This window comes from Solanum stenotomum, chromosome 12, assembly GCF_019186545.1.
Source record: "Solanum stenotomum isolate F172 chromosome 12, ASM1918654v1, whole genome shotgun sequence".
Taxonomy (NCBI): Eukaryota; Viridiplantae; Streptophyta; class Magnoliopsida; order Solanales; family Solanaceae; genus Solanum; species Solanum stenotomum.
In genome coordinates, this window is record NC_064293.1 from 41811876 (window position 1) to 41882247 (window position 70372).

General features: G+C 33.8%; 8 protein-coding genes and 1 long non-coding RNA gene across 13 annotated transcripts in view; 5 read left to right on the forward strand and 4 right to left on the reverse strand.

Moving 5' to 3' along the window:
• Positions 1-1808: 1808 nt before the first annotated feature.
• LOC125848448 (uncharacterized) lies at positions 1809-3476 on the forward strand. Of its 2 annotated transcripts, none has more exons than XR_007444514.1 (3): positions 1809-1908; positions 2466-2543; positions 2717-3476. It is a non-coding gene; the product is annotated as an uncharacterized LOC125848448 (long non-coding RNA). The 2 variants fall into 2 exon arrangements; XR_007444513.1 differs by having other exon boundaries at positions 1815-2389.
• A 5375-nt stretch (positions 3477-8851) lies between these two features.
• LOC125848446 (uncharacterized) lies at positions 8852-11560 on the forward strand. 2 transcript variants are annotated; one of them, XM_049528309.1, is made up of 3 exons: positions 8852-8999; positions 10162-10374; positions 11091-11560. In XM_049528309.1, the coding sequence occupies exons 2-3, from the start codon at positions 10192-10194 to the stop codon at positions 11355-11357; spliced, it is 450 nt and encodes a 149-aa protein (XP_049384266.1). In that variant the 5' UTR covers positions 8852-8999; positions 10162-10191; the 3' UTR covers positions 11358-11560. The 2 variants fall into 2 exon arrangements, with proteins under 2 accessions (XP_049384266.1, XP_049384267.1); XM_049528310.1 differs by having other exon boundaries at positions 8946-8999; positions 10100-10374.
• Positions 11561-11986: 426 nt separating this feature from the next.
• LOC125848439 (kinesin-like protein KIN-7G) lies at positions 11987-17284 on the reverse strand. The gene is made up of 13 exons (XM_049528300.1): positions 16988-17284; positions 16646-16735; positions 16348-16448; positions 16144-16257; positions 15990-16071; positions 15788-15855; positions 15630-15695; positions 15412-15536; positions 14859-15195; positions 14671-14775; positions 13414-14538; positions 12769-13082; positions 11987-12560 (listed from the first exon to the last, which is right to left on the reverse strand). The coding sequence occupies exons 1-13, from the start codon at positions 17223-17225 to the stop codon at positions 12242-12244; spliced, it is 3084 nt and encodes a 1027-aa protein (XP_049384257.1). The 5' UTR covers positions 17226-17284; the 3' UTR covers positions 11987-12241.
• Positions 17285-22248: 4964 nt separating this feature from the next.
• LOC125848440 (uncharacterized) lies at positions 22249-27332 on the reverse strand. Its single transcript, XM_049528301.1, has 5 exons — positions 27165-27332; positions 25413-26733; positions 24061-24330; positions 22880-23035; positions 22249-22698 (listed from the first exon to the last, which is right to left on the reverse strand). The coding sequence occupies exons 1-5, from the start codon at positions 27170-27172 to the stop codon at positions 22579-22581; spliced, it is 1875 nt and encodes a 624-aa protein (XP_049384258.1). The 5' UTR covers positions 27173-27332; the 3' UTR covers positions 22249-22578.
• Positions 27333-29541: 2209 nt separating this feature from the next.
• Positions 29542-30641, forward strand: LOC125848443 (glyoxylase I 4-like). Its single transcript, XM_049528306.1, has 3 exons — positions 29542-29780; positions 29873-29978; positions 30161-30641. Exons 1-3 carry the CDS (start codon positions 29611-29613, stop codon positions 30455-30457), a joined length of 573 nt encoding a protein of 190 aa, XP_049384263.1. The 5' UTR covers positions 29542-29610; the 3' UTR covers positions 30458-30641.
• A 4464-nt stretch (positions 30642-35105) lies between these two features.
• Positions 35106-37898, forward strand: LOC125848444 (B-box zinc finger protein 19-like). Its single transcript, XM_049528307.1, has 5 exons — positions 35106-35369; positions 36235-36331; positions 36479-36594; positions 36687-36923; positions 37545-37898. Exons 1-5 carry the CDS (start codon positions 35277-35279, stop codon positions 37548-37550), a joined length of 549 nt encoding a protein of 182 aa, XP_049384264.1. The 5' UTR covers positions 35106-35276; the 3' UTR covers positions 37551-37898.
• A 1729-nt stretch (positions 37899-39627) lies between these two features.
• Positions 39628-42011, reverse strand: LOC125848441 (fructose-bisphosphate aldolase 1, chloroplastic-like). Its single transcript, XM_049528303.1, has 6 exons — positions 41769-42011; positions 41036-41305; positions 40833-40942; positions 40659-40749; positions 40129-40398; positions 39628-40039 (listed from the first exon to the last, which is right to left on the reverse strand). Exons 1-6 carry the CDS (start codon positions 41934-41936, stop codon positions 39761-39763), a joined length of 1188 nt encoding a protein of 395 aa, XP_049384260.1. The 5' UTR covers positions 41937-42011; the 3' UTR covers positions 39628-39760.
• A 16868-nt stretch (positions 42012-58879) lies between these two features.
• Positions 58880-60662, forward strand: LOC125848231 (probable pectinesterase 53). Its single transcript, XM_049528061.1, has 4 exons — positions 58880-59200; positions 59320-59509; positions 59885-60327; positions 60426-60662. The coding sequence occupies exons 1-4, from the start codon at positions 58887-58889 to the stop codon at positions 60574-60576; spliced, it is 1098 nt and encodes a 365-aa protein (XP_049384018.1). The 5' UTR covers positions 58880-58886; the 3' UTR covers positions 60577-60662.
• Positions 60663-61022: 360 nt separating this feature from the next.
• Positions 61023-70372, reverse strand: part of LOC125848255 (PHAF1 protein At3g51130) — a 135275-nt gene continuing 125925 nt past the window's right edge. For 2 of the 3 annotated variants that reach the window (XM_049528091.1, XM_049528090.1), the window contains exons 2-16: positions 69513-69619; positions 69256-69338; positions 68603-68677; positions 65255-65322; positions 65027-65132; positions 64719-64779; positions 64448-64614; positions 63374-63436; positions 62881-62928; positions 62649-62762; positions 62470-62569; positions 62295-62371; positions 61916-62020; positions 61730-61788; positions 61023-61211 (exon numbers count right to left, since the gene is read on the reverse strand). In XM_049528091.1, coding sequence (XP_049384048.1) covers positions 61741-61788; positions 61916-62020; positions 62295-62371; positions 62470-62569; positions 62649-62762; positions 62881-62928; positions 63374-63436; positions 64448-64614; positions 64719-64779; positions 65027-65132; positions 65255-65322; positions 68603-68677; positions 69256-69338; positions 69513-69606 — 1209 coding nt within the window. In that variant the 5' untranslated portion in view covers positions 69607-69619 and the 3' untranslated portion in view covers positions 61023-61211; positions 61730-61740. Of the gene's footprint in view, positions 61226-61729; positions 61789-61915; positions 62021-62294; positions 62372-62469; positions 62570-62648; positions 62763-62880; positions 62929-63373; positions 63437-64447; positions 64615-64718; positions 64780-65026; positions 65133-65254; positions 65323-68602; positions 68678-69255; positions 69339-69512; positions 69770-70372 lie in introns of those variants that run through there. The other variant, XM_049528092.1, reaches the window with a different exon arrangement.

The window sequence follows — 70372 nt, forward strand, 5'->3', positions numbered from 1 at the left end:
AAGTGAAAGAAACTCTCACTCTCTTCTCTCTCTCTGGCATTCAAGTAAGCTTCCTCCCTCTCTTTTTCAATGGATATTCGTATTGTGATTTCAAGATTTTCGGTGAAGTCAAAGAAACTCTCCCTCTTTTGATTGCATCTTAGGTTCTTTAGGGTTTTATGATGGAGAATTTGAATTCTTGATGTTTCGTGATTGTAATTCACAATGTAATTTATATTCTTTTGCTTTAGTGGTTTCGAATGTTCAAGAATTTACAATGTCTTTGTGATTTTTTACCAAGATTCTACGGTGTCTTTCTTTAGTGAAGAAAGTTGTCTAATGTATGTTTTGGTCACTACTTTGGTTATGGTATGGAGTACCAGAGGGGCTTTGCAGCTCTGTGGAGGCTTATCTGTTCCAATATAACATTAGCTCTTTGAGGGATTCAGGGATGCACCATTTCGCCTATTCAACAACAAGAAACAAAACGTCTTCAGCTAGACTACATATATGTTGGGAGGGGAGGTCAAGTGATGATCTCACTGCATATGGACTCATATCTGGATTTGTGAGGCGGTTTCCAGTTTTAGTGAGTTTATCTTCACTAGATAAGGATCATCTTGTTCAGATTTGTCTACTCTTTTTGCCTTTTTGCAATGTAGTTTCTAGTTTCACGTTTTCATGATTTAATCGGCTTTTTGGGAACTCCAACTCTGCTTAGGAGGTTGATGACCAACTTTAAAATAGTCATATTATGATGAATCCTCATAGTATTTGTTGAGATGATGTCCTAATGAAATTGGTCCAACCAGAGTGAATTACACCAGACTTTTAAATGTGGTTTTGATCGATTGATTGGATGGGGAACTTTGAGAGTTTGTTCATTTTGCTTTTAGGTGCTATCGTGGACTCTTAGCTGACATTAAGAAGGGAAGACTAGTAAACTCAGTATGTTCTGTTAAAAGTATCCTTTTCCAATATTTGCTTTTTCTATCTTTCTTTGATCATTTTTTCCATGTTGATATCAGTAAAATCATCTTTACCCCTCTAGAATTTGAGCTTGAGGTGCTGCTTCCACGTGCCAACAATTTACATTATCGAACTTCTTCAAATAAATCTCCATTTTGGCAGATTCTTTGCATTTATAGTCTAGATCAGAAGTACTCTTGAATTTGTAGCTTATTATTCAAATATCTGATTTAAGTACCTTGACCTAGTTAAATGCAATAATCCTACAATAGTTGATTTATACATGGACAGAGAAAGCCAACCAATCTATGAAAATGAAGCAAGTGTGTTTGTAAAACAGTCATTTACACCTGTTGTGAAAAGTCTTTGTGAGGTTCAACTTGCATGCATTGAGAAATTATATTTTTATGATTTTTGGACTACCAGGAGAAGGAAAAAAAATATGTAGGCTGCTTGAAGATGAAAGAGAACATTTGAAGTTGATGTTCTCTTTTGCTTTTCACCTTTCATATTGTTTCTTACTTCCTTTTTTTTCCTTTTAATTGTGGATGCTTATTTTTGCTCTCACAGAACCCAAAGATGCTCTTTGCAAGAAATACAAGCAATCAACTTGAATAATGTAAGCTTATAACTCAGTGTTGTTTAGCTCTAACGTATGATATTTCATTCCTCTGAAAAAATAAGTTTTTCTGTCTTTATCCCCAACACATTCACAGGAAAAAAGGGAAAGAGATGATGAAGAGGAAGATGCCATTCTTGATAAATAAATAAATAAAAAAAATGATACTCCATTCTGATGCACTGGATCAAAATCAGTTAATTTACCGCGAAACGATTTGTTTTGATGTTACAGGTCGATTGAGAATGCACTTCGAGTTATTGTTGAGTAAGCATTGCCAAAAATACTGGTGAACGAGGCTTAAGATCTATACTAATATTCTGACTGAAGCCTTGTTTGAGGTATTGCATGACACCACAACTTTTTGTATTTGGTGTTAATTCTGGAAGAGCTTGGAAAAATGTCACCCATTTTTCTCTTCACATTGAGGCAACTATAGGGAGGAGATATGTCACCTTTTATTTGAGAGTTTGAAGTACTTGCTTTTGAGTATTACTTTTAAAATTTTACTTGAGCACCCCATGAGTGTTGACATAGCAATCTTATGTAGAACTTTTCTCCAAATTCCAAAATGAACCTAAACATGACTTTTACCTGTCTTTGGAAATGTGCCTAAATATTGGTTTCAAAGGCTCGTGTTTCATTGTCAAGTAGACTACATGGATTCTCTTTTGTAATCTGGTTCACTTTTGCACTATCATCAGCATAGTTATTCAATTATTTTTTGGTGTTCATGTTTGTTTGCACGTTGCTGACTTCAATGTCGAAGCAGCTCAGCAAGAGGTTGTCTACATAGATGAAATTGATAAAATAGCTAAACAGGTCCAAAAATTATTATCTACTTTATGAATTTGGATAATTGACTTTAAAGTAATCATTCTCATCGTAATCTCTATAGGCTGAGAGCCTTAACATTGGCAGAGATGTATCTGAGGAGGACGTCCAACAGGCGCTGCCGAAGATGCTTGAAGGAACTGTGAGTATTTATTGCAAAATATTTTCTGTTCGTTCCAAAATTGCCTATTACTCTTGTAAGCGTGTTCTCAAATTCATATTTGTAGTTCCTTGACTTCAAATGTGTTCTCTTTTGAAGCATTTTTCGGAGATCAATAAGCTCACCTGCTGAGTTTATCTTTATTTCTTTTTTAGATTGTAAGTGTACCTGATAATAGAGCACGGAAGCATCCATGTGGCGATACTATTCAGGTATACTGGATCTATTATAGGATGGTAATATAGTTTAGTGGGAAAAACACTAACCACTTACTATTTGGATGGTAATATAGTTTAGTGCTTTTTAGAATCCATTTGATTAAGTTGAGGGTGAAATACAATCTCTAGTCTCTACTGGGAAAGATTGTTTGTCCAAGTAAAATCAGATGTCGGACACTGGCCTATCCAACAAACAAGAAACAACACTTCTTCAGCTAAACTACACTTGTGTTGGGAGTGGGAAATCAAGTCAAATGCTGGTTTATATGCCTTGCAGCAATTATCTACGAAGACTGTGAAGTTGTAACGAGCTGGACATTAATTGTTCATTAGCTTGTCACTGTTCTCAGCCCTGCGGTTTAGAGAAGACAATTGCAGAAAGGTTATCTTGTCATACTCAATTAATTTCATGAAACACTTTATGAGGAGATCCCTGTGACTTGAGCATTGTTTTCTTTTCCGGATCACTATTTTGTAAATCTAGTGATTTTATGACTCTTTATTCTCATGAAATTTTAAAAGCCAAATGCATCAGAAGCATTAGTTTGACATTGCTTTCTGTATCTCGGTAGAAAGTGATGATTTCACTACGTATGGACTCATACCTGAATTTGTGGGGCAGTTTCCAGTTTCAGGAGTTTGATGGATGTTGTGGTCACTACTTTTAGGCTTTTTTCTAGGGTTGTAATTGTTTGTGGAATCTTTAATGGTGAAATACTTGGCTAAGATCAAATATATTTCTGTAGCTCCGCCACTGTTTACAGTTTACCGAGAATGCTTTTCGACTTATTGGTGAGAAAGCCATTGCCAAAAACACTGGTGCATGAGGCTTAAGATCTATTCTGACTGAAGCCATGTTTGAGGTATTGCATGACATCACAGTTTTTTGTATTTGGCGTTAATTCTGAAAGAGCTTCACAAACATTTTACTCTCATCACATTGAGGATTGAACAATTTTCAAATAGAAAATAAAGATCCCAAACAATATGAAGATAAATTGCATAATTGTAAACATTGACTAGAAGACAATCAGAAAAAAGAGTTACTAATAATTAATAATCTTGGGATGGGATCATAAAATATTCTAATTTAACACCAATTGAATCTTATTTTGACAAATTTCAAGACTTGTGGTCGTCTTATATATGTTCATGAGGAATAAGATTTTCTTCTTGTTGATAACTAGTTGAGTCTCCAATTTATATGTTGCAACTCTTATTAAAGAATTGGGAAAAAAATTATGTGCCTTACACACCTCAAAACAAAAATATTTTGTTCTTTTTAAATGTAATTGAACGAGCAAAAACTTTCATATCGATCTGATACAATTAGAATATCTTATTTTCTTAGATGGTTGTTTTCACTTGCCGTGTTACAAAATCTTCACGTAGAATTTAGTTATAATACCATTATTTTTGGTATTATAACAAACAAATTTTATCCAAAAAGTGGCCAAACTTTTGATAGAAATAAGTGTGAGTAGTGGATTTTTTCATAACCTAAAACAAAAGTTGGTTTTCCCCAATAGAATTTTTCCTGGTCAAACATTAATTATTGATTTTTTAAAAAATTTATTGATCAAATATAAACTGTTTTCTCATCTATTTTATTTTATTTTTAAATCACTTTTAATAAAATATTTTTTCAATTGAGAGTACAATTCTCCCTCCGAAATCGGCTATCCATAAGGCTTTAATGTAGGGATAACAAAACTAATCCTTAAAATCTAATCCACCTGATTTGTTTATTTATTAAATTAATTTATTTTGATTCGTCAAATTTTATTTATATAAAATTGGTCTCATTTTAGCAAAATATGTAGTTCAGATTGGCCTATGAAACTCATTTGTAAAAATAATTTTTTATACTATATTATATATAATAATAATAATAAAAAATTATTCTTTTATTTAATTTTGTTTGATAATTAAATATGTCTCTTTTAGTCCAATACCTTTAAATCTCGCCATAAGGGAGACTGCACTCTGGAGATTAATAGGAGTAGTTTTTTATACAACTTTTACATATATTTATCCCATATTGTACTTTCATTTACATTCATTTTATACAACTTTTACGATAATTAATTGGATAGGTTTAAGCTTCTCAGTATTTTCATTCATTTTGAAGCTAACAATTGAATTATTTAGGGCTTATAATCATCAAAATTATATATAATATAATCACTAAAGGTGAAATTATTTTTAAAAGCTCCGGAGTGAATTTTGGTGCACTGATTAAGGGTAAGACTATTGATAAAATATTAGATTCAAATCTCAACGTATTACATTAATGACTAAGGCAAAATAATATGGTTTTGATAAGAAATCATAAATCAAAATTTATATATACTAAATTTGACAAATTAAAGTAAATCAAGCTAATAAAAATAAAATAAATTAGGTGAATTATATATTTAAAAAAAAAACAGATTTTGTTACTTTAATCTCGGAATAAAATACAGAATTATCATATCCCTATCCATAGAACTAGGAATCCTCTCTCTATTGAGTATTGACTTTGTTGATCAAAGAGATATTTTCTCCGGGAAATCCTCATTATTTAAACATAATAAAATCATCCATTTTCATGTGGAGTATATATATATTAGATGCATCTAAGAATTAAATCACTTAAGTATTATTTTTCTTGCTTGGTTGGTAGCGTGGGGTTATATAATTTTTATTTATTACTATCATGGAGAAAATAACACATGCTAGTGATAATATATTAATGTTGTTGACCGTAGAATTTGCTTCTTTTAATAAAAAAAAGAAGGGAACATTCTACGTGAAAGTTTTCATCGAAGGAGATGGTCCGATAAAGCGTAACGCATTGGTGACACTCCCATCTAAAAATATCAAATATTCCAACAATGTTATATGGGGCACAAATAGGTGGGTAATCACTATTGATCCAACAGAAAGGGTAAATTCTCTTCGTTTCGAGGTGTTTAAGGCACGTAAATTTTTTTCGAATTCTTTAATAGGAATGACAACGTACAAATTGGAGACTCGACTCAAGAGTAGTGAATTACGTTCAGAAGAAGAAAAATCTCTTATTCCTTGTGAGAATAATAAGAACACAAGTCTTAAGATTTGTAAAAATAAGGCATCAATGGGAGAGTTGAATGTGAATGTGGTATTGAGGCAGAAAGTAGCAATTAAAGATGGTGCTCAAGATTATTTTGTCCTCAAACAAGAAGATTTTAGGTTTCCCAAGCACTAGAAATTATGATTTTCTACTTCTTCTCAAACTTTTTTTAATTTCATGTCTTATTTATAAAAGATTTGAAAATGTTATTTCCTTCTTTGATTTAATAATAGCTAGGATTAGCTAGGATTTCTTCAAGTACTAGTCTTTTCATGATTAATAATTAGGATTTCTTTTTTTCGTATGATAACATTCTTCATATTTGGTACTTATGATATTAGTATTGTGTTGCAAGCACTTGTATTTCATGTTAATTATTATGATTTTTTTTCTAAATCATATAAAAATTATTAAATGTGGTTCATGATTTACACGTAATTTGATGGGCCACGAAATATAAAGTTAAAATGATGAATAGTGAGTCTATTCTTTAAGTGTTGACTCTCTCATGAAAGACCGATTTATATAAATATAAAGGTCACTGTGAATCAAGAAAATGTTCTATTCAAAAGTGTAATCTCTTCCATTAAACCTTTTCTTTCCTTCTATTTTTGTTCCCCCCTCATTTTTATTTTTTTACATTTTAAAATAATAATTCAGCGTTTAAAGGGTATGTACTTTTCAATACGAAAATGGAGTATTCCTTTATTTCACTAACATAGAAGAAAGGAAGTTATAATGTTATATGCAAGGTAAGTTTCATTAAAAAAATTAGAGGTGTAGTTGACAATAATGGAATAGATATTTGACAAAAATAAGATTATATTTCGTTTTTCCTGACAAAAATAGAAGTGTAGTTGACTTACGTCTCGTGAGTTAATTTAATTAATTTTTAAAGCTAAATGAGATTATATTTACTTGATATTGCATACATCTAATTAGTTAAAAAATATAGATTTTATATGTAAACATTCAGTAAAACAATTTCGTTACTATGAACAATACCCTTTTACATACCTTAAATATGAGGTTAAAGATATAGTACATTGGGCAAAAGACTAAGTTTTTTTTAAAAAAAAAGTAAAACATGTCTTGATTATACATAAGCAAACACTAACTAAGTAATTTTGAGGAAATCATGCTTTCTGTGTAAGTAATTCCGTGCAGAATGGTATTGAATTCAAGCCATAATCCAAATGGCCCTTTGGATGTCTTAAATCGATATCCTACGTACATAGTTCATACGTCTACAGCTGAGTAGCACTTCACCATTGTCAAACATATGTAGCGGTCTATTTAAAATAAAAAATGTCTCTCGTATGGTATACAATTGAATTCAAGATTCTTCGACAGCATAGTCCTTCATTACCCATAACTTACAAGTAGTGTTCTCCTCATAATAAAAACAAAGCATTTCTCTTAATACTGCAACTCCATATTTGACATCATGATGAGAGAATATTTTACTCATTGGCTCTAGCAATTGTATCTCTCCGTACGTCTCATTTGAAATACTAAATGAAACTACAAAATGCTCCATGTAGAAATGCTAAAGGATCCATAAGAGCGTTACACAATATCGGTAATAAGTCTCGTCCACAGTAACTTATTTTTCTCCATAATCCACTTTTTAGTGGTAGAATTTCCATGTTAGGATAGTTAAACTTAAGGATGTTGTAGTCATTATTAATTGTGTCATATCCAAATCCATAACTAAGAAATGTACTGTGTCTTTCTAAATGTGTGGAATTCGTATTGATTCTCTTGTAGAAGGGTTCCAAATTAAATCAAAAGGTCTTCGGCAATTGATAGAAGAACCAACCCATTGCAAGAAGAATACACTCTGTACCTAATTGCCGGTTTATAGTTTGAAGGAGAAACAAGTTTTTCTACATCGTCCTCAACTAGTTGAACAGATGATAAACGAGAAGAATAGAAATTAAATATATTAGGTGTATCCATGCACCATTGGCCAACAAGAAGCTTTTCAGAATTATGACTCTGATGCTTCATGTTAAAGTAAGGGTCAGAGATTAACGTGTTTCAAAATTTTGAAATACATTTAAATCGAAGTAGAGACTGCACGGATAATCTGCTAAGGATGTTCGTAGTAATTTCATCTGATAAGTGAATTCTTATTGCGTGACGATGCCTTTTTCTTTTCTTTGATTGCTTGATCGCAAAGCTTTCCTCTTTGCAGGTATGAACAGATTTCTTCTCATCAAAACTTCGTGTCATCGTTGGAGCTTCGAGATTGGGGTTTCAAATTTCTCTCTCGATCTGGATTTTCTAGGGTTTCTCTTCACTTTGAGGGCGGCTTATGGGAAAGGGAGATGACAAAAGTGTTAGGTTCCCTTTAGTAAAATCGATAGGAGTATTAATTAACCTACATTTTATTAAGTATTATTTAATACAAAATTAATCTCTTTAATTTTTTTTTGTCCACTTAGAGTCTAAAACTAGTAATTTATATTTCTTTTAAAAAATAAAAAAAATAAACTATTTAATTACATAAACATTTCTATCATAGATATTAATTCACTCTATAGTTCCAAATAATTATAACCTGTCTTACTATATAATGATTTTGTGTCGGATTTCAAGTCAGATACACTACTCATTTAGATTTCAAGTCAGATACATGTATCAAAATTACTAAAAATATGTATCTTTGATACCAGATATATTTTAAAATACAGATACACATGAAGAGAGGCAAGTAAATTATCAACATGTATCTTTTGATAGTTGAAACTAAATACATGTATTTTTTTTATACCAAATACATGCTAATCATGTTGTGATATAATGTATCTAAAATAATTACATTTAATTTGACCTATAATTCATATATGATGAAGTAAATGTGATTAAAAATATATAATATCAAAAACTAAAGTGGAAGCACATTATGCGAGATTTATGTTTTTTTTCTTTTCAATTGACAACCCCATTCGTCCAGCAATCAGAAAAATTAGCCCAAAATGTATGAGGCTGGACGAAGACAAAACATATAAAGCCCAAACTCTCAAGTCTTAACCAAATTTCTGCCTTAATTCTTTTAAACCCCCGTTCCCAATCTTACTCCGTCGACGGCGAAATCCTCGCATTTACGGCAATCGAGCGGTATGTTTCTGTTATACGCTACTCCTTTCACCTCTCGATCTATAATTTCTCCCCTAAATAATTCTTCACTCATATTAATGTTTCTAATTCAAAATCTTAGTTAGGTATTCTTGAATCTTGATAATGAAAATGAAAGTGTTCTTGTTTATTGAAGAAATTATTTTACTGCGGAAAATTCAGAGAAAATTCGAATAAAGAGTTAAAGAATAAACAAAAGCCGTGGGTCTCAAGTTCGAAACCCACTAGGTGCAAACAATTTCTGAGGGCCATCGGACTGGGTAAAACCTGAATTAACCGTGGTGCACTTGCGGGAAACTCCTTGCCGAGGGCCTGTGCACCCCGGGATTAGTCAGGGCTCAAAGAGACTCGGACACCCGGTGCAAATCAAAAAAAAAAAAAAAACTGTGAAATAAAAGCAGGGTGTGAAATTTAGGTATTCTTGATAATGAAAATATTCGTATAAAGAGTTAAGGATTCGTAGTTTATGACCTTTGAAACAACATTAATATCACTTGAAAGATTATGTATACACGGAAATTGAAGATTATGACCTTGATAGAACATTAATATAACTTGAAAGATTATATATACGGCAATTGAAGAGGAAAAATGCTTATAATTCACCGCTTGAACTTAGATGTGCAAACGTATTACGATTTTTCTTCTTTTGTGTTGTTCATATATATATATATATATATATCCCAAGGGGGCTCCGGAGGTTATTATGATACTTTGCTATTTCCTGGTGGGGGGTTTGAGTTAGTCGGAGAATATTTCGTATGTCACGATTGGAAGTTGTTATTCTGCTTCTTTATGGGTTGTTCATTTGTGTTGGGTGTGCGTCTCATGGATTTTTGAAATTGTCACAATGAGAATTGATCTCAGAAAAAGGAAGATACTTTATTTTTTGCTTTTACATTTATTAGCAAAATCCATTTTTCTTATTCTCCTAATATTTAAGAATCTGGACTTCATATATTTTCTACTTCACTTGAGCTAATGAGAAAACAATCAAACATTATAACGTGTAAGATTTATATTCTGTTTTAATTCAATGGGTGAATCTCTTGGTTGAGTTTGCTTTAATCATCTTGTTGCAGGTGTGCAGTTTGTCTTACTTTTGGATTCTCCAAGCTTTAATGCAATTCATTTTGTGATTCAGATAGTTGGTTGAGTCAAGAGGAGACAAACGATGCCGCTTTATGATTGTATGCTTTTACTGAAACCGCATGTAAAAAAGGAGGCTCTGATGGACCTTGTAGCAAAGGTTGGGAAGCATGTTTATAGAAAAAATGGTGTGCTTACAGATTTAAAGTCGTTTGGTACTGTTCAATTGGGTTATGGCATTAAGAAACTAGATGGAAGATATTATCAGGTCTGTCTCTACTATCCTTTCAATAATGTCATATTTGCATCTCTTTTTCTCCGGACAAGCGATTGATTCATCAGAAAAGCATCAAAGGCGGAATGCAGTCCCATGAATATTTGACTATAGAAGTAGAAGAGTAAGATAAAGCACTAGTTGATTTCTTCTCATCTTCCTAATCTTTGATAGATAGAGTTACCCAGTACCTGGAGGTAGCACGTACGGGGTGGAATAGTCGAGGTCCATGTAGTCCGCCCCGAGACCACAATTATCAAAACAGGATGAAGAGCACTTAACTATAAAAGTTGCCAAAGATACGAATTTATGCCCGAAAAAATTCCAAAGGTGCTTTTAACAGCTGTTCCGTCTAGCAGCAGAGATAGCTTCTGTTTAGCCCCATCATCATTTTTCTGCCACTTTCCTTTATTTTGGTGTATGATAAGATAAATAAGTCTTAGGTCTGTGTTCCGTCTAGCAGCAGAGATAGCTGTTTAGCCCCATCATCATTTTTCTGCCACTTTCCTTTATTTTGGTGTATGATAAGATAAATAAGTTTTAGGTCTGTGACAATGACCATGCTAATTTCTTTCCATGATGCACCTCTAGGACCTTGGACTGGCCTGCTCTTTTCTATCTTCACAATGTAATCAGTAATTTAAGTCCATTTTCGTTCACAGTATTATGATTATTGTTACTATATTTAATATATCTTGCATTTTTTTTAGGGGCAACTGATGCAAATGACAGTGATGACACCTCCCAGTTTTAACAATGAGCTGCATTACTTGAACAAAGAAGACCGCCTACTTCGATGGCTTTTGGTTAAGCATCGTGACATCAAATTTGGATTTGACTTTTTGGGTGAAGATGATGCTAAGGCTGACCTAAGCAAGTTCAGGAGCAACATATATGAAATTGAGGAAGAAGAAGAAGAAGAAGAAGATGATGATGATGAATATAATGTCGATGAATCTGAGAAGAAGTCGGTCTAGAAAACTTATGACTTTCACTATAAGCTGCTGATTAGAGGCCACCATAACCCAAACCAGAGGAAGATAAAAAGGCTACAAGAACACCTACAAGTTAATCCCTGGCTTAAACTAATAACTAGTAGATCAGTAGAAATTGATAAATTTCTGGCACTGGGACTCATCTATGACTCCAGTTTTAGTCATCAATCAGTATGTTTTTCTAATCTTGATTATATTTTCTTGATATTTGATATTGGAGTGTGTTTTCTTATGTAAATAGGAGTAAGTGTTAGAAATGATTCTCCCTCTTATGGTTTGTGCTAATCAGAGACTAAATTGTTGTCTTGCTTTAAATTTTTGCTATCAATCCTCACACGGAAACTGATCAGTAGAAACTATTCGGAGTCAATATCCAAATTTTTAACAAAAGAGAGAAATCAAAGGGTTGTTTGGGAAAACATGTTATAACTCAAATTGCAGCTGAATGTCATCAGCTACAAGCCCATTGTTAATGTGAATTAAGCTTTGCTAGATTGATGAAATCAGCAGTGCAGGTCCATTTTATGCAATTTTTACTGAAGCCAAAACGGAAAGCAGTCTCTTCTTGGTCACTAAAGTTTTGTGACAGATGAAATGATGGTAGAAGCACATAATCAACAACCAATCTATATATAACGTAGGTATTTTACACTCTCTTTATGTTCAGTAGATCAAATTAGCACTCCTGTACAAATCTACATTCGCAATTACAATCAGAATCTCTCCGGGGATCAACACCCAAGAGAACAAACAAACTACGAAATACTCAAACTCACTAACAGTTAAAAATCAGAACACTATGAGTAATGGAGCTCGAAGCCAGCCATCAACGAGTGTTCCCAACTCAAATATTGGACCTGACATTTTTACAAGATTGAAGATATCAAACTACGCGTGAAGCTATAAGTTCTAGATGGTCTAGGTGAAAAATCAAGACCAAACATCTCTTTAGGAGCTTGTCCTGGCTTCATCAATCCGGTTAGTTTTGCTACCAGGTAAGCACTATCTGCAATGTGGTTCATATCATCTGTCTTGTTCCACAAACGCTGAACCAACTGGAACCTCCTATGTTTGCTGTTAATCCGAATGCCCCACTTAAGGTACAGGCTTTCTCGTTCTTCTTCTGTTAGCTTCCTCAGCATTTGCTTGCGCAGCATTCGTCTCTCTTGACGAAGGTCTTTCATGCTGTTTCACAAATCAAACAAGTTGTCAATCCGTTCAAATTTCATTTGCATAGTTATCTATCATCTTTTGCTTTGGCATTTAACATGCCAAGTACAAAACTGAGCTGTTAAATGCAAAGACTTACCTTTTATCATGCTTTAGGTACAAAGACAGTGCACATATATATGGCTCTGTGATACAAATATATGCCTAATGTTAGTCAAATTACCTTTGTGCAAGGGACAAAGTCCTGCCATTGACCTCTGTTTTCTCTCCATGCGAATATGTGTTGTTGAGGAAGGTCAGTCTTCTGATCTCTACCTCCAGATATACTGCATCCTTAGCATCACCTTGAAATAGAAGGAAGAAATATGTTCTGTGCACAAGGGAAATGTTGCAAGCATTCCAAAGTTCAATAATCTCTTTCTGTAGCATCTTGAACTCCGAGGGCCAGCTGCGAAGACTTTTCAGATCATCTTCAATTGGGTCCAAGCCGACATCTTTGACACACTTTGATGGTCTATCATGCTCTAGTTCAGCCTCCTTAACCAGTAACATACAAACACATATTAGTCAGAAATTAAGGAAATGTAAGTTTTCTTGATTCTATTTAAACAGTGGACATAAACCCAAGGAATGTAATCCAACTGTCGATTACAGGTTTTATCTATATTTTTTCAGGTCACACAAACTTTTCATTCCATGAACATCAACCATGAAAGAAGGGCGTTCTTCTAAAAATCTCAGGACTAGAAGAATCACCCATCCAAAAAATGAAGCATATAAATTTCATCATCATGAACAGATAAGAGATTGGAGATATATGGGAAGATGATTAAGAAGACAGGTAGAGAGAAGAAAAGATAATACTCACAGGACATTCTTTGACCTCCTTTTCATATTGAAGCTCATCTGTATCGTCCGTCCTTGCATCATCTACATCATTGACACTCTCATTATCGGTATCTTCCCCTTTTGACACTTCATTGACATCAGTCTCGCCATAAAAGGTGGAAGTTTTCTCTTGAGAGTCCTTCACATCGGAGGTAAAGTTCGGGGGAGAGATTTTGATTTCCCAACACTCAGGTGTTGCGTTGACATTTCTTTCTGGCCTAGATGGTGGAGTATTTTCATTTTTGTTGAGTTCCTTAAAACATGGAGAATATAGATCATCCATTAGGCTAGGTTTACAGCTTCTGCTTCTACTTAATTTCAAGATGCTTGAGCCTGGTGAATCGTCAAGGAGCTCATATGTTGAGGATAAATTTGCTGGAGAAGGAGGCTCAAATGTATGCACACAGTTCAACTCTTTCTCTTCTTTCAACGGCAATGTTACTGACTCTCTACTGTCTGCGAACTTTGGTGATTCAAGGGTTTGAGAATCCTTTGAGGGAAGTGACAATGGTTCTTCACTAGCTTTCTTTTCTTCCTTAAAAGATGAGAAGGGCACAAATTCTTTGTCTTCTTTACAGGGCAACAATGTGACTTCTCTATTTTCCTTGAGTAAAGGTGGTGCTGATCGTGCATAGTCGTCTGCTGGAGGTGACACTGTTCCCTTATCTGCTTTGTTTTCATTTTCTGCTGTCATTTCAGCTGGAGATTTACTTCTATCTTCAGGAGATGGAAATTTGGATTCTTGTTTTACCTTCGTACTTGATTCCTTGGTTTCAATGCAATGAACTTCCTTGTATAGGTCTTCTGAATTAGTTCCATTACTTTGTTTTTCAATCTCATCCCATCCTTCACATGAATCACTTTCACTATAATTTGAACTGTGGCCAGCTAATAACCTTGGAGATGAACTGTTATGGAGAAAGTTCTCTTCAAACTCTGGTACGCGTATAATTTGTTCCTCGGAACTACTCCTGCTATGTCCATCTGAACATGTTCTAATATCAGCATCTATAGATGGAGTGTATGACAAAATGGACACTTGCATTGGGCTTCGATAATCTGGTGATCTCTGCACACGCAGATTTGGGTAGTTTCCTAAACCAACCTGTAACATAATTCAAAGGCTGTAAGGGCGGACTGCTCTACATTCAGCCACACCACAGTGACCCTGAAGCGCCTTTTAGCATTAAGAAGCAAATATATAGACAGAAAATAACAGTCTAAGTAGCATATATACCTGCATTAATAAACCTGCATCATCTCCAAGCAGTTGTCGCATATCTCTAACTTGAGTCTGAGCTATGTCACGCTGCATGGTCAAGTCCTTTATCTCCTTGTCCATCTACAAAAGAGATGACATAATGATCAAGGTGTCAAACTGGTACAATAGCCAGGAAACTAGATTATCAGTCCAAGATGCAGTACCTGTTCTATTTGTTTGTTCTTCTCTCGCAGCAATGCTTCATAATCTGAAGGGAATAGAGAAGTTCTAGGACTCCTTAACTCGTTCTCCAATCTCGTCAACTCCCTCTGCAAATGCTTCACTAAAACTTTATCTGAGACGACTACATTCACTTGGGCAGTAGTAGTTACTTCCTTGGCACAACTTGCAAACAGAAGAGTATTCCTTGATTGCTCAACATGACTTCGTGCAGGGCTCATTGTACAGATGATGGCAGTTCTACCATTGCCACCCAATGACGGTTGTAGTATCCTAGTTAACTTTGAATCTCGGAATGGAATGTGACCATTCCTACCCTTGCTGTATTATATAACAACTTGCATTAGCAACAATTTCAATTTCCTGCTATATTAGGAGTGATCTAGAGAGGTTTATGTTTATATCAATCAGCATTTTGGATTTATTAGGTCATTTTGGAGAAAATAAAGTTGATGCAAAGGCAATGTAAGAGGAGATGAACTCTTACAATGACCCTATTGCACTAGATTAGAAGAGAGCGCAAGAAATATAAACGACCTTAGCTTGCGTATAACAGTGCCCAAAGTCAGCAAACTGCGATTTATGTGGCAGCCCTCTTTCAGCCTTGTGCCAGCTGACAATGACTGAGATGCACGCTCACTTCCAGCTAAATCAACAAAATTCTGTGTTACATCGAGAAAAACAAGCACTTATTAGTATGATGATTACTGAGACCATGCTAAATATCAACTATCTCCCCAGACATATTTTCATACCACAGTAGCTGAAAGAGAACTGGAATTGTCCCTGCCTAAATATTCCCGCGCAGAACTTTCAATTGTCTGCAATAAGTTATGTGTCAAAACAGTAATCTTCTAAAAGCTAATACTAGCTTGTTAGCCAGTTGCACAAGACAAAAATTAAGTTATTATACCAGTCTGATAATTTGGTGAGATCTGGAGCTGGTCTCATTGAGCGCAGTCTCCCCTATCTGTCTCTGAGCTGCAAAAGTTCAAGCAAGCAATATCAATCAATATCCACATTCCACATTTCTCAGGCAAAATTTCGTTCCAGCACTAAATAAATTCAAAATCACAAATGCCTTGTTGAAGCCAAAGCTAATTTTCGTCTCTTACCTTCACAAATAGAAAGGAGCTGAATGACATGGTTCCAATCCCTCAATGTTTCCTCTGTGAGTTTCTCAACAATTGTCCCTCTCTGTCAAAATTGCTTTAATGAGATTTCAAAGAGGAAAAAAAAATCTAAAAAAATTCGGAGAAAAGGACTAACCTCGGGGTCATCTAGAAGTCTAAGAAGAGTGCTATCAGCACTAAGGAGATCTCGGACAGATTCATTGTAAATTTCCATAGCAGAGAACTTCAAAATAAAGTCTCTCTCCGAGTGCTACAAGTAGTAATACAACTAGATACTCAGTAAGCGAAAGCGAAAAGCCTTGGATAATACGAAATGCAGACAATATAAACAAGTGATCACCTTCTGAATGTAGTCATATATATCAGCTATAGCATATTCAGTTATACCAGTCATAGTATACGTCTTTCCACTGCTCGTTTGGCCATACGCGAATACGCTTGCTACGAAATACATTAATGGTTTCAAATCAATAATACAAAACATGAACTTGTACGAACTATAAGATCGATGGAAATACTGAACAATTCAGACACTAAGCTCCCGTTTGATCATAGATTTTGAAGTTGAAAATTGAAATTTTAATAGTATCAGATAAATTAGCTAAAGAAATGGAAAAATATTTAATTTTCTTACTCACAATTGAATCCACTAAGGACAGAAAGAGCAACATCTTTAGCAGTTTCTTCATACACCTGTCTTGTGGAGCAATTAGTCCTAAATACCCTGTCTGCAAGCAAAAAATCATATCCCAAAAACAGAACATTGTCAAACTCATAAAGTTTAATTCAATTATGGTTAAACATGACTTATTGAGGCTGCTAAAACCTTTCTTTCCTGAATTAGCACATAATTTAAATCACAATTAACTTAAAACTCCCTAATCAACAGTTAATCCAAATAAAGTACCCAAAATGGACCAAGCAGAAATGCAAATTACAAGACTTTCAAGTAAATATGAAGAAATAAAGGATGAACTTACCAAATGTATAAGCAGAGGGATACATAGAGCGTTCAGACACAGAAAGATTAACATTTTTGTAAATAATTGTAGTGTCATTAATACACTCCCAATCTGAAACATCATTTCTTAAAATTTCTTTATCATTCAAAGGCCTCAGACGCACCGACACCAAAATTCTTTCTTCGCCGCCACTAGCCTCCTTCACCACCTCATCAGCAGTCGCCACTGTACCCATAATTGCTTCAAGTTTATGCATAAAATGTCAAAGAAATTAGCAAAATATATATCTCATTTTTTTTGTTTCTTCAAACAGAAGTAAAGGTTAGTAGTAACTATATTATAATTGAATGAATGATCAATTTTTTGTGAGTCAATAGAATGGAAGTTGAATGATCAGTGTATTTTGTTTGTCTCATGCATTTATGGTTTTTTATGTGCTAAATTTTAGACTTTATAAATATTGTTTGGATGTTTATGGGTTAGCTATGGTCCCCATTTACAGTCTGTCAGTCTCTGTCTTGATTCTTATGAATGTTCCTTAACCTTTGGTTTTCACAACAAAACCAAAGATTAGGTTCACAAGCTCATCCATTAATATTAAAATACTTAGGAGTAATTAATACACCTTTCATTACATTTTATAACAAGATATTTGATTGAACAAAAAATATTTTTTATACACAGACTAAAAAGAAAGTGTATTAATTTGATTGTGAATATATTTAATAAATAAACGGAGATGTTGAAATTTTGATGTGTGTAATACTTATAAATCTTGTTGTTTTTGAATTTATCAGATAAAATTGAAATTTGAAAAATTTACATACTCAATATAAAAAAATACTACTCTTTTTGAAAAATATATCAGAAAGAAGTAAAACACATAAATTGAGAACGAAGAAATAGAAATAAAGGGGATATGAATATTTATTTATTTACTACTAGTAATATTTTTCTTTTGTTAGTATTATTTTTGTTTGTTTGTTATTTTATTTACACATTAGAAAAGGTGGAATTTTTCCTCCGTCAGGGGGTCATTTTCAGAAAAAGTTGATTTGATAGTTTTAATAAAAAATAAACACCGGCCATTTGACAAAATCTCTGTTTAGTTTCTTTGGAATATAAATTTCAAGAATAAAGAGACAGAATTTTAAAACTATTTGAATAAAAGTAGAAATTAGATCCAAATTCTTTTCTTTAATATTTAGTTGTGTTAGATTTTTTCTTTTCTAATTTAATTACAAACTTAACAACCACATCCAACAACAGCTTAACTAATTTAATGACATTTTTTTCTTTCACTAAACATCAACTAAACAGTTGGTTAATTGTTGTTATACATGTTAGATCTTATTGTAACAGTTTACCAAAAATTAATTAAATTAAATTTCTTCCATTTCAATCAAATTACTTTTTGCCCTGACTCAATCAATTCGGTAAACTGACCATTTCATTAGATAATAATTGTCTCTAAATTAAAATTAATGGCTAAATTATTTTACTAGTTTGAATTTGAATTGAAGAAATAAATAAATGTAGTTTTTCTTGTTTGAATTTGAATTAAAGAAAGATAGGGTAACATTAAAGATGAACAGTCTTTATCAGCATAAACGTCAACTTTTAGTTAGTTGTAGAAGCAATGGCAAGCAAAAGAATAATATGGATTACAAAAAGGAATTCTAAAAATGCAAAAATATGTATCATATTACAATAGTACGCTACCATTATTTTATGTTCGATTTTATTTTAGTTTGATTGTTTTTAATATTTGTACTATCAATTATTTTTTTCAATATTTGCATCATAGTTTTTTATAACTTCCAATTCTTTCAAACTGTTTCTTGAGTCGTGGTGTCTATCATAAATAACTTTTATATCCTATAAAGATAGGTATAAAAATCTACATATACGACGCACCTTACTCTCCCAAACCTCTTTATGAAACTATATTATTATTATTATTATTATTATTATTATTATTATTATTATTATTATTAACATATTATAAATTTATAGGGTATTCGAAAAAATTTTTAAATAAAAGAATTGTGGGGCTTTGACTTGGAGCTTAAAGGCACGCTTCATATGTTTATTCTTTTTAAGTCTATCACATCTTGCGTTTTTTCTCGTGTACTAAATTCGTGAATGACAAGTAAGGCTTATTTCTTAAACATATTTGTCAATTTTTGGGAATTTATTTAGTATATAAAGAGATTTTACGGATCAGGTAGGTTTTTGTTTAAAATCTCTATAATATTTTCTATTTTTCACTTAAAAATCAGGTGTTACATTATTAAAGAGTAGCTCAATATATCACTTTTTGGTTTGAACGATCTTTTGTGTCGTAACAATAATTTAGTTAAGTAACTTTTGAGTGAAATAACAAAAATATAGTTCTTTGATTAAAAAAAAATAAATTATTTTGTAGCTTGATAGTTATAGAGTGAGTTGAGATTAATGATGAGATCTCAAGTTCAATTTTTTTTAAAAAAAGTATGACTAAATATTTTTTTTTATCTGTTTTAATCTTGATAAACAAAGTTACCTAACTTTTTTGTTGAGTGGGCAATAAATTATCTTGTGCTTACATATTGCATTGATATTTTAATTTCATTTTTCATAAAAAAGCACGGGACACCTATAGAAACACCAATATACAACAAGTCAACAAATAAAAGACAGGCAGTTTAGGTGCTTAATTAGAAGCTAAAAAATCATTTTCACTTTTTATGTTGGGCCCAAATAAATTAATGTAATATTTTCACCTAACCAAGAGAAAAATGTACTACTAATTTATGAAGACAATAAATGGTGGCAGGTGAAGAAGATCCAACTCTGTGGAGCCAAATCACTCACAATCTGTTGCTCTTAATTCTTATCATTAAGTACTAAGTAACATATTTATGTCTTAATTTAAAATTTCAGGCTTTCCAAATTCTTCCTGTCATTATTCCATAGCAGGCAGATTAAATGCTATTATTCCAAAGCAGCCAAACGATTAATCATTTGTATATAATTAACTTAATTATAATTATACCGTGACAACATAAAATTCTTTTCTACGAGTATAATTTAATACTTAATCAATCTCAATTTTATGTTATATAAAGAGTTGCCACCCTAGGCCTTTAATGATACAGTTCTGATGATATTTTTCTCAAATCACAATTATGTCTTGCATTTTCTTTTCTGTTGTAACAACATTAATCCAAGGTACACAATTTGATAGTTTTTTTTTTCATAATTACGACTTTTACTAGTACAATAATATTGTCTAGTAATGATCAAACTATTTAATAATGGATTAAATTTTGTTTGACTTATCTACTATTCATAGCATGTGCTGGGAGAACTTTAAGTATATATAATTTAGACTTGAATTATTATTATATCAACCTAAATATGATTCTCCTATTCCAATATTGCCATATTCTGTTCGTCCAATAATGAATGTTTTGATAGAGGCCGATTCCATTTATAATTATTTGCCTCTCTGATTATCATAAGTTGGGGGAATATATAGATATACTTGCACCGTTTCATGATATGTGTGCTTTTCGAGAGATAGTTTCATTAACTTTTAAAATATTTATAAATTATATAACAAGTACTATATATTATAATTTTTTCATATTAATTTAATGAAAAAATATATTTTAAAATATTAATCAAAGTTCATATTATATGATACTTAAAAAGAGAATTATGACAAGTAAAAACGAACATAAGAGGTTTCGAGTGTGGCTCCTCCTAAGTATGAAATCGTCTTTGTTAGAGACCGTTTTATTCTTTAATGTGAAACTTTTCGATGTAAATCCAGATATAATCAGACTTCAATGTCAATTTCGGACGGCCAACATGGGAAGGAAAAAAAGGACACGAGTAGAAAAGTAAAGCTTGTAGAGTATGTAGGGATGATGGGACCTATTTGACTGAGGGGAAAAAATTAAAAATAGAAGGCATGTGCTTTGAAAAGAGAAGGTTTATCATTTCCTTGCTTACTCTTCATTATTATGCAGCTCAGATGAATCAATAAGAAAGGACCATTCACATGCATCGGCCACTTCTCATTATTTGTAGCTTTTATCTATTACCTGTCACTACTTTATTTTTATTTTTCTAAAAATAAAAATGAAGTTGGTTTTCTCTTTCTCCAACTTTAATTTTCAATTGTGTATATATATATATATATATTCAGTATACTAATGGTTCTTTATCATTCCAACAATTCACAGGACATTAAAATATGTATACTTATTTATAATTTGCTTGTATTCTTCTCTTCCCAATCAGTGTGAAGCACGGATTTCTTTAAGGAAATTAAAAAAAAAGAGAGTGGTCTATTGTGTTTAGGGAAATTCAATCATTTGAAGTAGTAAGTATAATTTTTCGACGAATGAAATTGGCTATGACATTATTCACAATTAACATTACCAGTATAGTGCAACGAAAATGCTCAACTGTTTAACAAATGACACAAGTAGAGATGAGGAATTCGATTTAAAATCCGTTTTTTTTTCTCATCTTTGATAATTTCTTTAGCAAGATCAATCAAACTTACAGAAATACAATAATGTCTTTTAGGTTCATGTATGAATTCAGAGAAGACAGGAGAGGTGGACCAAAAATGCACAAGTCAAAATAAAGACTGAGAAAACAAAGGGTTTATGGAACCAAAGCCACAAAATCTAATGAACAAACATGTGGTGTGAAGGTGTTTTCTTAGTGTTGGGAGATTTTGGGGCATCAGTATTAGATTTGAGTCCCACCTTATAATCTTTATTACTTTGCACTTTGTTATACTTGAGGGGGCCTGTGAATTATTATGTTCTTAAAAGTATACCATATGCTATGTTGGGTACTTGTGTACCCCATCAGAAAGTTTAGTTCAAGACCCTTTAGTGCATAAAACCGTTAAGAGTTATTGGATTAATAAGACGGGTCTATTATTAATAAACTTGAACGCATTCTTTGTGTGTCCAAAGAAAAGAACAAATAAACACAAAAAAACAAAATTCACAATTTTAACATAAGTTTTCTGTTATGTAAGGTTCATCTTTTATAATTACACTCTTTTGACAAAGCTGCAACGATATTTCACAAGCTTCACCTTTGTGTTGTATTTAATTCAAATGGAAGACAGTTTGTCAACTTTAGCTTTACTGGATCTTGAAGATGGCATCTTTTCAAGAAACATGTGATTACCTTTTCTATTATTGTTTTTTTTTTTGAATTTCAAACTCTTCTAATAAACTTATATTCAGTGACATCATAAATAATTTACTGCCTCCAAGAACAGTGCTAAAGTCAAATTTCTGGAGTTCACATGGTTTTCACTTTTGACAATTCAGGCAAAGAGAAGGGCTTTATTCTTCTTTACTTATAAACTCTTACATGTATGGGATAAGATCCATGTGGCTGTAATATTTTTGGACCAAAGCAACAAGTACAGGACAGTCTTTCTAAGGCTGTTTTTCTACACTTGGGCTGAGCTGAAATGCTTAAAAATTTTTCAACCAAACTGAACTATTGGCTAATATACGATTTGTTGTTCTAAACTTACAAGTATAACGATATGTTGCAATTGGAGGAAGAATTAGAAGAGTTTGTCATGGGGCCATGAGTCCTTCAATAGTGTAAGTTAGAGATTCTGCCCAATCAGATTTGAGCAGCAGTGTCTGCAAGGTGTGCATAACATCATAATCAGGATCAAGCTTCCTTTGCCAGCCCTACAAGGTAATAAACATATCATCAAAAGAAGGAAAATCTTAAACCAGATTATCGAACACTACTCAGCAGACTGATTATAGTACTTGTCAGTAAGTACTTTTGACATGTTTGAATAAAGAAATGCAGGTTAATCAATTTCACGTTACATGAATGCACGTTTGTAGAAAAAGGAAGAATTACCTCAAGGACTAAAGTTGTCACCATAACAGTGCAGACATTACCATCGATGTTCACTCTGTGATGCCGAACTTTCTCAAGGAGTTGCTCAATGCAATCAGCAGGGTGGACCAAATCACCTTCTGGAGTTCCCCAAAAATCAAATGACTCCTTCACTTCCTGCAGTACGTCAGTAAAGAACTAAGGCATATATCCATCACCTCATGAGAAAAAAATAAGCAGTCTTTTAGCATAAAGATATCACGTAAAATAATGGGACCAACTCTCCATGCCCATAGACATTAGTTGTACCCACAGAAAGATGACCATTTAGAATTTCATGAGCAAGAATGTGTAGAAATGTTGAAATACTTGAAGAATGTAGAATCTGATTATATATAATCTCATTAGTAGCCAAAGAGCTAAAGCTAGTAATGTATTTTGATCAATATAAGGAACTATTTTTCTTTTTAAACGCTTTGTCCAGTGGTGGTGGATAGGAGGAGAGGAGGAGATTGGGGAAAGAATATAATAGTCTCCTCCATCCTACTTTTTGTTTGATCTACTTCCCATTATAGAATGTCCTGCTTATTTTTACCTCCTTTGAATGGAAAATTACATCTTCAAAATGTCAAAAACATATGATTGCAATATTTTCATATTCTTTTTTTCCATCTTCTCACAATCTATATTCACAATATCAGAAACAGAACACTCGAGCCCTTTTTCCAAACCTCCCAAGAAGTCAGCCTGACAGCCAATTTGGGTAGAAGGATAGTTCACTAATGGATTTCAAGTTAGTAGTTCACTAGTTTAATGAGGATAAATAGCAAGCCCTATAGGTTGTTTTTAAAACATCTGATGTCCATTTTTGTAAAAAAATAACTGTGGCGTCCGGGGCAGGCAGCTTACAAGCACGACGACTAATTCTACGGGATACCTGCTACCTACCACCAGCAACATTTATCAGGTAACTCTATCCACCAAGGTTAGAACAAGTGGAAAGAAATCACCTAGTGTTTTTGTCTCACTTGGGATTTGAACATGAGAACCTCATGGTAGATTTCCAATTTGTTTCTTTGCACAAGTATAATATAGTAAAAGAAATTCGAGGGATCAAAAAATGTTAGCTCTATTGGAGAAGATAATTAAGAACAGCCAAAGCAAGTTTTGAAACAATCCATTTAAGATGCATGGAACTAAACCTTAATGAAGGCTTCTGGATTAGGGCAATTCTGTTTCTTTGACAATTGCAGAGTGCACTCTGCTACAGATTGGCCATCTCGACGAGCAATTGCCTTAAAGAACTCCAATAATATTATCCGATCATTGTTAGTAAGTTCAGCGGTCATGCCTACATCAAGGAAAACAACATGAGGCTTTGATTTGAAGATTCGTTTCCGAGATGACTTGCTTTGGGTTACCCGAACAAGGATATTTCCAGGATGCATGTCAGCATGAATAAAGTTATCCACCTGAAATGGGAAATGGGGTATTATATGAGAAGTGAAAAAGAGAGAGAGACACTAAAGAGCAAGTAAAAAATAGTGATTTTAATACATAACATAGAGAATTAGATTGTTCTAATCTATCTAAACACTTTTTGGACTCCGAAATTTCCTCTCCAATGCCATCCCCTCTTCAACATCACAAGTTCTAGACATTATTATAATAGACTACATAAAAAGAAAGAAAGCATCCAAGAAAATGTCATAGAAGGCTTCTTTTCCTTCCTTCTTTATAGCTAGAAAACTACAAACAATAGCAGTAAAAAACAGTCATAAAGAAGAAGTGTTGATAATGCCAAAATAATGCATTTGAATATTTTAGTATTATCACTACTCACTGTTTTAACTTCAATAAGAGTACAGTTTCTGGACAGTATTCAAGGCCAATATATCACCGATTACTCAGTAAAGCAACAAATCTATAGCATATCCAAGACTATGTTTTAACAAGGGAAAAGAAAAAAAATACAGCATCTAACAGTTTCCTTTTAAGGGAGTAAGGACTAATAAGCAATTACAGAAAAACAAATTCATACTAAAATACTAACCAAGAGAAGAAACAAGAACTTCCATGTAGCCCAATATTGGCCAAACAACATTAGGCATAACTAAAGATTTTCTTGGAATACATACTCCACATTTTTGTTCAAATCTTGCACCAACACATTTGCTTTTATAGATTGAGAGGGAACAACAACATCTAATATAGTGTCAGTTTTGTATTGCACTAGACCTTTTTGTTCCATTGATAGTATATTTCAAGTCACACACTTGCATCAATATTTGTGCTTTATACTTAAATTTTAGATAAATTAATATGAAAAGAACATTTTCTTAATGAAAATCTATCACCACATGCAAACATATATAAAAATAATAAAACCAAAAGCATTTGTAGAAGTACAACTCCATAAAAGTATATCCTGAGTTTCACATTACATTAAAATGTGGTGCTTTATACACAAATTCAGACAAATTAACACAAAGAGGACATTTTCTTAATCTATACACACAACACAAACACACACACTAAGTAAAGAGAATATTACCAAAAGCATCTTTAGAAGAGCATGTGTCCCAATATGAGCAAGTGCACTTTTAAGTCTTTCATGGCCTTCAAGCTCATCAACATAATATGAAACACATTCCCCTTGTTCAAAAGTCTCCACCAATACAGCAGGATGCACTAGGGGATAGACAGGCTTTGGAAAAGAGACATCCTTCCATCTGCGGAAATTATAGATGAAGCGGCTTAAATGTGCAGCCTCCCTAGCAAGATCAACCTGAGACATCATAAAAACAGCAAATTGCTGGACGCTTTCATCCAACCTTAACCACTTAAGTTTAGGAATGCACTTTGATATCTTAGCAACTAGATTAATAATCTCGAAATCTCGTCTTATTGATTCACCTACTCCAGGATGCCTAACTTTCACAGCCACCACTATAGGCTTGATCTTTCGACCACGGTATGGATACAACAAGGAAGCCCTATGCACTTGAGCAATACTTCCAGATGCCAGAGGTTTCTCCTCAAATTCATCAAAAATTTCAGAAATCTCTCGACCAAATGCTTTTTTGATTGTCTTTTTCGTGTAAGCGAAGCTATGTTCAGGAGCTTTGGTGTGAAGCTTTGATAGCTCAGTACACAAATCTTTAGAGAAAAGATCAGGCCGTGTAGCTGCCCACTGGCCCCATTTGATAAATGCAGGACCTGCTCTTTCGAGTGTGCTACGGACTACCTGAAGCCACAGTTTCCTGAAAGAAGGTCCAAATGCATCAGCAAATGGGGCCATTACAATGCTAGGAGAAAAGAGTATCCCCAAATAAAAGGCTCTCAACAGCAGAACAAAACCTTCACATATGGAATGCAGCACTGAGGTAACCAAAAAATGTCCGTTTTCAGCATGCCTGTAGAAGCTAGTCAGTGGGAGACCATACTCCAAGTCTGGTGATGCTTGTGCCAGTGCTATATTTCTTCCATACGCTAAGGCAAGAAAACTAGGGAGAATCACATAAGATCTGCTCAATGCCAAGCTAAGTGCTTGTGCAAATCGACTTAAGCGAATAAAAGTTTGCCCCTCATCGAAATATTTACGTGATAACTTCTTCCAAGCAACTTCTGCATGATTTCTTACAGCTGTTCCCGGTGAAGTCAATGAATAACTCCCATAGAAAGTATTACGCATTCTACGTGCTACAGATGAATCATATCCCCTAGTAGATACATATTGCCCATAAAATCTACATATAGGAGGACATACACCATTCCCAATAAGTTCTAATTTTCTCGCTTGTTCTGAGCAGATAGTAGTCCGATTTCGGCATAAGGATTGTCCAAGTCCTTTAGTTTTACCAACTGAAAAGATTCTGCATTCCAAGCACAACACAACTTAGCAGAGGCAAAATGTAAAACCAGTAGCTATTTCACTCTAAAAATAATTCCCTCTTTTGATATGTGCAACTAAAATACTGTTTCAAGAACAATAACACTAATTGGAATGACTACACAATGAAATCTGAATGTTCGTTTTCGTATGCAGAACTAAAATGCCCTAGTGCAAAAAGTACCCCAATCCTACCAACAGACCCATGGGACCCTATAAATACACAAAGTATGAAACGTTGAGTTTTACTTACAGCAGTTAAAAAGCTTGTTGAAGAAAATTCCAAAAGGCCTACAGAAACCTTGCGATTTATTTTGCAGCCAACTTAATTTACTACTACTCTAATAAAAACATAGAGCTAAACAAGTAGAGTAGAAAGGCAAAATGTGCGAAATGAACAAGAAAAGGGCGTACCTTGACATGGCGAATAGGGAAAATTAATGGCGTCGCTGGTTGCAGAGGCTAACGTAGACGGGAGGTGAAGAGCATCGCCGATAAGCATTTTTCACAGATTGTATTTGTCGGCGATATAGACCAAACTATATGATATACGTGTAATTTTAAATGCGGCTTATTTCTTGTTTGCTGCTGCTGCCTTCCGTCTATTTTTATTTGTCATAATTTTCTTTTGTAAAGTCAAATTATAAGAATTTTGACTAATATTTACCATATATTTTTTCATCATATTAATAAATAAAAAATTGCAATTTATAATATTTTTCGTATAGTTTTTAAATATCTAACTTTTTTATTTAATGACAATTAAAAATGGACGGAAGTAATAATAAACAACTCGCTATTGAATTAAAATAGCATTAGTAGAATTCATTCTCTAAATACCAAATTAATAAATATTTGACATGTATTTTATTACTCTAATAATTTACTCAATTTAACTTTCAGATATTACTTACATCAAATTCAGTTAAGTTTCATCCGGAGGCTGAGCTAGGTGGGGTTTTATGGGTTCGGACGAACCCATTTACTTTTTCGTAGATTCTATATTTGTATTAAAAAATTAAAAAAATTATGTATATTAACTTGTAAACCGCAAACAAATTGATTTAGAATCCCAAACTTTTAATCTTGGCTCCGCATCTGGTATCATCTTGAGATCCCTCTAAATGTTGTAAGAGGTAGCATATTGGAACTTTCAAAATGATGGATTTTTCCATCTTGCTTTAATGGATTTATCGATATGAATCTAAATTAATTATGTTATTTAACTTCAGATTTTAGACACTTGAAATTAATAAAAACTACGTAGAGAGTTACTACGAGACAAATTAGCAAATAATTTTGTTATTATTAAAATGTAATGTCAAATGATGTTTTTTTAATCAATAAAGATGTGTTTATGGATTTTCAGTCACAAATAAACATGTGCGGTATAACAAATAATACATGTTATGTAATGTCAAAAATAGATCTTTTCCGTTCTTTGTTAACAATGTTTTTTTATGTAAAGGAAAAAAAAGAGACAATTATTAATTTTTATCCTCTGTGATTAACTGTTAATTTTGCGTGCAATGTTGATCAGTAAAATTTTAAATTTAAGCAAAAAGGTCATAGGTTTAAACGGGAACTTTCTTAAATAGTTTGTTCAAGTTCTATGTGCACCACACACGACCGTGCACTAACGTGTTCCACCTTGATCCATATATACTAATACAGGGCATTGAGGATTCTTCAAGTATAACTATATTTTTTAAAAATGGATTAATTCATGGGATACTAAATTCTCTTGGTGGTGAATTTAACGATTAGGTCTCATCATTCACGCAATTTCCCCGTTCATTGATTGATCACACAAGTTCGCATATAGTACACGATTTGTTCTCGCTCCGCAACGTCTTCATCTTACACTATTAATATTTTCAAACAATATGACCCTTGCCGTTACATGCTTTATTCACTAAATTGATGTTCTCCATTCCAACAGTTGATTCTCAATTTCTCTTCATCGTGCTTGGAAATAGGTATCATACATTTGATGAAGAAGATCTCTGATCTGGTCGCTTTGTAATCCATAAACGTTAGCTAATTAATTATCTCTAACCTGCACATTGGAGAAATTGATGAATATCTTAAATCTTTCTCTTCTGCTTTTGAAATTAGAATAAGAATAATAATATACTTAGTAGGGTGGTGGTGTATACACAGATGTTACCTCATCTTGTGAAAAAGAAAGATTGTAGCGTAGTTTCAAAGAGCATGGAATTGTGTACCTTTTATAGATATAAAAATCTCACGCATTTGGAGTATGTTGCAGAATAAAAGAAACTATACAAAGAATTGGCAGGAAGCAGAAGCGTCGAAGAAGTTTCTTTGGATTATGGAACACCCAATTACCAGCAAAACCGTACTCCGTGACAAATCTATTTACTTGTAGGAAAGCCAATCTAATCATGTGCAGTTTTTTTTTCTTGGAACTATAAAACCCTACTCCATCACACATATTCTGGCCGCTTGGAATGTCATCTAAAAATTTAAGTTATTAAAAAAAAATAGAGGTTTATATAACACACTTGAAACGTATAGATTGTCCCGGGCTAGACTGATATCTGCGACAGTAGGCGTTGGTGTGGCAAAATGAAAATAGGTTGCTTCCATTTTTACACAACTCCGATCCTTCTTACTATAAGAAAATTCTAAATTGTACATCGTTGTCCTATACTTACACTCCAATGATAAGAATTTTCTAGGAAAGTTCACAGATCTTCATTTGCCAATTGCAAGTCTCCGTTATGCAGTTATAAATAAGCCAATCTCCCTAGCTAGACTTGTCCATAACAAGCTAAGAGAAAAGGAAAAAAAATCAATAATAATAATAATCTATATATCGATCGAGGAAGGAAAGATGATAGTGGAGATTGAGGAAGTGAGCAGCTGCGAAGCACTGCCTCTGCTTTCACTAAATCATGTGTCCTTGTTAGTGAGAGATGTCTGGAATTCTGTGCGCTTCTATGAAGATGTCTTGGGTTTTTGCCTTGTTAAACGCCCTTCTTCTTTCAACTTCCATGGAGCCTGGTAATTAATTAGCCTCTCTATTACCAATACAATATTCACACACATATATATATGCATGCTTCGTGTTTTAATATAGTAATTGTTTTGGTAAGGTTGTACAACTATGGAGTGGGGATTCACTTGCTTGAGAACAAAGGTATGGAGGATTACGATGAACCTCGACCAATTAATCCCAAGGATAACCACATTTCCTTCCAGGTAAATTTACTTTCATTCTTTAAACAGAGGCAGATCATGTAATATGAGTTCAGCCTAGCTAATCGAATCAAACATTTGACATTACTATGAACCCATAATTTCAAAAAGCACAATGTATTTGGGTTCAGTTGTTTTTTCAATCGTTCAGATTTCCTAACATGTGTTGGAACTGCAATTAGCAGAGTAGTGATGTTGTGGTAGTGAAGAGGAGGTTGGAGGAAATGGGAATGCGATACGCGACTGCACTTGTGGAGGAAGAAGGGATAAAGGTGGATCAAGTGTTTTTCCATGATCCTGATGGCTACATGATTGAAATATGCAACTGTGACAACCTTCCTATTCTGCCCATATCTTCAAGCTGCTCACTCAAGCCCCACAACTATTATAACAAAATGATTGCCACAAATTATGGATGTGGTTTCATGGAGAATGAGATGCTGGAGAACTTAAGCATGAACATGCTCAACTTTTCCTTCTAAACATGAATACCAGTGTGCAATGTGTGTGTGTGATTGGAAGTTCTTATCATTTGTTTGATTAAGTGGCTTTGTCCACTAGCTCATATCTTTTAAGTTTGTCTTGATACTACCTACACAAGTTAAAGCTTGAATAATTGATGTAATTTTATTTTCAAACTATATATAGTTTGTTTATTTACAATTATATATTATTATTTTTGTTTGTCTCAAGATGGGAGAAAATAATATAATAGGCATTAAAGAAATGGATATTAGTCTAATTCAACCTCAAAAGTTAGCTCAATAGGTAATCATAGACCACTTATCCCATAATTGACCCATGTGAAACTTCTTTAATAAAAGACATCAACAATAAGGATGATGTAGTGATCGAGATCTAATTATAATAAGCTAGCTGCATTTTGGGGTTTTTTTATTTTTATTTTTTGGGTAGAAAAATCAAACTATACCATACTCGCTCGAGGAAACTTTTCCTAACTACAGAAAACTGGCGTAGTAGATGCACAGTTAAATAACAAAAACATTATAATCTACATTAAGTAAACTGATTTGTTGCTTATAATATGTGATTAGTGTAAACTAAATTAAAACTGCGATTACATTTGTATATAGTTTACACTTTACACCAATCTTAAAAAGTGGAGAAATTAGGAAAGTTTAATTTCATGCCTCCAAGAAATGTGAGGGTGTGGGGGTGTTGGAACCCAACAACAGACGCGACAACAACAACATATTTGTAAAATTGTGAGCTTATTGCCTCTTTCATGATGTTTTAGTTGCCCACTTAGGATGACCTATTAATGCATGTACATATATGAAACCCTTATGACTCAACTTGCTTCACAACAATCCAAACTTTAATAGATGAAACTAGAATGAGTTTAGTTTATATAAATTAATAAAATAAGAAAAAAAAATTCATAATTAGTACTTGAGAAACTAATTACAAATATATATTCAAATAAGTACGGATTTCTTTTTGGCATAATACATAAATATGACCCTTAACTGGGCGTCAACTGACAATTATGATTTTTAACTTTGGGGGTGCACAAGTAAACACTTAAAGTTGTATAAAATTGAACAAATAGACATATTTTGTGTCTAATGTGGCGTCCTACGTGTGTTCTGCCATATAAGACACATGTGTCTACTTGTTCAATTTTATACAACTTTAAGTGTCTTTTTATGCACATTCACAGTTGAAATGCATAGTTGTCCGCTGAAGACAAGTTAAGAATCATGTTTATATATTATGCGTTTCTTTTTCATTGTCTTCGGCCTAACTTCTTTTCTACCATATTTGTTTTATATGAGTATATTTTTTTTTATGGATTTCCTTGAGTTGAGGGTCTATTAAAAAAAAATCTACCAATACACTCCGCTTTTCCTGTACATTACTTGTAGAATTACACTGAATGTGTTATTATAATATTCCTAATAAGTCAAGCTAATTAATTTTAAAAATAAAGTAGATAACCTGCAATGACAATTAACCTACACGTGGAGTAGAACTTTTTTACATAATCATCGATCACCAATATAACTAGGGGAGTGTTTGAATATAAAAATTGTGATATTTGAACAAAAAGCAATATGTTGAAATCTTTTTTGGGAGCTCCCATTTTTTTTATTTTTTTCGTGACTCGAACTCATAGTTGAAAAAATGGAGAGATGTATTTAACTTGAAGAAGAAAAAAAAAAGAGCAGAAATTTTGTAATCACTAAATCTGGTCAAAATCATTTTCTCACACATGTTCATCTTCGAAAACTTTTAAATGTAAGTTTTAGGCGGAGAAGATGACTATGAAAATGGATTATGTTTCAAGCTGGGTCACCGGAAAGAATGTGTCAGGCATGAGTTAAAATTGGGATATAGGTTATACGAATTTTCTTAGTTTGATATGTGTTTTTTTTATTAAAATTGTATTTATCTACATCTCCGTCAAAGTATAACGGAAAAAAAATATATTAAAAATCAAAAAAATTATTTTCAATAGTATAGAAAAAAATAATATTGTGCGAACGAAACCGACAGGGAAACTAATGAATTCGCGATCAGTACTAGTAGCCACATGAAAAAAATAGACAAAAATTAGGGGACCAAACTTGATCAATCGACAAATCATTGGGATGCAAAAACAAAAGTCACGTCCGGTTGGTTGAGAATGAGAAGACACAAAGGGGCACGTGGCATAATCACAGACCTCACAATTAGAGCTGTCAAAATAGGCTTGGTCCGCTAGGCCGTTCAACCCAATTCTTGAATTAGATGGGCATTGGGCTCAATTTTTTCAGCCCATTTAGGAACGAGGCTTTTTAACCTAGCCTCATTTGGCCCGCTGGCCTTGTAGGCCCAATCCGCAAGCCTCAAAGGCCAGCCCGCGAACAGTAAATTTTAAAAATATTTATTATATATATTTTAAGTAATGTTTTACTTGTTAAGATTTTGTCAATAAATGATTTTAAAATACCAATATAAAATCAAGATTATATTTCTTATATATCTTTTACATTTTAGGGTCATTAGCCCACTAAATTTTCTTATTACCCTAAGTCCATTACTCCATTATAACTAAAAAATTTCAACCTCTTTTACTTTTGTTTTTTTATGCCTAATTTTTCACTTCTCCTTTATTGTCTTGTTTATGAAAATAGTGATCATATAATGTTTTTTGCTCGGATGAAACTTATGAATGTTGTATCTTGGCTATTATGTATTTGTTTTGTAAATATTCGCTGAAGTATGTGTATTTCATCAACGCTCGTATTCTTTCTAAAAGGAAAATGTTATCCCTTTTTTGGTTGAAGGGCAAACTCATCCTAACCCGTGGCCCACTTAGAGATGGGTTGGACTGCTATTTTATAGGCCCTTCAATTAAAAGGGTAAGTCCGTCCCAACCCATTTAACTCTCTAACTGGTTAGAGTTGGATTGGGTTGGATTGGACCAGCCCATTTTGACAGCTCTACTCACAATGTGGCTTATACATTAAAAATAAAATCCAAAATGATGAAAATGGAGAAGCATAACTGAAAAGACAAGTTGACCTGCAGGGTAATGGTTGAGATTGTTTCATCCTTAGTTAAAGATTTTGAGTTCGAATCTTAAATATGGATTTTTTTTTTATTAGAAGCACCACCTCTAAATGGATCTTACAATACATGATTTAAATTTTTGTTTTAATGAATCGTACCAGTGTTTTCAAAAACGTTTTTGGGGTGAGTCCCAGGGCGAGTTTAGGGGCGAGGGTACCAAAAATGCTACAGGGTGTAAATTAAAGACGTAGATTCATTAGGCATAAATCCTAAAATTTGAGGCATAAGCTCTGAGTATAAAAACGTAAGTTCTGGGCGTAAAACGTACGCCCGGGTGTTTTTAATTTAATTTTTGATCTTTTTTGTTTTACATCATATTTTTATTACTAGTGTAGTGATATTTTTCAAATAGTAATTATAATACTTTTTTCCTTCATTATTGATTATTAATATTTATCTCAAATAAAAATCATAAATCATTAAAAGGTTTACTTTTACTTATTTTATTAGTAATAAAACTATAAAATTGAATATACATGAGACTATGCCCCGTAGATTCATGGGACTTACGCCCTGTGTCTCGGGGCTTTCGCCTCGTCCTGTATTGTATAAAGTGTCTCGCCTCACACCCTGCCTTTTAAAACATTGGATCTTACGATGGGCAATTTAAATTTAATCAAAACAAAAAGAAAAGGCAGTACTCACTATAATATTAAATTTGATGGGCCAAGTCTAAGATATGTAACTGGTGGTTCATATTTCTCCAATAGGAATTTTCATGGCCACACTCTTTAATCTTGTGGCTGTGATGTATTCCTTGTGTTGAATGATGATGCCAGTATATATTTTTCTTTTTTTCTTATTTGAGTGTATATTTTCCTTTAATAGATCATGGTGCTATATGGTCTAATTTTTCAAAACCCCAGCCAATAAGAAAAATTATCCTAGTACTAACTTACCATCAATTAGTTCAACCTTCACCAACATCCACAAAAATACTTCTTTACATTCGCTATGTTTCTTAAAAAATAATACAGTTGTTTGGTGTGAGAGATAAAAATAAATAGTGATGAGCTTAGAAAACAGTGATAGGATAAAACTATTGTTTCTTGTTTGGTTGCTATATTTGGAGTAACTTATCCCACCATTTATACCATAGTGATGGAATAAGTTATCCCATATATATGGTGGGATAAGTTATCTCAGGATAGCTAATCCCAGAATTAGTTATTTTGAGATAACTTGTTCCCAACCAAACCACCCCAAGTATTTATCATAATATTCATACTGATAAATATGAAAACAAGTTAATTGTGTTTTCTTATATGTTAAAATTTAAAACTGACTAGTAGACACTAAGAATTTATTTTTAGAACAGTGGACAAGTACAACTAAATGGCCAGAGTATTTTTCTTTTAATGTATATTATATAATAGATGTTGAACTCCTTTTTGCTTTCTCGACTAATCTAAAAATTTGAACGGAATAAAAAAAAATTAGCAGAATTTTATCCATTCACAAATCTCGAAGGAATGGTTAAGAAGGGAAGGATTTGGGTTTGTTATGAAAATATTGTTTGTCAATATATAAGAGTTGGTTGGTGAGTTGTATTCTGCATTGTGTCAAACTAGTGTACTATTTAACTTTCTCCATACTTAAAAGGTGCAGTATTTGTCTAAATAGACTAGTTAATTCTTGATAAAGAGTAGTTGAAGGAATCTAGATAATAATATGAGGCTTTATATTGCTTTATTATTGGGTGAGTTGTGGTAGAAATGAATCATGCGGACACTTTGTGATGTTTGTGAAAGTGCTGCAGCCATTCTTTTCTGTGCTGCAGATGAGGCTGCCCTTTGCCGTGCCTGTGATGAAAAGGTCTCATTTTTACTCTCAAATTTAATACTCTACTTATATGAAATTTTTCCATTTATATTTCTTGGAAATATGCTTTTGTGTTTTGAGTGAGTTGTTGGTTTGTTGTGTTTACCTGAATGTGTTCAGTTTTAAAGGAAGAACAGAGAAACGACCATCTGTTGACTGTTTGTGTAGTGAGTTGCAGATTACTTGTGTTGAGCATAGTTATTTAATAAGCTACAAGTATAGGATGGTGCTAATTAGGACTAATATTGCCTAAGATTATGTGTGTCTTTAAAGTAATCTAGTTGTTTTGACTTAGTTGTACGTGTGCGGTTACTTCATTAGGTAGCATCAGACAGTCTTGATTTCACTAGGCTTGTGAGTCAGTTTAGAATAGAGAGATCATGTTGCTTGTTGAAAGGCTTTCTCTCATAGGGAATTTTTTCTTATAAAGATCAAAAATCATGCTGACCTGTTGAACAAATTGACATGTGTTCACAGTATTCTTTCTGGGAATCATTGCTTCTTCTCTTTGGTTCTAGTTTCATCAGTTCATCTTCTTTTATGTTGAAAAGTTTATGCTGTTAGAGAGGATATGCTTCTACTTACTTGATTATATCTTGAACATCCCTACACGTGTGAATTATGTGATCACCTCATCTAAAAGATTAAGATGTTAGAGAGGATACACTTCAAGGTTCTTAAATTATATCTTCAACACTCATATTTCTGATCCGGAGTCATGAAAGGCCAAATCTATTCCAGGCCATCTGATCAACTTCTTATCTTGGTTTAATCGGCTAATATTGACAATGTTACTAAGAGACTTCTGATGTTTTCGTTCTTGTGGACACTTCTAAGCATATTCAAATTTGGTCCATAGGTTCATATGTGTAACAAGCTTGCTAGTAGGCATGTGAGAGTTGGATTTGCTAAGCCCAACGAGGTTCCTCGTTGTGACATATGTGAAAATTCACCTGGTTAGTGGAGCTTAAATCCGTCTTGTTCTTCAGTTGATTAGTTTCTTCTTCTGATTCCTTTTATTTTATTTTGTAATATTGTCCTACAAACAAGGGCCTGCAAAGTGAAACTAACTATCAGTAATTTCCTTTGCATTACACGTGAAGCATTCTTTTACTGCGACGTTGATGGAAGTTCTCTTTGTCTGCAATGTGACATGATGGTACACGTTGGTGGTAAACGAACACACAGTAGATATCTCCTGTTGAGGCAGAAAGTTGAGGTTGGTATTCCGTTGTATGAGTTACATGCTACTCTTAATATGTGCAATGTTTGCATATAAGGTCATTTTTTTTCTCTGTTTTTCTCATATAGTTTCCAGGAGACAAGTCTGGGCCTACAGAGGAATTAGCCAGGAAGACATTAGATCCCAGTGAAAATAAGAGGGATCATAGTCACTCACCAAAGCCAATGGTTAAAGACAATCAACAAAATCACAGGGGGTCTCCTATCCTAATTTCAGATGGGAGTGCAGATGGGCATGGCGAGAAGGACAAAATGATCGACTTGAATGTGAAGCCAAGTCATTTTCATGGTCACGCATCTAATCAGGTTAGCCAATTGTAATATATCTCGGAATAACTTTGCTATATTTCGTCAGTAATTTCAACTTAATATAATGCAGAATCTTCACATTCTCTTTTTTCCGTTTGAATGCTAAATATTTATCATCTGAACTGAACTGTCTGAAAACCGATGAGCCATTGGTTTATGTTATAAATTAGTGGAGATGAGTTTCTTCCAGTTTCATCAATTCATGTCCCTTCTTCTACTTCTCCCTTTTAGTAAGTAGAACAGATGACTTTATTCGTAATCTGGAAATTGAAAACCTTTCCGAACTAGAAGAAGGTTGCTGAAATGTCTACTGAAGAGATGTGTTTTTCTCGTTCTTATGTTTTCTTGTTAATGTCTCTCTTAATCTCCTGGCATCCTATTCATGAATAAATTTGAATAGAAGGTTCCGGCTTGAAGTTGCAGTTAACACTGTCAAGTCTATGCCAAACCAACTAGAATGATTCTACAATAAATGTATTCTCAGCCCATTTCTGCTGTGCAGAACTTATAGGAGAAAACTTGACAGATTGTTCATAAAAAGGTTTATCTAATAGTATTTCACTATTTAAGTTTCTAAGCATTACTTTTTGAACTGATTTTTTTGTTTTTCCTCAACAGGACTAAATCATCTTCAGTGATTGTTCCAGCCAGATATTCTATGACCAAATGTTTGTGAGGCGTCAAATAGACCTCATGTGGCATGCATGTTCCACCTTTGCGCATATGACTGAAGCTCAGTAGCCCAGATTAGTAATCGAACAACATTTGGCAATTAGTGTTAGATAAAGCGCAAGTTCTGAATGCGTTGATTTTTCGCCAGTCTCATGATCATTATTTGCTTTAGGATTTAGTTTTGCCATTAAGACAACATTGAAGAAACTGCCTGCTGAAAGTAGTTGATGTAACTGAAGTTTATGATGATTTTAGTAGAAGTTATTGTTGAAAGTCAAGAGGGGGTGAATTAAAATTTCCTTTAGTCGACTTTCTGTAATGGCCAGTCGACTCACCTGCACGTTAGTAGAATAAATAAACAGTAATAATAACTTACAGTAAGTAAATAACACATAGTGTTTTTATACTGGTTCGGATCACCGATGTGGTGCCTAGTCCAGTCCCCTTGGGTTACAAGGGTTTCCTTAAGAGCTTGTTGAGAACTTGGGTGTTACAGAATGTTACAATTAAGAACCCCGTCTGATATGCAAATCAGATCTTCTTCTTAGACACAACCTCTACCTGTATAACCTACACTCAGATCTTTCTTTCTCTTTTTCTTTTCAATTGTTCACTCAAGTGTGTACAAAGTTTTATGAAAGATAAAAGAAGATTTCAAGTGCATACTTCACATCTAACTGTGAGGAGGTATATATATATGAACAGACTTGTGCTCTTGTAAGGAAAACCCAACGGAGTTATACTTCAATCAAGGATTTGAGGAATCCCTTGATTGAGACGATTTGTTGATCCATGTCCATATTAGATATGTGCATGGTAAATCGCATTCCTTCCTTCTTGACAGATATGATTCAATTATGTGTTTGGTTGAAGGATTTATCTTGACTCTTTGGCTTGATCTGATTTCCTTTCTTCTCTTGATGGCTTGGCTCTATTCTTGGCTTGATTGATGATTCCTTGATCTGGTTCTATCAATCACGATTTGCTTGATTGATCTGCTGCCAGCTTATTTGCTTGATTGACCTGCTGCCAGCTTTAGGCCTTCTGTTAATGATTGTTTAATCCCTTTGATTATGCCTTTCCTTTATGAAGTAATTGTAAGGATCAAAATATATTGCTTTCCATGTTGGTGTTGTTTTGCTTGGATCCTTTTCTTATTGGATCTCCATGCCTGCGAGAATTGTGAGTAGTGTGTTAAGTGTCGTTTATCAGAATTTACATAGCATTAAGAAGCTAGCAATTGTATCTTGAAATTTAAGGTCATTTTTAGGTGTATAGATTTTTTTTATGGTTTCTTGCTCTTGTATTGTTGTTCTTTTTCTATTCAATTATTGATCAAGATCGACATGATCCTGTACGGCAAGAAAGTCATCACATTTGTTGCCTTCTCTCATTATATGTTCCCACGCCTCTAGCACTTCCTATTAGTACTTCTTTGCAATATTCTATCAGGGTTCTACAAGGATCATTACGCTTCGACTATTTCCTTCGCATAATTCCTAGCACAGAACTCAATCTGGAAATCTTGAATAGACAAAGGATTCATATCATAGAGGATGCCAAGATCACAGATAGCTTTTGCCTCTGGAAAAAGGGTATATGTCCAAATCTGAATATTTTGTTCAGGCATGTAGCTTTTGAACATTCTGTTGATTGGGTAGCAACCTACTTTGCTTCACTAACCAGAGTCATCTCAACTCTCTAAACTTCCGAAAAAAAACATTTTAAGTGTTTGGATATTTTATATAGTTCCTGAAGAAACATCATACGCGCTGCTTCCTCAATTCATAGTTTGCTGTTGGGTCAACGGCAAGTATTCTCCAGGATACAATTCTTGTGAAATAATCTCATTCTAAGTTTGGGAATTCACTTTGTATTTACTGCAAACTCTGTTTCTAATTGTCTCATTGAAAGTTAAGATCACAACTTTCATCTTAGAAGTAGAATGTTATTTCTTCTCTTACACTATAATTGATTTTAACTTAGTGGAGAATTTGAGCTCATTAACATAAACCAACAGAGCAGGATGAATGTAATAAATTGCTAAAAGCACACGGTATATGAACAAAACAGTCTTGAGGAGCAGCTATAAGCATTTATGCAGTTTGATTTGGCTACATTACATGCTTCATCATCAAATATCTATAGACTTTGGTAGACACTTAATAGACGTATCCCTTCACGAACATTCCCTTCTTGGCCTCATCGGACTCACCTTCACCGGTGTATTTCCCTAGCTGGGCAAGAGAGTTGGCCTTTGCTCTAACAAGTAAGGCATCCTGAGCTGCCTTCACATTTTCTGGTCTTCCACTCCAAGTCTTGAGGCATGTGTTCTGAAGGGCTCTGGCGTATGAGAACGACACGTGCCATGGGTTGGGACTTTGGTTCATGGCGTTCAAGTTTAGAGTTGCCTCAACTTCTGATTGTCCACCAGACAAAAACTGTGTATAATAAAATCATGAAAAAAGTTAAAGTCAAGTTCTTGGAATTATGGAAAAATATTTGATCTATCAGATATGTAGATACTTGCCATGATTCCTGGGACGGCAGGAGGGATTCTTTGGCGGAGGAGACTGAGGGTGTAGTCAGCAACTTGCTGTGGGGTGGCCTTCTCCTTGCACTCAGCTCCAGGGGTGACCATGCTGGGCTTCAACAAGATACCTTCAAACATGACATTGTTCTGGGCAAGGTAGAAGAAAACTTCAGCCCACACCTGCTTGGCGACTTCAAAGGTCCTATCAATGTTGTGTTCACCATCAAGTAAGATCTCTGGCTCAACGATGGGTACCAACCCATTGTCCTACAAGAATGAACAAGAAACTTTAGCTATTAATCATGTAGAAAGCTTAAATTTATACTACTAGTGCAATTTTTAACCGGTTATAGAAGGACATTACTCCATTTTACATGTTACCATATCACACTTCCTATGAAAATTACCTACTATTGTAGGTAAATGTAACTTGATAGAGTGAAAAATCTACACATTGTTTGTGCACAGAACTTAAATATTTTATAGAGCTATGTGTGTTTCCACATCCTATGTATATGCCAACTTACCTGAGAAATAGCAGCGTAGCGAGCAAGACCCCAGGCTGCTTCTTTCACTGCAAGTGCAGAAGGACCATTAGGGATGCTCACAACAGTACGCCTGTAAGGTTCACAATGAAGAAGACAAGATGAGTTTCAAATTAAGTAATTATTGCTTTTACTTATGAAAGAGAAGCACTCTACCATTTGGCGAACCGGGCGCCTTGTTGGTAGTAAGCAGCAGAGCGAGAGGCAAGGCCATCAAGACCTTGGCACCATGATTCATTGTTTGAGCCAACCAAAGGAACAAGACCCTGTAGTTTAAGAGCAAAAAATATCAAACCCTTAGAAATACACGATGGAAGAATCCTTACACCTTTTTAAGTCACTAAGTTTAGATCTTTTACCTTGTCAACCTTAATACCAGGAACAATGTTCTGCTCAACAAGCACATCAACCATTTTCTTTCCCTCGACGGTTGATTGATAAAGTGTCTCCTCGAAGAGGATTGCACCAGAGATATACTCCCCTAGTCCAGGAACTGAAACTAGCAGGGTCCTGAACGCCTGGCGGTTAGCCTCAGTGTTCTCCATTCCGATTGAAGCTAAACGCTTCCCACAGGTAGCATTGGACTCATCCATGGCCAAAATTCCACGACCAGGGGACGCAATAGTTTTCTACACTCAATCCATTAGCTCAAATTAGCTAAATATGCTTCATTCATCTCAAAAAAGTTTTATAGAAGGGTTTAACACTTGTACTCCTAGAAAAATCTAATTAATCTCAGTTCATACATCACGTTATCTCGTTAATAATTTTCAACACTAACTAACAGCATCACTATCCATATTCAACAAAATTATCAAGAACTTGTAATAATACACTGTTCACTGTTTTGTCAGAAAAGGAAAACACTAGCAAAACTCTTCAGGCAAATTATCCAAGTAGTAAGAGATAATTAAGCAGTAAAAAGAAGATAAGTGCATGTTGTTAAGACTAAGTAAAATAACAATTAGTACTACATGAGATAGGAAGCTTTGAAGTCATAGCAAGATTCCTCTTTTCATTTTATATAACAATATTTGACTTGGCACAGAATGGTTATATAAAATAACAGAGGGAGTATAAAAGACCGTGTACCGCGGTTTTGACGAGCTCATCAGCATAGGAGCTAGCACGGACAGTGAGTGCAGAGGGAGCAGCTGGGTGACAGCGGACGGAGACAGATGGAAGGCGTAGGGATTGGCCTTTTACAAACTCAGTCTTGTCAAGGACTGGAGATGTCTTGAGGAGAGATGCTGATGCCATTTTCTTACTTTCCTTATCTTTCTCTCCTCAACTCCTGAGTATATCTTGTGTGTTCAATATACAGGCAGAGAGCCCCATGCTTACTACATATATAGTTCTAAAAGATAATATCATTTGAGGCCATTATAGTTTTGCCAATTAGCTCTTGCCAGTTGGCTTGATAACTTGCTGACTTGGCTTGACAGACTAATGTAGGAATTTGCTAACTGATGGTTGGATTTCATTAGTCCTTATTTTCCTTATCATTTAAACTTCCTGTGCCACAAAATTAACTCCTTTTTGGAACTTTGTAAAACCATATAGGTTTGAGGCTCTAGTTGTTCTAAAGTAAAAGACAAATATGCTAATGCAGTCTAGTTTGGGTTCTGTTGAGTGGACATCAAAATTTAAACGAAGAATCTCGCACTATAATTAATTAATAATCCACAGCTATGTTTTAGGTGTCTGATATTGTTTCATCAATCAGAGTATTTTCCCCATTTTAAAGCAAAAAATCGCAATTTTCCCCAGTAGAAATTGCTCTCTTTTACCAAAAGGGTCGGGTTAGCTAGCCTAGTATCAAGTTCCTGCAACAGAATTGATGTAATGAGATTGATAGTTCCTGACTTTATTTGAAGAATCAAGAGAAGCGTTCACTTCCTTTTCAACCTGGGTCCTCATAAAAATCGATCTCCACACAAATTGGCATTAAATTTTCATATGTGCAATTGTATTGTAACATCAGGGTAAATATTCTGGTCCACATGCCCAAAAAAATCTCCATCAAGGAAAGAAAAGTGAGCACATTATGAATCTCATAGAGTAGACAGCCAAATTCATGATGGTCCGTAAAGAATGTCACCACTCAACTTCAGCCAGTAAGAAGACGACTATTCGGTGCAAATATAACAAAAACAGAAGATGATATTAGCAGTTCACAAAGACGTTTTAGACAAGAGAAAGAAATGTTAGTAGTATTTGAATTAGGACGTTGAGTTCCCAACTCAAGGTAAACTATTTCACATAATAGGGGTCAGTTGAAATTCAACTACCAGATCAGATCAATAATGTTCAATTGCAAACTTAATTAGTACAATCTCATCTAGCACGTATTTTCCTAAATCTTTCGGCCTTCAACAAATTGAAAATGTCTCAATTCAATATTATTTCCATTCCCTCCATCAATCAATTCAACTATTCTAAAAAAATATAATCAATTCAACTATTCTAAAAGTGACAACTTTGAGGTTTATGTACCCATTACGTAATAAGAAAGTGCTAAAACAACCGTAAGATAGTTCGACTTCTTTCACAGTGAAATCACAACCATTCCCTAAACATTTTTGTCAATTACAATACCAATACCATTTGTCCTCATGCTAAGTTGCAATTACTTCACATCACAGGTGGTGTATGATAGGAAAGAACCAGCCAGCTTTCTTCTATGGTATATGTTGATGCAGGGGCGGAGCCACGTAGGCTCCAGGGTATCCAATTGGACACCCTTGTTGAAAAATTATACTATATATACACGTAAAATTTTGACTTTATATTGGTATATATAGAATTTGGACCCCCTGAAATAACAAAGTGATGTGCAGTGGAGTTGGCAATAGCCTGTGCAATCCTACTTTTTGTCCCGGTTCGATTCCCCGCAGGGTTGTATTCTTTTTTTGTAATTATTTTGACTTTTTGAATTCAATTAAGTAAATAAACATGCGTAATTTTAACATAAAAGTTCAATAGCTTGGTGGTTAATAGTATCATGAAGGTCTTCAAGATCCAAGTTCGAATCCCTCCTTTACTAACTATTTTTTTTCAATTAAAATTAAATTATTTCCTTAAATTTTAATACATTTTCCTTGTAGAATAAGATTTCCTTGAATTTCATACTTTTTCTTGTGGATTTTTTTCAATTAAAATTGAATTATTTCCTTAAATTTTAATACCTTTTCCTTATGGAATAAGATTTCCTTAAATTTTAATACTTTTCCCTTATGGAATAAGGTTTTTTTTCTCTATAAATAGGAAACTCATTTACCCAAATTATATCACAAAATTATTAAGAATAGAATCTCAATAATTCTCTCTCTGTTTTTTCTTCTCCTTCTCTTATTTTATAACAAAAATAACCAACTTAATATTTTAGTTTCAAGTTTCAATACACATGAGAAATTATTATAATAGAGTACCAAAAAAAGTCTGACTTCTCTAAGTCAACCAAATAAAGAAACAACGGTAGATAAATTAGAGATGTTGTCACATTCTTCTCAAAAACAAAGCATTGATTTAAATACTCTAAAAATGACTTGCAAAATCGAATGGATGATGATTTTTTAGACGGTTGTATAGTGCCTATGTAGAAAAGAAAGTATTTCGTACTATTTCTAATGAGTCTATTATAAAAACGTTTCAGGATATGAAACCTCATCGAGTATAATTGTAAAAATATATTTAAATTATCTTTTTAATAGTAGTTTATTTTCTTTATGTTAGTTTTGAATTATACACTTGAAATTCTATTAAAAATATTCCTATATTTAACTTAATTATTTGTTTTGGTAATTTAAATCGTCGTTTTTTTAAAAAAAATTACTATTAAAAGTTTGGACACCCTTCATTAAATTCCTGGCTACGCCACTGTGTTGATGTACCAATTGTCACGACAAAAACTTTCCGATTAGATCAACTTTTGGGGAGTGAAAGGAACCCAAAAAGTTTCGTCATCCTGTTGCGTCTCAAAGTCAATTCAGTTGGTATAATTGTAACTTTTTGCTTTATTTATTTGCTCTACTTCCAAGGGACTAAGAGAACACATGATAATTCTCTTGATTGTTTGTCTGTTTAAATATCTTTGACTCATCAATTGGCTCACCAATGCAGCTTACACATTACATCCCATGGGCATGAAATCGAAAAACTCATATGTCACAAAAGGGTTAGCAAAAAATGACATCAATTAGCGGCTCATTGCCCTGACATACCCCGATCAAACTCCTAAACTGCACGAAACGCAACCTCTTATTAAAAAGAAAAAGAGGGACCAAAAAGCTGATTCGCACCGAAAAAATGAATAGTAGCTCTAGTTTTTGGACGCAGAGAAACCAATGTCACAAAAATATGACGGAAGATATCTGCATATTATCTATGATAGTTCAAGGGTATATTTATACTTTTTCCCTTTTCTTTTTTATTTTATATAAAGAAAATAGTCTGATATACCTCTCAACTTTATTATTTAGAATGATATACCCCTTGTTATGAAAGTAACTCATAAATACCCTTATTGTTATACAAATGGCTCACATATACTTTTTTCCTTTAACGGAAGTGAAAAAATTATTTTAAATTTAATTTGATTATTTTTTAAAATAAATAAATAAATAAATAAATATATATATATATATATATATATATATATATATATATTTATATAAAATTCATATGGGTATTGTTTACATCTTTATTTTATTCAAATAAGGCGAAACGTTGTGGTGAGTCAAACAAAATCAATTAATTAAATTAAATTAAAATTTAAAAAGGGGGTAAGGAAGTCGCCACCTAATTTTAGGGAAAACTAAGAAACCAATTAATTATTTAACTTAAAAAATGTCTATGAAACCAAAAGATTTTAGGTAAGGGTTCAAGTTATTCTGAATAGAAGGTGTTAGTCATCCTTTGAAATCCACAACTGTAGGTCTTGACTGAATTCATTTTTTTCAAACTGAGGAGGAGATAAAACAATATGCAAGTATAATAGTAAACATGCAACATAGACAAATAATAAAATAAAACAATAATATAAGAAACGACCTAAGGTTTCCCTAACGTCACTATATACAAAATAATGAACAAAAAATATAATTCGAACTTCATTCGAATAACTTCAATGGGAAGAGACTCCGGGGTACCTGTAAAGACACTTAGTAAAAGTGTTAGTGATAAATAATTATGAGTATAAATAAACAAATCAAATAATCACTTAAAAATAAAAACCCGTCTTATTAATATGGAAAGCCTTGAAAATCGATGATAATTTCTTCATTGGTCAATTTTAATTAAAATATATAAACTCAAACTAAATTTCCATTTTTGAAAAAAATGGAAAAATCTCGAATACCGACGGAGAAATTTTTTCACTGAACAATTTAACATTCTTTCTAACACAAGTTAACAACATAACAATATGAAACAATGTCTACGTAGCAATGACAAACAGTAAGAGACCAACTAATAAATGAATTAATTAATCAATAGCATGAGTGAAAATAAAGTTAAAATAATGGAGGACAAAGCACTCAATAAATGACCAAATGATGCAGTAACCACAATTCTACAAAATCGCTGGAAGGAGAAAAAAAAGACGAAATGGTCTGATGGACTCTTGTATTTGTATTTGTTTGTATTTTGGATACTTCTATTTACCTTCTTGTTATTTAGACCCCTGAATTCATCCAAACTCAATATTTTAAACACTTTTTTTTTATGTGGCATCCTATGTGGAAAGACTCCACATGAGCGTGTGATACACACAAAGCAAGAGCATGAGACGCAAGGCACTAACGGTCAGATTTTGACCTTTAAAGGTCATCTCTTCTTCTTTATGTTCACTCAACACCATTGTTGGACAAATTTGAGCTTTTTTCTCCTCCTTTTCTCGATCTTGTCTCTTACAATTTTTTCTCTTTTATTTTTGGTGCCTTTATTTTTTTTCTTCGATCTACTCATCTATTTTTTTTTTTGTGATTCTATTGTATTTTTGTTGGTTTGATTTTGTTGGTCTTCACGATGACGGTTCGATGTTGCTACTGTGGAATATATGTTGAACTAAAGACATCAAGAACACCAACTAATCCTGGACGAATGTTTTGGGGTTGCAAAAATATTCATCCGGTAATGGTGTGGATTCTTCCAATGGGCAGATGCAAATGATTCAACATGCCGAGAACAATACAACATCAAAACTCCATCAACGAGCTCAGGGCAAGGAAGACAAGCAAGACATAGAAGACAAAAAGAGCAAGGAAGACAAGGATCAAACACTAGTATTGATATCATTGTTATTATGATTATTGTTATTTGGTTTCTAGCCGTTATTTTTAAGATATATTGATTTGTACTAGGTGTTATTTGATAATGAAATGGAATAACAAAGACATTGGCCTCGATAGTGGACTGCATTTGCTTCAAAAATCTGAATAACAACTTTATTCAAACACAAATTCATACAGAAAAACAAAGTCTTCCCAATAGCAACTTAACACAAATTCATATAAGCGCCATTCATATACAAAAACAAAGTCTTCCTAATAGCAGAACCAAAACCGTTGGGATCAAGTTATTAATCAAAATAAAGTTAGTTGGGATCAAGCCATTAAGCTAAACAAAGTGAAATCTAATGTGTGCCTTGAGTGTTGGGTGTGGCATGAGTGCCTGTTGTGCCTTGAGTGCTTTTGTAACTCTCCTCTTGTAGCTGTTTTTGAGTAACTGCAACTCTTCCCTTCCACCTTAGTCCATTGGATTTGTAACCAAGATCAATATTGGTAAGAGTTAAACTTGACAATGTAGCATTATGTAACACCCTATCAGTATTTCCAGACTGAGAGAATAACAAAAATCTTAACTTAAAGATGAATTAATATTAGTTATTGTGTTTAAATGATAAAATGCGTACCCTCTCAGTTACATTGCCACCTGATCCAAATAAGAGACCATAAACAGCTGTCTTTGCTTCTTCTTTTTTTGTCTTGGTCTCTTATATGCAAGAGTTGCACCACCTCTCAAAGTTGTGCTAGTCTTTCTTTTTTGGCCAGCTGCACTAGAAGTTGAGTGTTGAGTACTTAATGGTCTCACATCACTTGATGTAGCACTGGTAGGCCTTTCACCAGATAATAAGGCAGCTGCAGGCCTCACACCAATTGATGAAGCATTTGTAGGCCTTCTAGCACTTGGACCTGCACTTGGATCTGCATTTACACTTGATTGGCTTCCAATTGCAGCATTTGTAAAATCTAAAGTTGTTGCATTTGTTTCAGCAGTTGCAGCACTTGCAACACTTGTTCTAGTAGCAGCATTTGAAGTTTTTTCATATGAAGTTCTAGCAATTTTCTACAAACATATATTATTGTCAAAAGTATAACAAAAGTAAAATTCAGTAACAGGGAGACATTAATTAAAGCACAACTTACCAGAGTTGGACATCATTTCTTGTTATGTCCAAAAGTCTTACACACAGAACATTTCATTTTTCTTCCCTTCCTTGTAGCCTTTCCAAACTTCTTCTTAATAGGCTAATCACTATATTTTCTCCTGTATTTTTCTGATCTACCTGGCATGGCAGTAATTTCAGGTGGTTCAATGGTTGGTCTATCACTTTTTGGCCACATCTTCATGTTTGTCATAGGTTGAATAAACCTATTATATGCTTTTATGTATGTTTCCTTCTTATATGTTAAGACCAAAATAAGCAGGTGTAATGCGGAAACTAGCAAAGCAAACCTCGAAAGACCACGATGAAGAAGACAAACGAGAAACACACCAAAAGAGACAGATTTAACATGGTTTGGTTAATCGACCTACGTCCACAAAGGAGATGAGCAATCCACTATAAATATGAGAGTACAAAATATAGAGAGAAACAACCTCAACCAATTCACTCGAAATACAAGGTACACAAAATTCTTCTTCATAACCGCAACTCTCAAAATCCTAGACCTACATTGTGAATGCTAATTAAGTTAAAAGGAACAAGTCTGTATTTATAGAGTCTTAAAACCTTTCCTACAAGAAAAGGACTAGTCAAAATATTAAAACCTTTTTCTAAAAGGAAAACTTATTTATGATAAAAAATCAGGGCAAATTAACCCCAACATTATACCAGTGATCAACAAATGACTCAACAACCTAATACTTATAATGAATTGTTGTAAGTGCATGGCCACAAGGAATTCCCTTTAGTTACCATGACCTACAACTACACACCTTTTTTAGGTCAACAACATGTTTATATGGTGGATCATGAATCTCAAAGCCAAGATCACCATTATAAATGTCTTCAAAACCAACATTTATACCTACATGACTAGATGGTATCTCATCTAGATTTACTCTATCAGCCTTCCCTTTAACTTGTTCTTGAATGTTAGACTGCCTAGCTTGAAGCAACTCTTCATCCAAATCACTCAAATCATCAACTTTATAGAGTGAATCTGAATGTTCTTCAACTCTAGGGGCATGTTCTTCAACTCTAGGGGATTGTTCAATTCTAGAGGACTGTTCTTCACCTATATGGGACTGATTTTGATTTAAATGTCTATTTTCATTTTCATCAAATGGTTCAGATGAAGACACGTCAGTCCTATTTATTTGTGGGGAGGATGAAGATCAACCCTATTTTTATGTGGGAAGAGTACACATCAGCATTATCTTTTTGTGGAGATGAGGACACATCAACATTAGTGCTAACTAATACAAGTATCTCCTTAACAATTAAAGGTATACTAATGGGATGTACAACATATACATCAACAAAATCAGCACCCTTCAAACAATTAGGAAAGTTTAAAACATCAGAATCAATATTTAACATGTAAAAAATATCCTTCTTGTTGACTCTACATCTAAATGTCTAAACATTTTCAACACTCAATTTCAGTGCTATTTTATGAAACAACATAATATGCAACTTATCTACATCTATATTAATCTTTTCAAGACTAGTGATTTCATTGACATACCTTAAAGCAAGATCAGGTATAAAAAAAAAAACCCATAGTGAAATTGAAGTGTCACTATAATTAGAGCCATTAACTTACAATGCATGTAAAGTCAAAAGAAAAAAAAAACTATAGTTAAACCATTAACTTACTAAGACTGTAAGACAAAAAGCCCTTAATTTTTTTTTAAGAAAACAAGGTGTCAACTGTCAAGAATCTAAAGTAACAATGAACCACTAATGAATTGTTGTAATTGATGTAATAATGGACCACTACCACTAACAATATCAATACCCAAGACAATTGACCAGAAATAAAATATTAATTTTAGTCGAAATTGAGATTTTACGAATAAACCCTGGAATCTACTCGAATTCACGAAATATGTCATTGAAGTCACTCGAAAGTCATACATCAACTATGAAAGCATATTACACTAACATTACACCCAAACCAAAGTAAAATCCCTAAAAATTTTAGAAAATCGAATGACAATCGACCCTAAAATAAAACAGATACGCAAGAAGAAAATGAAAAAAATCAGAACTAACGCAAAAGACAAGAACTTACAACGAATATCGCAGTGGAACTGAGCTTCAACTGAGCAAAATCACAAACGAACTGTGAGAAATCGCAGAGAGAAGAAGGGGAGAAGTGGAAAAGTCGCGAAGGTTTGAAAAAATCGTGAAGGTTTGGACTATTCTTAGTTCATATGAGTCATTTGCCAACGTGGATATAATATTCATACGTGGATTAATTTTTTTTTATTTTTGGCCAACGTGTACGAGTTTGTGCAACACGCACCATACCACATCAAAAAAGTAATTAAAATATTGGGTTTAGATGGGTTCACGGGTCTAGATGACAAAATGGTAAGTAAAAGTGTCCAGAATACAAATAGATATAAGTACAAGAGTCCACCAGATCATTTCGAGAAAAAAAAATGAAGACTAACATAATGCACATAAATGTCAAGTAAATCAAGATTACAATAATAATGCATGACAAAAATAATAAAGCAACAACATAGAAGGTAATAAATCAGCTCAAAAGAAAAGAAAAGATAACAGAGTAACAAGTTTGGAGCTCGTGGTTGCGTTTTGTTTAGCTGTTGTTGTTAATCGAAGCTTTGAGCTTGCTTTGCAGATTTCGGTTTCACTGGAGAAAATGGTGGTTTTGGGATTTGTTCGGAGCTACTGGTTCGAGGGAGTTCAATCGAGCTCGAATCTCGCGGTGGTGGGTTGTTTCTGGTGTAAAGGAGGCAGCGATGGGAAGGGTTTTGGTGGTGGTGTGGCTTTGTGTGTGGCCGGAGAAGATGCTGAAAAATGGGGTTTGGGGTTTGTTTCAGGCGAAAAGTGGGTGTTGTGGTGTTTGATGGCTGAGAGCAGGGAATGAGTGATGGTGGTCGGTTTATTGGAGGTGGTTTGAGGGTGTCGGAGCTCCGGTAGTCGGGGTTTTCCTCGCTGGTGCAGTGGACTGCTTTTAAGTGAGGTTTAGGTGGTTTGGAGGTCGCCGGAATTGGCTGTTTGGATGGCGGTGGAGGTAGTGAGGAGAGGAAACAGTGAGTGGTAATGGTTGTTTTAGGAGAGATAGGTGGTCTGTTAGCGATTTGGAGTTGGGTTGCCGAAAAATTGAGGAAAAGATGAGGGAGATGGATTTGTTGGCCGGAGAAGAACAGTGAATAATTGAGAAAGTGGGGTCTTTTGGGTGGTGGACTCGCCCGGATTCTGGCGGAGCTTTGGTGAGATTGTCCCCTAAAAATTATGAACGCTAAAAAAAAAAAATTCAAAACTAAAAAATCTGAAAATTATCCCTATAATCTTTTTCACTACACCTAGCTTAATAAACAAGAAATTCTTTTAAATAGAAAAAATGAGAATCGTCTTAGTACAATACCACTATCTTAAAATAGTGAGCTAAAACCACCAGTTAATAAAATATTTGTATACTAATCTTATTTGTATTTAAATGTATTTCTAGACTACACTAACAACGCCAAAATGAATATAAATAAAAGTAACAATCAAAAAATAAATTTTAACAAGTGTAATAAATAAAATGAATGGCATGTAAAATGCAATTTACCATAAAATAATGATTTAATCTAAGACACAATATTCACAACATATTCAATTGATTGTGACAAAAAATAATGTAATTAAAAACTAAATGATAAAAATCTAAATTTTTGAGGAACAAGGATAAGAATCGATAAACTTATTTAAAATTAGAAAAAAAATGTATTTTGTACTATTGAATTTGATAAAACTTAAAAGCTATAAATTTTGAAAATGTTAGGCCAAAATTGGGTGTCAACTAGAGCTGTCAATATGGGCTGGCCCACCCCATCCGAGCTAGCTCATATAGGCCTTGAAATTTGACGGGTCAGGCCCGGCTAGCCCATTTTTGGTGTGGGCCAGAAAATGGTTGGCCCAGCCTACAAGTACGTGGCTACGAGCTTGCCGGGCCAGCCCTCTTTACGTAAAAATATATGTTTTATAATTTTTTAAATTAAATTATAATTTAAAAATATTATCATAAATATCGACAAGATAATATTGCATGGTGTTAGTGTTACTACTTGTTAATCAAATCTACAAATAAAATTATCATTATAATATTTATTAAGCTTGATTTCAAGTAAAAGCATAAATAGCTAAATAAAAATATAAATCAAATTGTTTTCCAATTATCATAATAAAACACAAAAAATTATGACAATATTCCATAGGCTACGGCCTATGTAGCGATTCCTAAAAAATTTAGGGAATTTTTATTTTACGTAATACATATTTTACGAACATAATTTATATTTAAATTGTAATATTTCAAACTTTAAACTGATTTTGAGTTTAGACTCTTGTTATTTTTAATACTATTTTATTTTTTATTTTTTATTTTTTAATTAATTTTATTTGGCCAACGGCCGGCCCTATCCATATTTCTCAAGCCCCACAAATCGGCAGGCTTATTCAGGCCGGGCTAAAAAGCTCTTTACTTATATGGGCTCCAAAAATTGTAGTCCAACCCTATCAAATTCCGAGTTAGGCCAGGCCGGCCCAACCGGCCTAGCCCATATTGACGGCTCTAGTGTCAACAGATATATAATTTGATCCTCCTCACATGTAATTTTTGTTTCAACAACTAATATAAATTTATTATTTTGATAGTCAAATTTATTTATTTTTCTTGTAAAATTTATCATAGATGCCCATTTTTTTATTACAAATACAAAAACTAATTACAATATAGACAAAAAATCGTTTTAAATTATAATGTTGCCACAAAAAAGATTAAAATATACCTTTTGCTTTAACGGAAGTTAAAAAATAATTTATGTTTGAAAATGATTAAAATATACCTTGAACTTTACTTATTTTTTAAAAAAATAAAAGTTAAAAATATAAATTTAAAACTAATTTTTTCACTTCCATTAGATAAAGTGTATATGTGAGCTCATTTTGTAACGTGTAGGGATATATGTGAGTCATTTATATATCGATAGGGGTATGTATATATGAATCGCTTTCATAACGAGGATATATTAGCTATAAATGACAAAACTGAGGGATATATCAAACATTTTTCCATTTTGTATAAGCCCCAAAGACTTTTAGGGACCCAATTGCTTTATCATATATCATATCATATATTACTAAAAGTAGAACAAAAAAAAATTAAAAGTTGAAATACTATTTTACCCCTACACTAGATCAAGATATTATAAATATTTAGTTAATTACATATTTAAATATTAGTGATAATCAATTATTACATTGAGTAAATGGAGAGTTCATGTGTTCAAAGGATGATTGTTTACTCTTCCAGATTTTAATAGAGGTTCATTGTATATATTTAATATTCTTAAAGTTGTTCTCTTATATCTATTTTGGCCCTTTGAAACCTTCAAATAGTATTTAATTTAAAATTTTAAGATATTTTTTGGTATTTCCTCTATTTTTATCTATATAAATTCATCTTTTTGTTTCATGAAACTCACATCCAAAATTATTCTTTTCATTTTATAGTTAAAGTAGTGAAGCCATCAACATCTAAAGTATATGATATATCTACCTTAGTCTGATTATATATCACTTTACGAAAATAAAGTTGTTTTTCTATTTAATTCATGCTTTAGTTTGATTCAATGGAGAAGACTTTTGAATTTTGATTGGATATGAGAGAAGGTGTCGACAAAAACCTGGAAAATTATGTACTGATTTTGTATTTCTTTTTTCATTTATATAATGTTATTATTAAAGTCTTAAGAAGGATGCGTATGTTATTTTTTTCTTCTATATTTTTTTTATATATATATATTTCTCTATTAGTCTTCTTTAATTTAATTTTCTATAAATTATTATCATAACATTTATTTGAGATTGTTGCATTGTAGATTCATTACACACATGTTTTCATTGAATTTTAATCGTCCTAACGAATTTATAACATATTGCATGAGACACACGTGCGTTGCACGTGTCCAGAAACTAGTATATATATATGTAACGAAGCAAATAATTAAATTTTTAGGGAAAAAAGGTACAAAATCTTTTTAAAAATTGCTTATTTCTTAACAATTCAATACTTAAACAAATCAAAATTTCAAATTAGTACACAAAGTTATTTATAATAAGATCCAGGGTGATGTATTACAACCACATGGCATACACTTTATTAGGTTGAATTAACCCTTGTCATTATAAATCATCATATTACTATTATAGGAGAAGTTAAAGTTTTACACTTTGTTACATAACTACATTATAAATGATTATGGAAAACAAGAATGACATATTAACTTTTTGAGTAGTTTAAAAGCTTTTATTGAAATTTGGTTGAATGTCATTAATTTTATTGAGCCTTTTTTTTTTAATTAAAGATCGGGTCATGCCCATTTATTAGAAAGAAATAATAATATTTACATTGAATCGGGCCTAAAAGTGATCGATCCAAGAACAAACTAAAGAATTTAGGGTTTTGAACTTAAGCAGGATATCACAGAAGTACCAGATTCAGTTGGCAACCTTAAGCATTTGCGATACTTAAACCTTCTAGTAATAACATCAGTACTTTAACACCATCAATCTATGAGCTTTCTTTGTTAAAAGTACTGATTTTGGAGAATTGCACTTGCCGGAGAAGTTTAGTAGACTCACCAAGCTTCGACACCTTCTCTTTGATGTAAAACATCAAATTCGTCAAATGCCTAAGTTTTAGGTGTTTGAAGTATATACAAACATTGAATGCTTTCATTGTTGATGCAGGGATGGTTATACAGTTGAAGAATTATAGAATTTGAATTCTCTGACGGGATCATTTTGCTTAACTGGACTAGAAAATGTAGTTAGTGGTCAATCAGCTGCTGAAGTAGTTTGAAAACAATACCCTTTGTACAGATTGAACAATCGATAATGCTCACGACGCCACAGCAAGCCTAAAGTTCACACATACTTTTTATATCTCCTAATGTATGTGTATGTGTTTAAAGAAAAAGACTGGGGACTAGAGTTGCAATAGCTAATTAAATTTGTAAAATGAGACATGAAGCATCCTTGCTTAAATATACATTTCTTAGAAAACTGTTAATTGGTATATTTTACTTTTTGAACACCTTTTGTCTCTGGATTGGATGGTGTTCAGAGTCTCATACTGAGCATTAGACAGAATAAGCCAACAACATATTCTGTGATTTGTTAAAGATATCATACAAAGCTCCAAAGTCATTTGCATAAGAATTTTCTCTATAGCTTGTCAATTCTTTTGATTACTGAATCCAATATTGAAATGGAGACATGGTGTAAGCAATGGGTCCAGAAGGCTGTTAATGAGAGTAAGTCAGCCATTTAAGGAGAGATTGTATTTTCGAGTTGGAGAGTTTTTTTCATCTCTCAAGTACATAATCTCAAATGGAAGGTGAATTGGACTTGGCCCCAAGAGGCAGCCCCAGAAGAAAAAAAACAAAAAAAACTAGGGGACATGTAAACTGCTCCTTCCATATAAGAACAAGCCATGTGAAAGTCATCCAATTTGAATTTTTAGATGAATCTGAAGTGAAATGCTATAATGGCTTTGTTGCAGGCGGGGTTATATGCAATTATGATCTTGCTGCTAGTTACTCTATTTTTCTGCCTCATCTCTCCTCCTACTTGTTCATAGGTAAGGTTTCTCTTTGCTGAAGATGGATTTCATTTGGTATTGCCTAGCATAGTAATTTTGTATTTGTTGGAAGTTTGTTAGATTTAGTTCTTGATATTATATGTGTTGGAAGTTTGTTAGATTTATGGTCATGAATGAGGGTGTTGAAGAGCCCATATTTATAAATGCACCACCCATGTGTGGAGCTAATTTTGTAACTACTCCTAGATATACACTAAAGCACTGTGCATTATTTTTCATTGGTTCCAGAAACAGTACAATTAGTTTCTCATTTTCTAAAACAGCACTTCTTTGTGCAGTGCAAACTGAAGGGTTAATCAGAATAATTGTTGTGAAATGAGTCTTCCTTGGTAATTGCGTCACATTGATCAACATCCAATGACTTCGCAGGTATTTGTTCATGTTAATTGCTAGATGAAAGTTGAGCTAATTGTTCAAGTTGATCTCTTAATGAGGGTTAGAGCTTCTTCATCTTTATTATCCGACTGTTCAGCATCAAAACTAGGACAAGATGTACATGCTTGTAATGGCCAGGGCTCCTCTACATGGGTATATGTTGCACAAAAGGTTCCTGATGAAGCATCATTAGCATTAAGAAAAGTTTGAGATGGGTTTCAACTATTTAAATTTTAACCAAAAAAAAAAAAAAAACACACAATAGAATCATATTTTTCAAATTATCTTAGATATATTTATACTTTTAAATAATTAATTCATCATATTAATGGGAGTTGCAACACCTTCAATTCTTCATCACGGACAAGATGCATGACTACCTTCAATTCCCCTAATTTTATAACTCCATTTTCTTCTTTCTCCCAACTCGGCCCATCTAAGCGAGGTTAGAAAAGGAGAAATGTCGAGAATCAATCGAAAAAACCCTATAAAAATAATAGGGGTGAGGGTCTGTGGTGGATTATAGTGAAAAACAAATTCTCATTAAAATACTGTGATAGAAGTCCCTGATTTTTTTTTTCTTTTATCAATGATTCAATCAAAATATCTGAAAAAATAACTATAGTAGATTTTTCTGAAACTTTGAATGGAAAAATAGTGATTGTTGTGTTATTTTCTTTCTTCTCCCAACTCCAAGCTGTACTTTCTAACTCTAACCAAACTCTTATTTATTTATTTTATTATAATATAATATATGATGTAGCTAAGACCCATTAACAGTTTTTTTTTTTCCTCCCCAACTTTCTTTGAAAAAATAATAGTCACATGAAATTTGAAATACCAAACTCGTGCATAAGGGTCCCATGAATGATGATATAGTTTCTTGAATTCCGTTCCTGCTTTATCAATTTAGTCAACCAGTTTGCTCCTAAAATCGTTTTATTCTGCCGCAAACAACCACAATCCAGGCAAATAATGCAATAGCTCTACATAAATATACTTCATATATTTTATTGCAAAGAGAATGGCTATAATATAATGGCAATTGGTGTTATGTACAAGTTGGTTGTTTGTTTTTTTTTCCTGCCAAATTATAGTCACGGTTTTTCCCTAACAGTCCCACTATCCAGCTGACCTAAACAGACACATTGCTATCTAACTGTGCATAATATGACAAATACTCTCTTCCCTCCCAAGGTCAAAAATTAATATATTTCTCCGATTAATCTTCTTAATAGTGTTCAATTTTTAAGAAACAATTATTAATTAGGAGTAGCTTAGTAAACAACACATTATATTTATTGATTTACTAATGACTGTTATTTTTGCGAAGGTAACATTTATTTTGAAACGGAGAAAGTAATTATCAATATAGAGGCGGATAGAACCCATGTTCAACCAGATCCAGTATTTTTTTTTATCCCCGAACATTGATATTTATATGTGAAAAATCACTAAAATTTCTAACAAACATTTATTGAATACATGATTTTAGTAGTATTATGAATTCAGCGATCAGCACCAGGGCGGCGGCTCTTGCATACAAAATTTGAGGCATATGCCTTAGCCCCCAATTTTGGGGGGCCTCAATTTCTTACCAAGAATAATTTTTTTGTTTATTTTTTACATAAAATTATATTATTTTGTTCTCTTTAACTCCATTCAAAAAAATCAATTATTTTTCGCTAACACTCATATTATTTATCTGTTTGAATTCTTTTTTTTTTCAAATCTTTAATAAGATAGAGTAATAGTCTATCAAAAATATGAATCAATAGTCGAAAAGTGTTGAACAAAGTAAATTACAAATTCTTTTTTTATTTCTTCTTAAATTTTCAAGCAATACAACAAACATACTAAAGTAGGATATACCAAGTTATCAATTTCTTGAATCAATTCTATGATTTTAATTCTTGTTTTTATTTAAAGTTTGTCAACTTATTAATTATGTTAACAATTCATATAGTAATGGCCCCAGTAAAAGAGTATTTTCTAATGTTGAATTGATAAAACCTTACCTAAAACTAATAATAATAAAAAAGATATTTGAAGAAACCATCTATAAAGAAATTTTAAGCAAAAATTTAAATCTAAAAAGTTGGAAAAATAATTTTTAAATAAATATATATGAAGTTTATTTAGATTTTAGGCCTCTAATTGAAATTTCGCTTTAGGTCTTTTATTACTTTGAGCTGCCCCTGATCAGCACTAAAAACCTTAAAAAATGGAAACAATCAACTTTAAATCTTCGATCAGTTTCTAGTCACATAGGGTATGATTTATCGGCCTATGGTAAAATCAAAATTTAGGATAGATTGGTCTGAATGAGGAAAGAAACAAAAAGATAATACGAATTCAGAGCATAGCCACGACCTGTCAGATTCTCTTCCTATTCTCTTTCTCACCCGGACCAAACATTTTTACCACATTTATTTATTTTTTATAATTGTGATGTCGGACTAGCTCAATTATACGGAATACCATCCAACTCCCATTAGCAATAAGTATTAGGTAACTCTATCTATCAAGGCCAAGACAGATAGGAAGAATCACCTAGTATTTTTTTTCTCCCCGGCTCTCAACTACTCCACTAGGCCGCGTGTACACATACATTATTTTTTCATCCTTTATATACTACTCCTATATATTTCTGACTCTCATTATCTTCTATCTTCATCACTACTATTTTAGTACTCTCAGGATGAAACTATTAGAGCTGTTTTTTATGTTAATGTTGTTTACTATTAGCACAAGTAGTGCTAAACATTCTAGGAGGGATAATACATTGAAGGTGGCTAATGAAGAAAAAGACTACTTGAATTGGATCAATCGCATGAGTTCTCGCAATCATTCTGTTTTCCAAGAAGCGAAGAACAAATTAGAGCCTTGTAAATTTATTAAGGTGAATAAAAACCCGAAATTCGGAGATTTTACTACGGTTCAAAAGGCTATTGATTCAATCCCAATAGTCAATTCGTGTCGAGTGGTTATTTCTGTTAGTCCTGGGACTTACAGGTAAATTTTGTACACTTCAATTGTCCTGTTTTCTGCTTCTTGATTTTGTACTATAAGCGCATTCAACAAATTGAGCAATTGTATGGAAGTTTTGTTTAAATGAGGTTAAAATTTTGTAGGGAGAAGATTGAAATTCCAGCAACAATGGCTTACATTACCCTGGAGGGTGCTGGTTCACACAAAACAACTATCAAATGGGATGACACTGCAGATAGGACAGGAAAAAGTGGCCAACCAATGGGAACTTATGGTTCCGCAACTTTTGCTGTTAATTCCCCCTACTTCATTGCCAAAAACATCACCTTTAAGGTAATTGTGCAAGTACTTTGTTATGTTTTACAATTAGATGGATCTATTAAGAACTAATTTTATCTCTAGAGATGATGCTTGTTAACGCGGTGGAGTCAGAATTTTAAATTTATGGATTCTAAATTTTAAAAAATGTAGTAAGCTCCTAATAAATTATCTATTACACAAATATTATATTTGAGCAAAAGCTACTGGGTTATGCCAAACTTGTAGGCGAAGCTCTAGCTCCCACCTGTATAATTCTTGGATTAACATTTATAAATATAATAGATTTTGTACAATTGATATATCGGAAAAACTATTCACTTTTGGAAAACATGTAGTTTTCTTCTATAAAAATTCTTTTGAGGTCATAATTAATTCCTTCGTGAACAGAATGTAGCACCACCGCCACCATCAGGGGCACTAGGAAAGCAAGCGGTGGCATTAAGAATTTCGGCAGACACAGCGGCGTTCATAAATTGCAAGTTCATTGGAGCACAAGACACACTGTATGATCACAGGGGCAGACACTATTTCAAGAACTGTTATATTCAAGGTTCTGTAGATTTTATATTTGGTGATGGGCTGTCCCTTTATGAGAATTGTCATTTACGTGCCAAAACAAAAAGCTATGGGGCCTTGACAGCCCAGAAGAGGGAGAGTTTACTGGAGGAAACTGGATTCTCTTTTCTCAATTGCAAAGTTACTGGATCTGGTGCTCTTTACTTGGGCAGGGCTTGGGGTACTTTCTCTAGGGTCGTATTTGCCTACACTTACATGGATAAAATCATCACATCAAAGGGATGGTATGACTGGGGAGATAAGAACAGGCATATGTAAGTTCTTTCCTTTCTTTTTTCATACTACTTACACACAGATGCTCTTCGCATACTATAGAACGCGAATTTACTGAGGAATTTATGCTCATCTGCAGGACGGTATTTTATGGGCAATTCAAGTGTTCAGGACCAGGGGCAGACCATGGTGAAAGGGTGAAATGGTCCAGGGAGCTCACTGAACAAGAAGCTAAACCGTTTATCTCACTCAGTTTCATAGATGGTCATGAATGGCTACTCCATATTTGATGATTTCTTTAATGTCTAGCTAAGCTATGGCAGTCAGCAGTCTTTACTCCTGTACAATTACGCAATTTGTGTGCATCATATTGTAAGTTAGAAAATTATTTTCCCAGGCACCATGTTATAGACCAATTTTCTTATCCGAATTGTCGCAGCAGCCTGCACGTCCATCCACGACCACAAAAATAGCATCAAACCAAAATACAGTTACGAACAATCAATTTTATCAGCATTCATTTTCAGGAACTGTTGCTTTTCTGTGCTATTTGGTTGAAAATTCCGTTAATTTGTTTTGGAAACAAACCCTATCAAATGATTAATCTGGGCAAAGCCAACTGAATACCAAATGGGTCAAGCGGTCCAGTACAATTGTCAAGAAGAATTCATAGCGAAAAGTGTCAGCACAATGCCTTATCAAATCACATGCCACCAAACTTCACCTACCCGAGGAATGAAGTAACGAGTCTTGTATTGCAAGAAGTTAGGAGCTATGTATATAAGTTTACAAGAGACGACAATTATAAAATAAACTGTACAAGTATAAACAAATATACATTAGATACAATTCCACCATGACGGTCAGTTAAAAGAAGACTTGCTTTCTTCAAGTAATTGAACTGTACAAAATACCAACAGGCAGCCTGACAGAAACAAACTGAACAAGTCAACAACGAAAAGGAATATCCAATAGTTTAGGAAGATTATAATCAAAAGCACAATGGGGAAAGACATGCTAGCAGTTACTGGCAAACAAATATAGGTCCTCTTTTTATGTCAAAAAAAATATAGGTCCTCTAGATGTCAATATCATATATAGAGAACATCAGATATCAACATATCATGTTCACATTGTAATGGAGAAGAAATCCAACACTCCTAGAAAATGGACACTTCTTAAACAGCTACCGCTCATACTCAGCAAGGACATCCCACACACACCCCTTAGTATGCAGCAAGGACAACCAACATCATCACCAAGACAAAGGGAGAGAAAATTACTGCAGAACTGACCAAACCAGATAGTGATAGCAATATATATTTTTTTTGCAACGAATATGCAAACAGTTGTCATCAACTATAGAAAAATGATGTAATGTTCATATAAAAATAAAGACACCCACTATCAGAGAAAACTGAAAAATAAACACAGGTCACGCACCACATAGATGATCAGGACTGGAAGAGAGTTACAGTCGCAAGGTAACCATTCTTCATCACCTGTGACAAATAAGCAAAGATCCTAGTGAAGCAATAGGAAATGAAAGCACAAAGGGAAGAGAGATAAAGTGTGTGGTAGAACCACAGCGTGGGGTATACAGACATTTATTCGAAACAAAAAAATCACCTCAAAGGCAAGATTTTGGTAGCCATATACAAAGGTGGATCCAAACGGATTACTCGCAGAGCCTTGCGTCTGGATAGCAGCTCGACCACAATCCCCTAGTATCTCCTGCAGAATCATAGCAACTTAACAATGAGTCAGCTTGAAATTGAGCCTAGAAAAAGAGGATGTCTGATGATAGGTATATACACAGGTGTACACAACAGTTTGCCCATTAGTTCTAAATATCATTAACATGAACGGATTCTGAGTTTTTTAAAATTAAAAGGGGGCAGAGTAATAATTATCCAGAACACTAATAGTAAGAACTTCCAACTTGAAAACCTCAAAGAAATACCGATAAATGAATAGGAATGACTATGAATCAAACAGAAGAATTCACCTTAACTTGTTCCCATTTTGTGCTGGCTGTAATAGTAGCTTTAGAGGAGTTTACATCCTGATGATAAGACCCTACAACTGCAGAAAAAAAGATGCAAAAAGTATTAAAACGAATATCCAATTCTTTTACATTGGTATAACGAAAGAGGGCATTAGATCTTGAAGAATCAACTCACAATCAGAACAATGGATAACAAAATTGCACTTCATGTATGAATTAAAATCAGCATGCCCAGGATAGTTGGTGTGCAAGACAAATTTCTTGATTTTATGTGTCTGCAAATAAACCACAATAATCTGAGAACAGATATAGACTTCATAACATGTGCTCATGGAAACTCAGAGGATGACATACCTGCCCATCAAATAGTATATCTAAGCCACGAGTAAAGTAGTTGTAGAAGTAATCACCACAAAGAGTTGTCCTCGGCCGGGGATCTGAAGCAGAATGAATCACCATTTGATCAACCTGTATAACTAATGAAGTCAATCTCCACCAACAATCTACCATGTAGAAACCTGACAGGAACTCACAAGAAGTTGGATATATCAATTTTCTGTTAGACACCAAAGAAATATAGCAGTACCTGTTTCTGATGGATTCCACATGGTCGACCTAATTCGGTCCAAACATCCTGCATAGAGATAAGATAAGCCAAGGTTTTGCATGGTTGACTCAGTCATCAAAACATATGTAATAAAGGAACAGGACGATATGCAGCACGAATAAACCTACGCCAGACCGCACGCAACATACAAGAACAAATAGATTCAAGCATTGTAAAACCAAAAGTGAAATAAGTTCAACGTCTAGTTCAATATACGAGTTAAAATAGGTTTTCAGCCTCTTGTTCCCCTTTAACTTCAGGAAAAAATTAACTTCTGCATTGCAACTCATCCTGAACTTCTTTTAGGCAATAGGGATACGATTATTCAATGGACTCTAGACTGAAAGTATCATATCAATACAATTAGAGTTTCCACAATATGAAGGAAAAATAATCCAATGGCAGACAGAGAAACTTCAAACAACTCAAGCGAATGATTAACTCCAAAACAATCTAAAGAAAGAGTAGTTACCTGTGGTGATGCACCAAAGGGGATGTGCTGTCCACCAATACTAAACCGTAATTCTTCCCCCAGCTAAAGAAGATAGAAAACAAACAAAATCATATGTAAATCAACTGAACTGCATGTCAGAGCAACTTAATCGTCAAACTTAACAAATGACACTCGACACATCTTTTATGATCTAAACTACTGCACAGAAACACATATGAACTTTTTAATCTTTGGAAGTGGAAAATACACTAAATCATTCATCAAGTGCCAAGATTCAGCATTATAGAGCAGGAGAAAAAAATAATCTGATAAAAATAATATCAAACTAGACATTCAAATATTCTTTTTTTTATAACCGTAGTGTCTAGGCCAGCTTGTACGCACCTCCCACAGGATATCAAACTAGACATTTAAATCTTCTCTATTCAAAAAGGGGTAGACACTTTTTTGAATTCTAACCTCAAAACTAGTAGCCATTGCAAGTGGAGAAAGAACTATCAAAAATAGTAGCCATTGCAAGTGACGAAGGAACTATTAAATGGAATGGCACCAGATTTAGTTTACTTTAATTCCATTTCCTTTGCATCACAATTTGAGATAGGACTGAGATGAAAACTAAAACATCATCAATTTTGAGGCAATACTACAATTTTCTAAAACACAAGTTTGAGATTCTCTGATGATTGATTTATAACAGAGCAAGACAAACATATCAGCCAGAACTGTCATATCCCAGAGGTCAATTCCCTTTTTCAATGGCTATATAATTGGAAAGTGACGACAAAAATATCAAGAAACTATTAACGGTTCTCATGGCAAAGAGATCTGTGAAAGGCCGAATTTAAGCACATTAAAGCCAAAACTAATAAGCTCCAGATGTGAATGCCCTTTACAGCTCTATGTCAAAGCACCACAAGCACACAAAAAGAACATCCTAAAGAGCTTTTCCCACGAAAAAGCATAAAGAGCTGCAGCTCAAAGGAGGAGGACTTAACTTACTATTAATACATTATTCAATAAGAAATCACATATATAACATTAAAGAGACTGCACAAAACCTTCAGCGTGGACATGTAAAGGACTAAACCAAACCTTAACATGCACTTCTTCCATGTAGAGGCTCCCAGCAGGCAGAGGAGGAGTACAGGCCTTGTCCATCATGGATCCAACACCAACTTTACTTCCAGCAGAACTATCAAATATTGATACACGGCAAGTAACTGGGGTTGTGCCATCTGGAAACTCAAGAGGTAGTTCCGCTTTTGAAATGGAAAAAGAAGAGAAAGAAAGGAAAAAATTATTTATACCAGAGTAAATAATTTGAGTCTGCACAAGTGTGAAAAACGAAAATAACCAGGAATACCTTCACCATCACGACAGCAATCTGTATACTGGGAGGGAATTGGAAAAGCAAACGACAATCCCTGCAAAGTTGCAATCTATCAGAACCCTCAACACAGAACTAAGTGATGGATAATAGAATAAGAGCCTCTTTGGATTGGCTTATTTTAGGTGTTTTTAAGCCAAAATAGCTTTTAAGCACTTTTGTAGTGTTTGGGTGAAATAAATAAGTGCTTTAAAGCACTTACTTTTAAGCCAAAACAATAAAAATAAGCCAAAAGACACAAGTCAGATTTAAATGTGGCATCAATAGACATTGGACAAACATACTGGATAAAATAAAGTGTAAACTCCTCTGTCCTTGTCATATGTTCCTGGATAGGTCGGCCCAAAAAGAGAATAGACGGCTACAAAAGTGGCTAAAGTGGAAGGGCCGCTGAAAGTAACAAAATCAAAAGACAATATTTAAATCAACAGAAATGTTGGGAGGTGTTAGCACAGCATTATGAAAACCTACCAATTTAGAGAGTTGTGTAAGTAAACACTATGAAAACCTACCCTATAACAGAGGTGGCATAGCGCATCTGAAGCCGTTTTACATCAAATATTTCAATAAGGCGCAGTCTCTGAAACAGGTAGACTCAGTGTAAAGACATACTTGAAAAATTGTTTCTAATCCATTATGCAAGTAGAAAGCTCTTGAGCTAATTTATAAAGGAAATAAATCTTATAAAAGAGAAACTTACAAAAGAAATATGTTCATGTCTTCCTGATAAAGTAAATTACAAGACAATAAATTTAAAAGAGAATCACATAATTTTAAAAAAATTTCTAAGGGGAAATGCCTTTTCCGTGCCTAACCCCATTCGCCTATCGCTTTCTTGAGTTGATGTTTAACTTGCACCTAGGGGATTCATTTATCCTGAAAGGAAATTTCCATACCTCATTCCATCCCAAATCATGTTCCACTTCGGAGATGTACATGATCAAGGAAACTAGATATTAGATGTATTCATGTTATTGATACTTCCCCAAGTATATTATTTTTTTAGGGTAAATCAAAAAGAATTTCCTTAATGTGCACCAAGGTGATGCCAAATGTTAATACGTAAAAGGTCCTTACATTGAGCCTCCAAAAAACTATTCGACGATCTACAAATAATAATGGAATCTCTTATTTACACCTATAGTACAGGAAAACAAGGTAACTAATGATCTTCAGCATCCATCTTTCAACTCCAAACATTTCTCCATATCATACAATAAAAGGCATCACAATGCTATTTCCAAAACTTCCTCCTTCCCTTCCCTGATTTGCTCAACCTCCACATTGCAAAGGTGTCTTCAACTTTTCAGGTAAGTAAATCATGGAATACACCAAAACTCTTACTTCCGCTACATAGTACATAGTGTAATGAAGGAGCACAAGATTAGTGTATTCCCCCTTTTTCTTGCACATGCAACACTGATTAACATTATGCAACTCCTTTTCAAATTGCTGCAACCTAAGGATAACGTCCCATGAAGTGGACCAAGCAAAGAAAGCTAATTCTTAGCAGTTTTTGAACCATCCAGATAAATATAGTAAGGTTTCACCAGGAAACTCCCTCCCACCCCGACGTCAGCTTTTGATGCCATCCCATGCTGCCATTCTTTAGCCACTAAACTATTAGTATCCAAGAAAAATGCTCCATTTCTTTCGACTCTCAATCTTCAGAGTTACCTTCCGGCACCAAAATCAGATATGATTGCTTTTCCTTCTATAAATTCAATGTTTTTTTTAAAATCAATATTTCCCTTCATTATTCCTTCCCATGGAGAAGATGAATTCTCCCTCCATAAATGACAACCATCGAGACAATCAACAACAGGTAACGAGGATAAAGACAAGATGAATTCACCAATACATTTCACTATCTTGAAGATCTCTTAGCACTATTTCCCGAATTTAGAGATTAAAATATAAAGCTTCGCATTCTTCCACACCCAAAGAAAAGAAAACTTATTTTACTCCTAATAAAATTTAACCATGAATAGGTGTAGCGACACGGACAATCTTGCACAACATTAGCAAACTTTGACATTCGTTGCCAGCATACTCAGGCTTAGTAAAATCTTTTGTTTCTCCAATTGCAGCAACGTGCCTTTGCTTCTTCATGAACACTCCAGACCGAATTCAATTCAATGAAGTCTGAATCTCAGAATGTGTAGGCATACTAGGAGAGACAAGATTAGGAATGAGGATGTTCGACACAAGGTGGGGTGACTTCCATGGGAGACAAAATGAGGGCCGGCCAGTGTTTTGGGAAGCGAGAAGCGGAAAAAAACAATAAGGGCTCGCTTCACTGAAGCAAGAAGCGTGAAGCGAAAGCGCAAAGCGCTATTTAGTATAAAAGTAAGAAATATTAAATATGCACACATAAATAATCAAGAACTCAATAAACACATTGAGCAAATCTTTCAGTTGTTCTATTAAAAAGTAAATAATAGATACTAGAAATAGATATTATTTAAGAAAATACAACTTACTACAAGCAAAAACAGAATCGTGACTCAGTCACACAACAGCAAAAAAACAAAGGAAAAGAAAATAGAGACAAAACAGACTAGCAAAACCAAAAAAAGAGAAAAACAAAGCATACGACAAACAGAGGAATATTAAATCAGAAGAAATAAAAACAGACTAAAACAGCAAATTGAAGGGAAAAAATCTAGTTACCTTGCGCAGCAAAGAAACAGAAAGAGAAGAAGAAGAAGAACTAAGGTCAGTATTTTTACAGAGAGTCCAACAGTAGTTGACAAAGGAAGAAAATTATTTGGTAAAAACTATGGTAAGTTTTTTACAGAAATTTAAAAAAAAAAACTAGTTAGCACTTCTAAAAGGCGAGCTTTTTCTCGCTTTAATAAGAAGCACGCTTCTCGCTTCTGGGACAGAAGCTCACGCTTCTTCACCATCGTGTCGCTTCAAGGCATTAGAGTAACAGCTTATCGCTTCGCTTCTCTCGCTTAGAGCGAGCGCTTTAGAGTTTTTAACAACACTTCATTAAAAAAGTGAGACTGAGATGATTCAGGCATGTGAAAAAGAGGGATGCAAATGTCCTGGTGAGGAGGTGTGAGAGGTTGGTTGTGATAAGCTTTGAGAGAGGTAGAAGTGAGCTGAAGAAGCGTTCGGGAGAGGTGATTAGACAAAACATGGCACATTCCAGCTTACTGAGAACATGACCTTAGATAAGAAGTTATGGCGGAAGCGGATTAGGGTGGTAGGTTAGTAAGTAGTTGAGCATTGTCTCGTTGTCCAGTGGGATAGGTTTCTCCTTGCATTCCAGTAGTATTAGCACTATTCTCATAGTTTCTGGTCCCTTAATTTCTGCTACTACATGCTAAGTGTTATGCTTCGGTTATCATTTTATTTGTTGTGGTTATTGTTCCTTTTCTTTATTTGTTTCAAAACGTTTCCCTTATTATTTGCAATGTCTTCATAACTTCCGTTTTCTCTTTTAAAATTTGCTTTGATATGCGTTAATTGAACCAAGGGTCTTCCGTAAACAGTCTCTCTATCTCCACGAGTTAAGGATAGGTTTGTGTACACTCTACCCTCCGCAGACCCCACTTGTGGAATTTCACAAGGTATGTTCTCTTTTGTTGAAGTTTGCCCCTCAGATGTGCATTATAATAAATGATCAAGGATTACAAAATAAAGGATACAAATGCCTCGAAAAGTTGGCATTGGCGCATTGCCACCACATTTTAGCCATGCATTCAGAATTGCGAATTCAGCGAAGAATGAGCCATAAATAAAATATCATTAGCTTACTTGAACAAATTACAACCAAACATATTTACATACAAGGCAACTAAATATTCTCATTAACTAGACCCGAGTAAGGCATGCACCACATCTAATACCTGTGACCAGGAATCAAACCGCAAATGAAATCCATGATCTGGGAAGCTAATGACAATGTCAAGTTTTAAGGGCTCCTGCAGAACACAGATTAAGCATTGAAGTTATGTAATATTCGAGATGCTGATGTGCAAAACTACCCATGTCCACAACATTGATTACAGTGTTATCATATTAATATACCATGTAAAACCTGATAATTTCAGAACCATTCATGCATGGAAATTGCAGAATTTCAGCCTATAAACCCATTGTAATGGATGGAATGCGTCCTACTACAAAATATACATTACTGGCTGAGTTAATCACAACTAAATGGGGAACTTTACGAATGGCTCCTACTGCAAAATAGATTATGGCTCAGCTGATCGCAACTTATTGGCTAATTTTTCTATTCAATCAACAAAAGGTACTAAGTATGTGACTAACAGAACACGAAATAACACAAAAAGAATTATTTTAAAGGCATAGTAATCAGCACTCCGTAAACTGATTGTTTTGAACTTCAAAGCAACTAAATTTTCATAGAGTAAAGTTGATTTCAAATGACTAGGGTGCAAGATTAGATGTCACCATAATAAGGAAAACATATTAACCAAAACAAAAAGAAGGATGTAAAATTGACCTAAAAAATGTTGTCCACCCTGAATCATACCTCGTCGTAATACTTAACATGGACAACGTCATAAATATTAGGCTGCTGCTCTATCTGCGCGAAAGCTTCACAAATAGGCATTCCTGAAACATTTACCACATCATCATCACATGTTGAATCAGCTAAACTAAACCGCATCAAATTGAATGACTAATCAATCAATTTACAAAACAAAACATAAAATGAGACAAATTGATCATCCTATTTGACCTAATCGGTAACTTAACAAGATAACAAGTGGAATAAATTAAGCTTACCTAGAGTAAAAGGACCGACTCCAACACCAGGGCGGAGATCGAGAACAATAGAACCCATGGCAGTGCCTTCGCAGCGGCGTCTTGGTCTCTGCATCGTTTCGTTGTTGAAATATGTTGAATCGGGGGATTGTGACTTTTTTTAAAGTCTAGAGACGATGGAGATAGATAGCTTTAAGTAGAAGGAGAGGCAAGCTGACAACGATGTGGCAAAGGCTCTGCTTATGGAATTTTGGCATCCAGCGAGCACACGGAAACGTCGTGGTTATCTTTTTTTATTTTATTTTTGGAGTTTCGAAAGTGAATTTGATGATTTCGAGGTTAGGTTAATTCCAAAAAGAAATTTAGAATTGTCTATTGACTAATTTGTCCTCAACAATGGCGGGTCGGGTTCTGGATAAGAGAGCCCCTTTTGTTCCGGTTTTGTAGAGGCAGCAAAGTAAGAAGCCCATTACTAAATGAAAGAACGGAAGAGTACTTACTATCTCGTCTCACTTTTTTGGAATGAAAACGAACTTCATTTCATGTGCTTTTGTGTTTGTCTAATTAATTAAAAATATTTAAGTGTAAAATCAGACTAGTATTTTTCTTTTATCGTTAGATTGTCTCACATGTGATTCTTATTTATTATGTTTTACAAATTCTACCATTTGTTTTGGAAGTAATAGTAACCCATTGTCTCCATGCAATTAATTTAAGATAATAAATGACTAATTATTGTGTTTTCTTTCTTCTACTAAATAAGTTTTTTGTTTCAATATTCACTTTTAAATGCTTTGGTCTACACCATTCTTCCCGAACCCTATTTGTGAAACTACATTGAATATGTTATTATTATTGAAGAGTGAGCTACTTAATTTAAT

Coding starts and splice junctions, on each gene's coding strand:
- LOC125848444 (XM_049528307.1), top strand. CDS start 35,277: ATGCGGACACTTTGTGATGTTTGTGAAAGTGCTGCAGCCATTCTTTTC. Junction 35,370..36,234: donor GCCGTGCCTGTGATGAAAAG/GTCTCATTTTTA, acceptor TTTGGTCCATAG/GTTCATATGTGTAACAAGCT. Junction 36,595..36,686: donor TGTTGAGGCAGAAAGTTGAG/GTTGGTATTCCG, acceptor TTTCTCATATAG/TTTCCAGGAGACAAGTCTGG.
- LOC125848439 (XM_049528300.1), bottom strand. CDS start 17,225: ATGCATAAACTTGAAGCAATTATGGGTACAGTGGCGACTGCTGATGAG. Junction 16,072..16,143: donor GACTTCTAGATGACCCCGAG/GTTAGTCCTTTT, acceptor CAATTTTGACAG/AGAGGGACAATTGTTGAGAA. Junction 15,696..15,787: donor CTCACCAAATTATCAGACTG/GTATAATAACTT, acceptor AACTTATTGCAG/ACAATTGAAAGTTCTGCGCG.
- LOC125848231 (XM_049528061.1), top strand. CDS start 58,887: ATGAAACTATTAGAGCTGTTTTTTATGTTAATGTTGTTTACTATTAGC. Junction 59,201..59,319: donor GTTAGTCCTGGGACTTACAG/GTAAATTTTGTA, acceptor AAAATTTTGTAG/GGAGAAGATTGAAATTCCAG. Junction 60,328..60,425: donor GGAGATAAGAACAGGCATAT/GTAAGTTCTTTC, acceptor GCTCATCTGCAG/GACGGTATTTTATGGGCAAT.
- LOC125848441 (XM_049528303.1), bottom strand. CDS start 41,936: ATGGCATCAGCATCTCTCCTCAAGACATCTCCAGTCCTTGACAAGACT. Junction 40,750..40,832: donor GGCGCCCGGTTCGCCAAATG/GTAGAGTGCTTC, acceptor TGAACCTTACAG/GCGTACTGTTGTGAGCATCC. Junction 40,040..40,128: donor CTGCCGTCCCAGGAATCATG/GCAAGTATCTAC, acceptor TATTATACACAG/TTTTTGTCTGGTGGACAATC.
- LOC125848446 (XM_049528309.1), top strand. CDS start 10,192: ATGCCGCTTTATGATTGTATGCTTTTACTGAAACCGCATGTAAAAAAG. Junction 10,375..11,090: donor TAGATGGAAGATATTATCAG/GTCTGTCTCTAC, acceptor CATTTTTTTTAG/GGGCAACTGATGCAAATGAC.
- LOC125848440 (XM_049528301.1), bottom strand. Junction 24,331..25,412: donor CTCTTCTAAAGATGCTTTTG/GTAATATTCTCT, acceptor TTCCCATTTCAG/GTGGATAACTTTATTCATGC. Junction 22,699..22,879: donor TGACAACTTTAGTCCTTGAG/GTAATTCTTCCT, acceptor ATTACCTTGTAG/GGCTGGCAAAGGAAGCTTGA.
- LOC125848443 (XM_049528306.1), top strand. CDS start 29,611: ATGATAGTGGAGATTGAGGAAGTGAGCAGCTGCGAAGCACTGCCTCTG. Junction 29,781..29,872: donor TTCAACTTCCATGGAGCCTG/GTAATTAATTAG, acceptor TGTTTTGGTAAG/GTTGTACAACTATGGAGTGG. Junction 29,979..30,160: donor ATAACCACATTTCCTTCCAG/GTAAATTTACTT, acceptor TGCAATTAGCAG/AGTAGTGATGTTGTGGTAGT.